This window comes from Phalangium opilio, unplaced genomic scaffold, assembly GCF_054372755.1.
Source record: "Phalangium opilio isolate 3A_F unplaced genomic scaffold, DU_Popi_V2 ptg000200l_1, whole genome shotgun sequence".
Classification (NCBI taxonomy): Eukaryota; Metazoa; Arthropoda; class Arachnida; order Opiliones; family Phalangiidae; genus Phalangium; species Phalangium opilio.
Window position 1 is genome coordinate 1758132 of NW_028324213.1, and position 70954 is coordinate 1829085.

General features: G+C 39.3%; 5 protein-coding genes and 3 long non-coding RNA genes across 13 annotated transcripts; 5 read left to right on the forward strand and 3 right to left on the reverse strand.

The window, feature by feature from the left end:
* The first annotated feature begins 6319 nt into the window (after nucleotides 1–6319).
* On the forward strand, nucleotides 6320–7327 carry LOC149622056 (uncharacterized). The gene has a single exon (XM_089853661.1). The coding sequence runs from the start codon at nucleotides 6320–6322 to the stop codon at nucleotides 7325–7327; it is 1008 nt and encodes a 335-aa protein (XP_089709787.1).
* Nucleotides 7328–7375: 48 nt separating this feature from the next.
* Nucleotides 7376–10478, forward strand: LOC149622057 (uncharacterized). The gene is made up of 4 exons (XM_089853662.1): nucleotides 7376–7955; nucleotides 8070–8968; nucleotides 9067–9341; nucleotides 9419–10478. Exons 1-4 carry the CDS (start codon nucleotides 7376–7378, stop codon nucleotides 10476–10478), a joined length of 2814 nt encoding a protein of 937 aa, XP_089709788.1.
* A 20188-nt stretch (nucleotides 10479–30666) lies between these two features.
* On the reverse strand, nucleotides 30667–32569 carry LOC149622058 (uncharacterized). Its single transcript, XR_016374990.1, has 4 exons — nucleotides 32248–32569; nucleotides 31565–31685; nucleotides 31279–31371; nucleotides 30667–31202 (listed from the first exon to the last, which is right to left on the reverse strand). It is a non-coding gene; the product is annotated as an uncharacterized LOC149622058 (long non-coding RNA).
* Nucleotides 32570–32775: 206 nt separating this feature from the next.
* LOC149622059 (uncharacterized) lies at nucleotides 32776–33689 on the reverse strand. Of its 3 annotated transcripts, XM_089853604.1 has the most exons (3): nucleotides 33416–33685; nucleotides 33082–33357; nucleotides 32776–33006 (listed from the first exon to the last, which is right to left on the reverse strand). In XM_089853604.1, exons 2-3 carry the CDS (start codon nucleotides 33350–33352, stop codon nucleotides 32813–32815), a joined length of 465 nt encoding a protein of 154 aa, XP_089709730.1. In that variant the 5' UTR covers nucleotides 33353–33357; nucleotides 33416–33685; the 3' UTR covers nucleotides 32776–32812. The 3 variants fall into 3 exon arrangements, with proteins under 3 accessions (XP_089709730.1, XP_089709731.1, XP_089709729.1); XM_089853605.1 differs by having other exon boundaries at nucleotides 32776–33003; nucleotides 33082–33689; XM_089853603.1 differs by having other exon boundaries at nucleotides 33082–33685.
* Nucleotides 33690–36151: 2462 nt separating this feature from the next.
* On the forward strand, nucleotides 36152–36926 carry LOC149622060 (uncharacterized). 3 transcript variants are annotated; one of them, XM_089853610.1, is made up of 3 exons: nucleotides 36152–36286; nucleotides 36345–36620; nucleotides 36696–36926. In XM_089853610.1, the coding sequence occupies exons 2-3, from the start codon at nucleotides 36350–36352 to the stop codon at nucleotides 36887–36889; spliced, it is 465 nt and encodes a 154-aa protein (XP_089709736.1). In that variant the 5' UTR covers nucleotides 36152–36286; nucleotides 36345–36349; the 3' UTR covers nucleotides 36890–36926. The 3 variants fall into 3 exon arrangements, with proteins under 3 accessions (XP_089709736.1, XP_089709737.1, XP_089709735.1); XM_089853611.1 differs by having other exon boundaries at nucleotides 36156–36620; nucleotides 36699–36926; XM_089853609.1 differs by having other exon boundaries at nucleotides 36161–36620.
* Nucleotides 36927–37132: 206 nt separating this feature from the next.
* On the forward strand, nucleotides 37133–39035 carry LOC149622061 (uncharacterized). Of its 2 annotated transcripts, XR_016374988.1 has the most exons (4): nucleotides 37133–37454; nucleotides 38017–38137; nucleotides 38330–38422; nucleotides 38500–39035. It is a non-coding gene; the product is annotated as an uncharacterized LOC149622061 (long non-coding RNA). The 2 variants fall into 2 exon arrangements; XR_016374987.1 differs by having other exon boundaries at nucleotides 38017–38422.
* Nucleotides 39036–41036: 2001 nt separating this feature from the next.
* Nucleotides 41037–41624, reverse strand: LOC149622062 (uncharacterized). Its single transcript, XR_016374995.1, has 3 exons — nucleotides 41536–41624; nucleotides 41269–41460; nucleotides 41037–41199 (listed from the first exon to the last, which is right to left on the reverse strand). It is a non-coding gene; the product is annotated as an uncharacterized LOC149622062 (long non-coding RNA).
* A 12598-nt stretch (nucleotides 41625–54222) lies between these two features.
* On the forward strand, nucleotides 54223–55193 carry LOC149622063 (uncharacterized). Its single transcript, XM_089853663.1, has 6 exons — nucleotides 54223–54365; nucleotides 54466–54535; nucleotides 54591–54727; nucleotides 54796–54965; nucleotides 55041–55130; nucleotides 55177–55193. The coding sequence occupies exons 1-6, from the start codon at nucleotides 54340–54342 to the stop codon at nucleotides 55191–55193; spliced, it is 510 nt and encodes a 169-aa protein (XP_089709789.1). The 5' UTR covers nucleotides 54223–54339.
* The last annotated feature ends 15761 nt before the right edge of the window (nucleotides 55194–70954 follow it).

Below are 70954 nucleotides of genomic sequence, written 5' to 3' on the forward strand. Positions count from 1 at the left end.
GTAAATTAATTAAAAGTTACAGTTTGAATTTCATTTTTACTCGTCTCCTAAATTTTTATTTTCAATTTATTTCTTAATTCATAATTCACCCTATCTTCGTACGGTATTGCATGTACTATGGTACCATTTTTCCTCAGTCGGGTTTTTTGGGGAATCTTTATTCTCCCCCAACGTGATCTGGAGTTCCATCCCCCCTTAACCATTTGATTAATACGGGAGAAATTGCTGGTTCAAATTTTAATCTAATTAACATATTAAAATACTGTTTATTTCTTAAATCATAATTCACCCTATCTTCATACTCCAATGTATGTACTTCTACATCGGAGAATCGAACACGCTTCATTGAGCTGTCAATCTAAAACACCCCTTGCAGTTGCGAGAGCGGGGTGCGTCAATCAAAAACGCCCCCTTGCAGGTCTGAGATAGGGGTGAGTCAATCAAAAGGTTTACGTTTTCTCACCCGCCATCTTGCCATCCTCCCATCTTCCAATCCTCACTCCTCAATCCTCACTCCTCACTCCTCACTCTTCACTCCTCCCCTGCCTTCCAATGTATGTTCCGGGACCGGCACGAAGACCCTACTAACGTGTTCGTAATTTCCGGAACGCGTTCGCAGTGTACAGGAATTCGGAAAATGTTACTTCGTTGCTATATCCATCTTATTTAACGTCAATCGTTAACAATCCGTTACACCTTCATCTGCTGTCTAATAACCAATTGTTTCACCCAATGCTAACCGGTATTTAATGGTTTCTAACAACAACACCATGCCTTAGTCTTTCGTGTACACCACATACGCCACACGTGAGACATGAGAAACGTCTAGCCTCCTAATGGCAGAGCTTCCACCAAAGGTTCACGTAATTGCGCATTTCTTATCTCTTAGTGTGAATCAATCACGTTTTATACCCAAAATTTACAAAAGTTCTGATAAAGGTGTTTCCTAGAAGTATAACTTTATAGATAGCCATGTTTAAAATACTGACAATTAAAATAATTCATATTACTTATATTTATTTAATTATTTAAGATAAACTTCTTTCTTTGGAATGACAAAAAAGAGAGTTTATATAGAACGAGTAATGAAGATTGCATATGAATCGAGACACAACACGCATATCAAAGTTAATATAATGCGAGTAGGATGATAAGATCTCTTACAAAGCGATAACATTTCCTTTTTGCAGAATATTAAATGGAAATATTTTAAATATTTTTCGGCATTACGATTCTTTTAGTAGTTGTGTAGCTATAAAGCTCTGTTTCATCTCAGACACACAGATACGTCCAGTGTAATATCTCTCCGTGACGTCATCGTCACTCGGAGAGATAAAAACCTGTGTCAAGGGGAAATTCAAGTGATAATTTTTACCTCTCCGAGTGACGTATGTCACGGAGAGGTATTACACCGGCCGTGTCTGTCTGTGTGTCTGTCTGTCGGACCCCACGTGACCGCGTTCGCAGTTTGCGTATCGGAGCAAAAGTGTTCCCAATTTCCGGACTGCATTGACAGTACACGGAAATTTGGGTTTGTCTCCTCTGGCTATTCTACTTGAGTTCCAACACCACCAGCTTTGGTTTTCGTCCACTCCACATGGACACTAGTCTGTACTTGCTAGCTTCCTAGCACAAACATCTTCTGATCTTCGCCAATTTCACCTTGCACCAGCTTCTATGCACCACCACCTTCTATTCTTCGTCAATTCCACATTGACACCAGTTTCTATGCACCACCATCTTCAGGTCTTTGTCCATTCCACATGGACGCCAGTCAGTCCAGTCCGGCTTCTTTTCCTTCGTCACCGTTTGGTTTCAAGATATACGCGGCGATCGGCTAGAGTTACGAGAAACGTCTAGCCTCCCAATGGCATGGCTTCCACCATCGGTTCACGCGAATGCGTTTTTATCTATTATTATAATGGAAACAAATCGTATATATATCCCAAAATTTGAAAAAAGCGGGCAAGAGGGGTACCCTTCACTTTAAACGTCAATATTAGCAAAGTTTCGAAAGATAATAGGAACAACTTTATTTTAAACGATTTAACTATTTTTAAAGTTATTTACTGGCGATTAAAATAATTAATATCATTTATATTTAATTAATTATTTAAGATAAACTTATTTCTATGTAATGACACAAGTGAGAGTTTATATAGAACGAGTAACGAAGATTGCATCCGAATCCAAACACTACTCGCACATCAAAGTTAATATAAAGCGAGTAGGATGACAAGATCTCTTACAAAACGATAACATTTCGTTTTTGCAGAATATTAAATGTAAATATTTTAAATATTTTTCGGCATTACGATTCTTTAAGTACTTCTGTAGCTATAAAGCTCTGTTTCATCTTAATATTCCAAGAACATCTTTTGATATTAACATTTCAAATTTGGTGTTTACTTTATAATTCAGCTTTACTACATTTATATATATAGTGTAATCGCATTTTTTATATTCATTATATAATATGGGTCTTAATTCTTCATCTATCCACAAGTGTTGAAACTATTGGGTCTGTGAAATGAGATACCCTAGATTTAGACTAGAAATGACCTTGTTTCGCCTCCTCTTATAGGAGGTGTTAACGGTTCAGAGTGAGCCGAAAGTTAAATACAACCCTCAGTGATACATTTAGGTCCTCATTAGAATTATTGAGGATACAAAGGAAATTATTAAACGCTAAAGCCTTTGCTAAAGACCTTGGCAATATTTCGCCAATTTGAATGATGTATTTCCGGTTTTTCTCATTGGCTGGTGGACCTGTGTTTAGAAAGTAAATTCGTCTCGGCTCGGAGAGGTTTATTTTGGTTTCCCAACTTGTATTAATTACTCTAATTCCAAGACATTCCAGCATATTGAACTCTTCGAGAATTATTTTCCAATGATTGAAAAATCAAAATAAGTATAAATTCCTTCAAATATTAGAATAAGCTAGTCCTAAGAAATATTAAATAATTTAGATTTTTAAAATCTTTGGGTTATTTTTAGGATGCTTAACTATGCGGGTAAAATTAGTAGATTATTTCCCTCTAAGCTCATATGAATAGCCTTTCACTTAAAAAACACCATATCAGCTAAAAATATGTAAAGTAAAGCCCAAAGGTGTTTATTCGCACCATTCGATCAGATTTATATTAAAAACACTATTTTCGTTTAAAAAACTAATGTCGATAAAAAGGTCTCTAGTCTTATGCCATGTTAGAAACTTACAGGAAAGTCTAAAAGCAAGTCTCGGCTGGCTATTTCTCCGTCCTCGTGAACGAGTTCTAATTGGCTCCTGCCTTTGGTAAGGTAAAATTTGTCTGTATGAGGTTAAGCAGCACGTGAGGGGGGCCACAGAACCCAACATTTGCTTTTAAAGGATTCCCCCTCCTCCATAAAACTATACTTCTAATTTTCAAAGTTTAGACTAAAAGGCTTTGTTATTTTTTATAAACTATTTGACTGTAACGAGGAAAACATAGATTTCTTCTACTTGAAATTATTAAGATGTCATTTGCTGGGCCTTTATTAGGAGGTGTAGAAACTATCATGCATATTGTATTTGAACTAAGCAACCACGTGGTATTGACGTAGCTAGCGAGCGTCGAACCCTAATGTAAACCAATTAACTTTGAATGTTCTGAGCGAGTAAACTTAGGGTCGATGGTTGTCCAATATATGAGAGTAGCCAATGAGACGTGAGCAAGGATGAGCGGGTGGTTTGAAAAAGGTTTTTAGGCCTTGCACTTTACCTTTAATCAGATATTATTATGGAGAATTCCAAGTAAAAGAAGTCTATGTATTCCGGCTGTTTTGGCAAAACGTAATCCTAGAACATGCTAAGGAATTAATGCATATTCACTGTTAAAGTTAATGTGTTAGTTTTGTTTGCCTCATATTTATTCTAAAACGGTTTGTGTTATTGATCTGCAAAGTAAAATATGTAAGACTATTGGAGTTTCCCTACTTAAGCGAGAACAGCCTGAGCTAGTGTAGGTGATAAACAGCCACTAGTAACAATTGAATTTGCGTTTCCTCAAGGTGTAAAAAGGGCGAACGTGTTACACTACGATTTATTTACTTCTAATCAATTTTATATGCATGCACATTACTACTTTATGTTTATCAATTTCTGTTAAAATTTATGGCCATTCGAAGTAAAAGCAAACATAAAACCATTAAGCCTTCTCCTTGGCGTTCGAACCCCCAAATTGTTCACGGCCCTCTCCCACTCTGACCTTGGAAGCAAAAAGAAAAAGCAAACACAAACTGCCAACAAAAGACACACGTTGAAACGTAAAAATTCATACATCGACGAAGGTGTAGCACTTTGGCCAATAGGGGGAGAACGCTCAAGGGAGAGATGGATGCTGTGGCCATGGGCCGTAAGCCCACGGGTAAAATGAATAATACAAAAAAAGGCAGAGTTGGACAGACACTGAAGGAGAAAGGACCTCTTTTGCTCCACACTCTGAAACTTAAAATTTTAGCGAATGTTTTCAATTTTCAAAGTCAAATAAAATATAGTTCTGATTTGTTGATAAACCTGACCATTCATTAGATAATCGCGACATCTCTGACTGCACTGTTTCAGTCCAGGACAGTCAGAGCAACCAAGCTCTCCCAAGCGAACCGAACACAAAGAGAAACAAAGGGTTGGACAACGCCCGCCACAAGTCAAGGCACACTAACCCCAACAACTTTTCTTTATGGTGCCGAAACCCGGGACCTATTATCAAGTAAGTCCCGAACTTTCGTGAAAATCTGCAACTATGAATGCCACCGGAAATCAGAACATTACGCCAAATACATCACAAAATGGTGCACCAAACGCGTCTCAGAACGTCGCGCCAAATGCGCAACAGACTGCCACAGGAAGTGGAAACCAAAACAATTCGCAAAATACAGCGCAAAACGTGCAAAATGCCGCAATAAACTCTGCCGCCACTAACCCGATGCAACCACTGACGTCAGCAACTAAAACAAAAGCGCTAAAATTAGCAAAAGTTGCGAGAGCCAGTGCGCGAAAAGCGGTGACGCGCAAAATAAACCAAATAAAAACCCTCATTGGCGCCAGCCAACCCCTGATTGACGACATTGAAGACGAGCTGTCGATTCTGATTGATTGTGAAAAAGACCCAAATATTATCGACGCTCAAATCGAAGGTCTTATAGAGGACGAAACAGAAATGGAAGCTGAAATGGACAGTGCCATAAAGTACCGCGAAGACATTGCCATAATAAAACTGGCAACAAAAAGGATTCTTCAACATCTCGGACAAACTTCAGCAACACCTGGATACGCAGGCTCCGTGACATCGACGATTACCAATGCCTCGGCAACAGTGAATCCAGTGAACACCCCAGCCGGCTCCGGTGGAGCACTAGCGGCCACGGGTCAAAACTTCATACCCATGCATACGTCGGCCAACACTGTGCCGACCAATCCGTCGCCAAGTACACCGTCGCTCCCACACCTCAAGAAATAGACCGGAAGTGCGACTACCCGAACTTTCCATCCCTACTGTCAGTGGGGACTTTTCCAATTGGAACAGTTTTTGGGGACGGTTTAAAGTAACGATTGATAGAAATTCGAGGCTCGAAAAGGTAGAAAAATTCTTTTATCTCACGTCATTCTTAGAGGGGGAAGCCCTTCAGACCATAAAGGGGTTGGAAGAGATGATGACTCGTACGACGAAGCAGTAGTGCTATTAAAAAGGAGGTATGATCATTCGGAAGTAACCGTAAATACCCACATCAAGCAGCTTTCAGAATTGCAGCCAATCCTTAGCTCACAAAATTTAAAAGAGTTGAGAAAAATGCTAGATTTGTGTAAGATTAGCCTTAGAAGTTTAAAAGCTTTAAGGGTCAACACCGCCGAAAGGGTTTCGTTTCTTAGCCCGACGCTGCTGCGTTGTTTGCCTGATGATTTGAGAACCGAATTCCGTCTTAAGCATAGGCCTTCCAACAACCAAACTTGGGATGCTGAAGAAATAATGGAATTCATGAGGGGACAAATTGAATGTCGCGAGTTGGCACGAATTCTTAGCGCTGCACCGGCAAAGTCGGTGCAGGCCAAAGCTTACGAAACTATGAGCAAAGATACCCCTTATCTCGATAGATATAAAAATAGGGGAAAAACTGAATGTAAGCAAACGTACAAAGACTCTGCCTCCGCCTACAAAGTACCCCTCAGAGAATATATATTGCATTTTGTGCAAGAATGAAACCCACAAAACTATTTACTGCCCAAATTACACCTTAGAACAAAAGAAATCAATTGTAAGGGATAGTGGCAGGTGTGGTATATGCTTACGTTTGGGTCACGATGCTAGATATTGCAGAACGAGCTATAGAATTTGCAAGGGTTGCAAGAAAAAGCACAATTTTGCTTTGTGTGACAATAACCCTGTGCACAAAAAAACAGGATGCGCCTAATGAAAATAAGGAAAGCGAACCTTTAGTTTCAGCTGTAGCTCCAATTACACACATCGAGAAAGTGGTAATCATGCAAACTGCTTTAGCTATTGTAAGAGATCCAGAAAATCCCCAAACGTCGGGTCAAGCCCAATGCTTTTTTCATGGCGGAAGCCAAACTAGCTTTGTAAGGGAAAAGTTCTCTAGACAATTAAACCTGCCAATAGTGGGTAAACTCAAAAACCAGGAAGTTTACTCATTTGGCAGCAAAACCCCTTCTAGGAGCACGGTAAACTTAGTAAAAATAACTCTAGAAAACAGAAAATATCCCAATCAAAAGGCCGACATTATTGCGCTAGAGGTTCCATTTGTTTGTTATACATTCACAAGGCTTGATGATGAGGGAATAAAAAATATCATGCACGCCCGCAATTTGCAACTAGCCGACGAAACCAAAAGCTCAAATTCCGAGGACCCCGAGGTAGACATTTTAATTGGGTCCGACCATTATTGGGAATTGGTGACAGATAACAACGTCAGATTCACCCGTTCTTTAGTTGCCACAGAAACAATACTAGGGTGGTGTATTCAGGGACGAAAAGATAGCTCCCTCGACAAAACTAGCCGCGATCCCATATCGGCTATGGTAATATCCCTTACCCAAAAAAAGGTTAATGACACCCTGAAATCATTCTTCGATTTAGAAATCATGGGGATTGACCATAGAGAGATTCAAGAAAATCTCAACGAGAAAACTGTCGAAACCTTTTATGAGGATATCACACACAATGGGGAAAGATATGTCATAAAACTTCCATGGCGAACAAATAAGGAGGCGCTCCCTGATAACTATGCAGTAGCGTCAAAAAGGTGGCACTCCCTTCAAAGAAATTCGAAAAGGACCCTAGCTTTTTCCTAGAATACCAGAAGGTCATCAATGAGCACATCAACAAAGGGATAGTGGAGTATGTATGTCCCGGAAGATGAAATTGACCTTCGAAATCCAGGCACCTACTATCTTCCCCACCAGGCGGTAGTTAGACAAAAGGCTAAAACGACAAAATTCAGGGTCGTGTTCGATGCATCCTCCCACGGGTACGGGGTTCCTTCGTTAAATGATTGTTTAGTAACGGGTCAAAACCTTAACCCAGATCTCCTGCTTCTGCTATTAAAATCTAGAAAAAATAAGGTAGCCATAGTTGCAGACATTGAAGCCGCCTTCCTTCAAATAGAACTGGATAGACCCGATAAGGATTCAGTAAGGTTCCTTTGGGTAAAAGAAAAAAATGGTCAAATTATCCCTGGCGAATTTAGCGTCCTCAGAATGACGCGAGTTACATTTGGTCTTGGACCAAGTCCGTTCGCTCTCCGCTGCACTATTAAGTATAACGTGGAACACGCGGAAAACACAGATGAGAGAGTTAGAGATACTCTCAACAACTGCCTCTATGTCGACGACTTAGTTGGTGGACAAAAAGGTGTTTCATCTGCCCTTGAAGTATCCAAAGGCACCGTGTTTTTGGTTAAAAAGGCGGGGATGAGATTCCGTAAATGGGGGACCAACTCAGCGGAATTGCGACAACTATGGGAAAGGGAAATAAACGTGAAGGGGTAGCAAATATTCGAGCAAGCTAAGTTCTCGGAAGAAACAAAAATTTTAGGCATAAGATGGAACCCCTTAGATGACACCTTTTCCTTCGACTTCACCGAATTGATTGAGACTAGTCAGAACGTGAAGTTAACAAAACGACATTTACTCAGCTACATCTCCAAAATTTTTGACCCAATGGGTCTGTTAGCACCGTTTACAATACGCGCGAAAATGTTGTTTCAAGTTTTATGGGGATACAAATCAGACTGGGATGAGATACTCCCAGCAGAGGTTAGTCAGCAATTTGAAAGTTGGTCCCAAGAACTGCCCCTACTGCACAATCTAAAGATCTGTAGGAACTCTTTTCACGAGGCTAAGGAAAAAATAATTGAGCAAGAGTTACACTGTTTCGTTGACGCTTGCTTGGGAGCCTTCGCCGCAGTGGTTTACATAAGGTACACCACCGAATCAAACCATGTAGGTATAGCCTTGATAACCTCCAAAACACGCGTAGCACCCTTAAAACAGTCACAAGAAGGGTTAACATTACCGAGACTAGAACTTATGGGTTGTTTATTAGGTGCGAGACTAGCTAATTACGTCAAACCCGCATTCCATGAGAATCTCAATAACGTCTATTTTTGGACGGATTCGACCATCGCTTTAGCTTGGATTAGGGATAACACAAAAAATTGGAAACCCTTTGTTAGCAACCGAGCCGCAGAAATTCAAAAACTCACAATGGAAGAAAATTGGAATCACTGCCCCGGAGCGCAAAACCCAGCTGACGATCCTAGCAGGGGTATGAAAGCGGGGGATTTAGTAAGAAATAAGCTATATTGGGAGGGGCCCCAATGGCTGAAGGAAGATAAAACCTCCTGGCCAACTAGCGAACCCCTAAGGACAAATCTTGACTCGGTCGCCAAAGAAAAAAGAAAAATAGCCCTAGCTATCACCTCAAAAGAACCGGTAGGAGTTCAATACATAATAGATCTAAGGAGATATTACCATCTCAACACAGCCCTTAGTATAACTGTCCTCTTGTTTTGGTTCAAAAAAATGCACAGGCAAAGGTCAATGGGACAGACAAAATTACTGGACCTATTAGTGCCGAAGAGTTAGCGTTCACAGATTGTTTCTGGGTTAAATCCGTGCAATCGGAAGAATTTGAGTCAGAATTGGCGTGTCTGCATAACAAAAAATGTGTTGAATCTAATTCAAAAATTGCCACACAAAATCCAGTATTAAACTATTTAGGACTAATTTGCGTGAGAGGTCGTTTGGAAGAATCTTCTCTTTCTTACGCTGGAAAACACCCTATATTAATTCCCAAAGGGCAAAGGTTAGCCAAATGCTAATAGTTAGAAGCCACGCACAAGTTTATCACGGGGGGATAAATGACACAGTTACTCAATTAAGGGAAAGATACTGGGTTCCTAGCGCAAGGCAAATCGCTCGTAGTGTAGTAAAGGAATGTGTCACCTGCAAAAGAGTTAAGGTTTCACCTGGCAAAATTGCCACAGCGCCCCTGCCAAGGGACAGAATTGAGGAAGCGCCCCCGTTTTCCGTCGTTGGAATAGATTTTGCTGGTCCGCTATTGGTGAAAGCCAACACAAAAACCCAAAAAGCCTATATCTGCCTCGCCACCTGCGCCGTGACCCGAGCTATTCACATGGAATTGGTCCCTACGCTAAGTACGGATGAATTCTTAATGGCTTTTAGACGAATAATCGCCAGACGAGGGGTACCCAGCATAGTGTACTCAGACAATGCTAAGACTTTTAAAAGGGCAAGCACGGATCTCAAAACAATTTGGCAAAGCGTTAAGGCAGAGTCTTTCAAAGAATTTTTTGGGGTGCGCGGTATCCAGTGGAAATTCATAGTGGAACGCTCGGCATGGTATGGAGGATGGTGGGAGCGTCTGGTGAGATCAACTAAAACCACACTAAAAAAGATGATTGGCCACGCCTCCTTATCCTATACTGAATTAGAAACTCTTCTTATCGAAACTGAGGGGATAATAAACTCTAGACCCATCACATACACTTACAATGATGCAAACGAACCGGTCCCTTTGACCCCATCTGCATTGTTGCTTGGTCGTAGAGTCACTTCCTTACCCCCTCTAATGTTCAAGCGTGAGAAGATACCAAAGTTGAGAGTCGAACTTCTTAAGAGAAATCAGTATCGGGAAAGAATAATTCAAAATTTGTGGAAACGATGGCGGCACCATTACCTTATGGAATTAAGGTCCGCTCATTATTCCACAAATCTAACTTGCAAAGGCAATTTCAAAAATGAGGACGTAGTTGTCATCAAAGAGGACAATTTACCACGCCACATGTGGAGGTTAGGATTAATTGTAGAGGTAATTAAAGGTCGCGACAATAAAATTAGGTCATGCGTCCTTAGGACGACTAATGGCAACAAAATACGGCGTGACATTCAACACCTTTGCAATTTAGAAATATCCGAATAGTTTAACACGTTCTGCACCATCGGTGACTTAGTGTCACCTGGGGGGAGTGTAAAAAAGGCGAACGTGTTACACTACGATTTATTTACTTCTAATCAATTTTATAAGCATGCACATTACTACTTTATGTTTATCAATTTCTGTTAAAATTTATGGCCATTCGAAGTAAAAGCAAACATAAAACCATTAAGCCTTCTCCTTGGCGTTCGAACCCCCAAATTGTTCACGGCCCTCTCCCACTCTGACCTTGGAAGCAAAAAGAAAAAGCAAACACAAACTGCCAACAAAAGACACACGTTGAAACGTAAAAATTCATACATCGACGAAGGTGTAGCACTTTGGCCAATAGGGGGAGAACGCTCAAGGGAGAGATGGATGCTGTGGCCATGGGCCGTAAGCCCACGGGTAAAATGAATAATACAAAAAAAGGCAGAGTTGGACAGACACTGAAGGAGAAAGGACCTCTTTTGCTCCACACTCTGAAACTTAAAATTTTAGCGAATGTTTTCAATTTTCAAAGTCAAATAAAATATAGTTCTGATTTGTTGATAAACCTGACCATTCTTTAGAAAATCGCGACATCTCTGACTGCACTGTTTCAGTCCGGTACAGTCAGAGCAACCAAGCTCTCCCAAGCGAACCGTACACAAAGAGAAACAAAGGGTTGGACAACGCCCGCCACAAGTCAAGGCACACTAACCCCAACAACTTTTCTTTAGAAGGATTCCATCACATTTCTTGCAACTCTTTCGGCATTTTTGTAGTATCTGTAAAAACCTGAACTTGTCAGTACAAAGATAAATAACTTTGGTTAAGCTAATAAGAAAATAAATTAAACGTTTTGGTAATTGGAAAACCTCATTTTACTGCAAAGTTGAAAAACCAAATTTTAGTTAGCCTAAAGTAATTATATAATAACAGAAACATTTTAGCGTCGTTGCTGCAAACAAACAGACAAACGTTTGGAAAAATTAATCAGACTGACTCGTGCACTCTAAAATAATGTAAGTTAACAATTACCCGAACTGAACTTAATCTGGTTTTAAGGCATTTTATATGTTGCAGGTCTAATTACAATGATACAAATGAACTCCATGTCGGTATCTGCGCGGTGGGTTACTAAAAACATGATTGTCAGATCAGTTTTATAAAAAATTCAAATTTGTTATATACCTAACGTGTAAGGCGCTAGGGCAAGTGCTAACGTCTCTCTGTTGAAACGTTTTATCCATATTTTTGCCTACAGGAAATGCAGAACATAAAGTTCGCTGAAACCATGGTAGCTTTGTTATTTTCATATATTGCAAGAGTCCATAATGGATCGTAAGTATTAACAATGACAAACAGAAAAAAACATAAATTGAGGCTCTGGGGTTCCCAGTATGAGGTTTACAACGAAAACTCTGGCTTTCTATCTACGTTCTCTGGTTTACTAATCAACTATCTACTTTAGAACTCACTTAATATCTTTTAGTCTTAATAAAATATCGATAATAAATCAAAATGTTTTTATGAGTTTTAAAGTTTCTGACCTTTTGTATTCTTGTTCGTCTTGCTAAAATGAAATATTTCATTTGATTATGGGAGTTACTATGATAATTCTTTATCGATGACAGGCATTGGCTATACAAATTTTCCGAAAGCTACGGTCACCATAAATGTCTCCGAACAAAATTCGATTTAATATACATTCAGTCGTTCACTAACCTCTTCTTTATTTATTTTTATCAGAATGGTGTTATCCTCCTTCCTCCTTTATTGCTTTCTCAGTGGTTCTTACAAAATGACGACTCCCTTTTCAGTTAGTGGATTTATTTGTCGTTTTCGGCCTAAAAAGGATAAACCATTTTCAGCCAATATGTGCTAAAAAGAAGTTTTCATCACCAACACCAGGCCCATTTTAAAGAATTGTTCTTGGAAACTCCCTATACAATAAACGTCTGACTCAAACCCAGAAGTTTTCCCATAAACCAATCGACAGCCAATTTCCAATCTCGGAAAGTTGGAAATCTTTCTGGGTATCACTAGAGGGGGAGAGAAAGTACCTCACTCCTTCACACCTGCAACTTTAGCGCATTGAAGTCAGGCCAAGTTAGTCAATTACCGACTAAATCTTAGGTCAGCCTTTTTACTTTCTGTGCGCCATCTGGCGACAAAAAGTTATGCATTTATACCGAATATTTACTACCCCCCACTTTTACCCCTTTTGTAGAGCCTTTCCCCCCTATATTACCCCCTTTTTTCCCCCATTATAGCATTAACCCCACCCTATCCCCGCCCATTTTAGCGTTAATTTATTTAAATTTATTCATATAATGCTCTAAAACGCGAACAGATGGACCTAGGGTAGCTAAACTTTATATTACTTTATTTCGAAAATTTCCAAATCCTCAAGTGGACTCGAACGTACCAACGTTAACGCTACGGTTCGGAAACCCGGCACGCTAGGGCTGCGCCACCGAATTCTTACAGAGCGCATTGCTTTCATAACATAAATGATGGGATAGACAAATCCATCTCGAGTCTAGGCGCGTTTGCGGCGTTTCGCGCTAAGAGAGAGAAATTAAATAATCGCCTACTACCACGTTAATATGACGTTAAGTCGGCCTCAAAGTCACGTCTGAAGCTTAGAGTTCTTTTCCTAAAACCTTATCAGTCTTGAATGTAGAGAGAAACGAATTAGCAGGCAAAGTTCACCATGAGTTAACCAATGATATCGTCTCTTGAAAACTCGTCTGTTACTCTGCTTAGTTAAGCGAGCAGTCCACGTTTACAAGTGAGATTAATGATAACTTTATAAATAATGATGTAGTTTAATTAAATTTAAAATTAACCGATTGAGGAAGTTACAATAGTTCAATATATATTATTCTGTATTTTAATTAAGATTAAAATAAATATATATTCACGAGTGAGATTGATGATAATTATAAATAATGATGTTTCAAGTAAGTTAATTGAGGAATTTACTTAATATTAATTAATATTATACTTTAATTAAATTAATATTATACTTTAATTTGATTAATATTATACGTTAATTTAATTAATATTATACTTTAATTTCATTAATATTATACTATAATTTAATTAATATTATACTTTAATTTAATTAATATTATACTTTAATTTAATTAATATTATACTTTATTTTAATTAATATTATACTTTAATTTAATTAATATTATACTTTAATTTAATTAATATTATACTTTAATTTAATTAATATTATACTTTAATTTAATTAATATTATACTTTAATTTAATTAATATTATACTTTAATTTAATTAATATTATACTTTAATTTAATTAATATTATACTTTAATTTAATTAATAATATACTTTAATTTAATTTATAATATACTTTAATTTAATTAATAATATACTTTACTTCAATTAATATTATCATGATACTATAGTTTATGATAACTTTACAAATAATTATGTAGTTTAGTTAAGTTTAAAATTAACCGATTGAGGAAGTTACTATAGGGTTCGTACTGGTAATTGTGAACACTTTTTGCAAATCTTTGAATAACTTCCGTGGAGCTAACGTTAGACACCAGAAACTTTCAGGATATGAAATATGATTCTTTAGACACAATTCGCTGTTTTCAGCTTTTTAACTCTCCTAAATTTTGCACAATATCCTATTTCCCAATTCCCTTAGAGGACCCCAAATGTGAACAATCGCTGCTAAATGTAAACACCCTGACCCTAAATACTGAAGGAGGTAGTGACTGAACACTGGACCCAAATGTGAACAACAATGATAATCAAATGGGAGGAATAAAAAAGGCCCTTGGAAAGGACAGGGTTACCACAGTACCTGGAAATCCTGGAAAAGTCTGGGAATTTAAAAATGGGCCGAAAAGGTCAGGGAACAGTCAGGGAATTTTAAAAATTTCAGCAAAGTCAGGGAAAAGTCAGCGAATTTGATTTTAGAGGGTAAAACTTCTGGGAATAAGTCTTTATTGAAAGAGTAATGAAAGTTTCTCCTCATGCTCTCTCAACACAGAAAACTCTATATTAATCCTTAAAAATGTCTAGAATTGTTTTTGTAAAAGTAAATGCTCTCTTAGACTGTTATATATAGTCAAAATGTTTCTTATTTGTTTTGTGCAACAAATATATGGGAAAACTTAATGTAGAGAGTTTATTTAATTATAAGCACTTAAGAGTTTATTTAATTATAAGCACTTAAAACGTGCTGTAAACATTCACACTTTCGGCCTAAAAGGACAGGGAAAACCTGGAAAAGTCAGGGAATTTGGTTCTGAAAATTCCGTGGCAACCCTAAAGGAGCTACCATTACGTAGGGCCTAAATTCATGCACCTAGATTAAAGTTTACGCAGATGTGATAAGTGATAAAAGGATAATATATATTTAAAACAATAGCCGAGTCAAAATGTTCAATAATTTGTTGAGAAGTCCTATTTATTTCGATACCTCGCATAACAGCTGTCCCGTTTTCTCGCCTTCCCGCCCAATAAGTAGGGGTAGCTACCGCCCTCTTACCGCTAAATTGATAAACTTACTAATGGCGCAAAATTTGAGTCTTTTTTGGGTCAATGATGTATTTTAAAGTTAATATTATCCGATCGTAGATTCCTTACACCACTGTTACTTTTTATTTTTTAGTAAAATTGCTTAAAAAGGATTCAAATTAACCTTGAAACATTTGCAATTTTTACTTGGTTTTTTCCAACTCTATTTATAAAATCGAATTCCGAATCGAAACCACAGATATTAATATCAATTTTATAGCAAAACACGTGATCTATCTAATGGTTAAAGGTTTGTTATCGTGGGATTATTGTAACTCTTGCTAAAGCTTATTCCCTGATGGTATTGTATTAAGCAACACCTAATATTGGCATCAACTTAAGTTGATTAGTCCGAGTTGGTGTGTATATAGGTTCGTATCTTTCATCCACGTATTCCTACAATGTTCATACCATTTTTATCGTAATCCTCAATATTCAATCTACAAATAGAGCCCTTTTAAAAGGAATTTAAGCCGCCCAAAAATTAGCTGCAAAATTTTAAAGAAAAATAGAATCGTTCACATTTACCAGTACCAACCCTAGTTTAATAAATATTATTCTGTAATTTAATTAAAATAAAGTTCTGTAGGTTAAGTTTAAAATGAACCTAATGAGTAAGTTACTGTAGTTTATTACTAGATTGATTTTATTCATAATAGGAATGCTATTTTATAAACAATGAAAAAAAAACCCAAAATGCTAAATTAGCCGGGGTCATCTTATAATGTATATAGTAATACTAATTCTTGTCACTAGAAGCCGGTAAAAACTGTATGACTGGGTCATCTTGTCTATTTTACCAGACGCGTACACGATACGGAGAGAGAGAAGCTCGGAGAGAAACGAATTGAAAGCGCGACGTAGAAAGAGAACTGCCTGCCTGCCTGCCGTGCCTGGTATATAGTGAGAGGGGGAGGAGGGAGACGGGCGTCTCGCCCGGAGAGTAGAGAGATGTAGTTTAAATTTCGCGGGCTTTTTGAATGCAGAGCAGAGGCATAGTGAATTGATAGAACCTATTTTCCCTTTCCTCTCTCCCGAGCGCGAAGGGTCTTTGGGAGGGAGGGAGGTTGGTAGGGGAAAAACATATTTATTGGGAGAGAGAGCTTTCAGCAAGGAGGATATAAAATAAGCCTTTTTAAAAAGTTCCCTGTACAAACGATGTAATGGGGGAGGAAAGCGGAGATGGATGGCATTTTTTCCCTCCCGCGTTTCTGCGCGCGCCCCATGTGAAACGTCATTTTTTTAAATCGCCTGTTATACAGGCTCCTTGGTCTCCGGCCTTCTATCACGGTCAGGGCCGGAAATAAGAAAAATTTCTTATAGGACATGTGTCCAGTGATCCCCTGTTTGACTGGAAAATTATAGGACATTGTCCACTGATCCCCAGTTTGACTGGAAAATTTATAGGACATTGTCCACTGATCCCCTGTTTGACTGGAAAATTTATAGGACATTGTCCACTGGAGTGTTCAAAAATAGTACCCATCTTCATAGTCAAGCTATCAAAACTTAGGAAAAATTTATTGGTCAAACAGTCCAGTGACCCCCTTAGTTTTTAACAAAATTATGGGACATTTTAAAATTTTATTGGACAATGTCCAGTGTCCTGTGTTTATTTCTGGCCCTGATTATTGACGGTAGTAATGGCATGCGCGTGAGGAAATTTGTTTTCACGCTATAGGATAGGCAACACCCTATCTCGGACGGCAGCTTATTCTGTATATACTTATACTCTGTTACAACATCGGTTGTCAGCACGCGCAAACCTAGGTCTCTATGCAACCTTGGTTTATGCGTCCTGACAATAGACAAAAAACTTGAGGATCTTCAGGATTTAAAATATCCGGGAGTTTTTTTAGCTCGGGTGCACGGACCTCTAGGCCTTAGTTTCTGTAAAAAGTAGGCATAAAAATAGACTCGGTCACAGGCTTATTCAGGTTAGTTTATATTCAGCCCTTAAGGGGCCTTTTCACATTCACCCGACCTGTAATGTAGTCTGCTCTAATGTCAACTAGTTTCAGTTCTCTGAAGTTGTCTAAGTGATAAGTTCGCTTATTATTATGTCATTATTACTATTTATATTTTGGAAATAAAATACACTGCACCGGACTAGTTTCGACTTGGTATTCATTGATAGAATTCAAGAACCTTAACATGGTAGCAGAGCGTGGTTCTTAGGCGGATTGCTATCAGGGTGGACCAAGGCTTAACACCACGGTGAAGTCAAGTAATTCAATATGGCGGAAGGCAACGAAGGTACGACAGCTTTTGAATTCAAGAAATTATCCGATGATAATTATACTTTATGGAAATTCAACATGAAAATGGCGTTACTGGACTTTGGCCTATGGGGCATTGTCAATGAGACTGAACAACCTCCTGCAGAATCAGCACGAGCAGAAGAAAGGGAAAGATATCGTCTACGACAGGAGCGAGCACTATCGAAGATTTCCATGGCAGTTGATGATGAACATAAGCATCTAATAGAATCCTGTAACACAGCTGTAGAAGCTTGGAAGCTTCTGGAAGAACAGCATGAGCCCATATCTCGTACACGAATATTGATGTTACGTACAGAACTGCAAAACCTGCGATATACTCCTCCAGAATCAATGGCTGTCTACTTAGCAAAGATGCAAGCGATAGCAACGAAGTTGAAGAAAGCCGGCGGCACTATTCCAGACGAAGAGATAGCATATCAGATGATACATATGTTACCAAAGGAATACGACAACGTGGGCTTTACAATTTGTGGGTTATCCAAGGAAGAATTCACGCCACAAAAGGTCAAGACGTTACTGATTGCGGAATATGAGCGATTAAAGCAGCAAGCGAAAGCGGCGGCATCGGAAGATGCGACATACCATATAGGGTTCTGATCAACGGTCACCGCAAGAACAAACGCTCGTTCTCAAGGACAACGTAACGAAACAAAGAAAGAGGTTGAATGTTTCACTTGTCATAAAATCGGCCATTTCTCAACTGGATGTCCGGATAAACAAAAGAAAGAAAGGCAAAAGAAGTCAACAAAGAAGAAACGTAAAGGGCAAGTCATGAATTTCTACGCTTCTGCGATGACTGCCACAACAGATGAAGATCAATGGGTGTTAGACAGTGGAGCCACTCACCACTTTTGCAAGCGCCTGGATTGGATGATCAATGTGAAGGAAATAACGATAGACATCGATACGGCAGAAAGTAAAACCCAAGCCATAGGAATCGGGGAAGTCCAGCTTGTATTAAAGAACGGAACGCCAGTTACCTTGCATGATGTCTATTACGTACCATCTTACAAGAGAAATCTATTATCTGTGCGACAAATAGATAAACAAGGATTCAAGCTCGTAGCATTTCAAGGACGCTTCACAATCATTAAACCAGACGATGATGAAATAGTCATAGAGGCACGGCTTCATAAGAACAACCTATATATGCTTGATGCTTCGGTATTACAAGAAGAAGAAATCAACCAAGAAAGTCATATCAGTTCAAAAGAAACAGAAACATGGCATAAGCGACTGGGACATCCGAATATTCGAAGAATGCAGCAACTAAGTAAAGGCAACACGGTAAAGGGACTGCCGCGGTTTAAGGACCAGCTTGACACCTGTATCCCCTGTCGACTCTCTAAGTCAACAAAAGAGCCATCTCGCGCCAGTGAAGGAATACAGTCCAAGGATGTCTTGGAACTTGTACACAGTGATCTATGGGGTCCAGCTCCCGTGGAATCACGGGCAGGGTTCAAATACTTTATCAGCTTCATTGATGATTTTTCAAGAAAAGTCACGGTATATATGATATCCTCCAAGGCAGAAGCGCTTAACTCCTTCCTGAAGTATAAAGTGTGGGCAGAACGACAAACCGGGCAGAAGATAAAGAAAATCAGAACCGATAATGGCCTTGAATACTGCAACAAAGCATTTACTGACGTTTGCCAGAAAGAAGGAATCCAAGTGGAACGAACGAATACGTACAGCCCAGAGATGAACGGTACGGCGGAGAGGTTCAATCGGACAGCGTTGGAGGGAGTGCGTACGCTACTGGAAGATGGAGGTCTTCCCCAACGGCTGTGGGGAGAGGCCTTAATGACATTTGTCTACCTGACTAACAGACTCCCGCACTCCAAGGTTGAGGGGAGTGTACCGGAAGAAAAATGGCTGCGACGACACATATCCGTGAAACATCTAAGACGATTTGGTTGTTTGGCTTTTGTTCATCAACCGAAAGTCAAGAGAAGTAAATTGGACATTAATGCCAAGATGGACATTTTGATTGGTTATGCCGCTGCATCAAAGGGCTATCGAATATGGTTCCCCCAAGAGGACTACGTGGAGGAGACGAAGCACGTGAAATTTGATGAAAAGAAAAATGGCTATACCGAACTTGGAACACAGAAAGAAGATATGAACGTCAAATTCTATAATAGCCATTGGCAGCTGTTAGAACCACGAGACCATGATGACACTGAATCAGAAGATGACAGTGAAACGGACTCTGAATCATCTACGACATCAAATGAATCCTCCGAAAGTACGTCAGACGAACCTATAGACAATGAAATTAAAGGACAAGACCGATCAAAGAATGATGGAACAGATACGGAGAACAATAACGAAGATGATACGGAGAACAATATCCACTGGGAAAGACGAATCATAACAAGAACCAAAGGATCATCAAAGGGAAGAAAGGACGTCTATTATTATGACGTAGAAGCAAACAAACGCTTTCATTCGCAGAAACGAATAAAGGAATATTTGGAGCAAAAACGAAAACCTTACGATCCTAATCTCTTCAATTTCTCACCGAAAACGACTGATTCAGATACAAATGTTGAAGCCAACATAGTAGAAGCCCCAATAACATATGAAGAAGCCATGCAAATGGACGATGTCGATACGTGGACAAACGCCATGGACATCGAAATGAGGACCATAACACAACGCCAAGTCTATGAGTTGATAGAACATTCGGCTGACAAGAAACTCATCGGAACGAAATGGATATACGTAATCAAACGGGACGACAAAGGAAAAATCGCCAAATATAAAGCAAGACTGGTTGCTCAAGGATACTCACAAATCTACGGCGTAGATAACGATGTGACGTATGCGCCAGTAATCAATTTCACCTTAGTCCGAGTATGCGTCTTCGTATTTATTGTCTGTCTCGGATGGTGCCATCAACAACTGGACATTAAAGGCGCCTATTTATATGGGAGCATCGATGAAGACGTGTATGTTAAACAACCCAAGGGTTACGTCTCACCAGGCAAGGAAACTCTCGTATGGCATCTCAAGAAAGGATTATATGGGCTAAAACAAAGCGGAAGAAAATGGTTTGAAGAATTGGACTCGACATTAAGAAAGCTAGGATACACGAAAATTCAGGGATGTAACTGCCTATATCGTTTTGGCACGCGAGCCATATTAATTGTCTACGTTGACGACATTATTCTCATAGCAAGACAGCACGATATCATGAAGGAGTTACTTCGCAAGTTACAGACGATTTTCGAGATTACCGATTTGGGGCAGCTTAGATACTTCCTCGGCGTTGAATTCGACTTCACAAGACCTGAAGAAGTCCGCATACATCAATCCCGATATATTACGAAAATAGCAAAGGAATTCAACATAGAAGCCTCTCGAAAGAAGCTCGATGTACCGTTAGAACAAGGAACGCGGCTGAGTCAGAATGGAATCAACTCATTGGATCAGGAGCAATATCCTTACAGGAAACTGGTTGGAATCCTCCTGTATCTATCACAACGAACACGACCTGATATCACGTACATAATCTCGTGTCTCGCAAGATATTCGTCAAATCCTGGACAGGAACACTACAACTATCTCCTTCGAGTTTTAGCATACGTTGAATTTAATTTTTGTTAAAAGGAGTCTTTTCATGAACTCCTTCAGCGGAAGGGTAAGAACACCCTTCATCTGTACCCCACCGCAAAATATTCTCTTCGCGGGAGGGACGATCACCCTTCGCCCACGCTTTCCTCCCCAGCAACATAGGGATTTTATGTAGAGGCCAATTTCAAAAAAGTACCTGCAGACTAAGCCCCCCCCCCATCATTTTTTGACGGCCACGCTTTTGATGGAATCTGAAGGGGTAGAACTACAATATTTTTGGTCTCAGGCTCTAAACGCAGTAACACACTGAGACATATCGTGAATTTCAAGGTCGTCCGCCAAACACCAATGTATCACTTGTGTCTAAAATGCATATGCTTTTTGGCTTGAAAAGGCCAAATTTTCAGTCTGCAAGTGGCTTTACGAATTTATAGCGGATATTTATTTAGAATATATATAATGTAGAAAACCACTATGTTCAAGATGCCTTTGCCTTTTACAAATGTAAAAGTGAAAAATAATTTTGAGATAACTTTAACATTTAACAATAATACTTTTATTTTAAATCGCTATATATGAAACATTTTTTTTCAAAATATTAAATTTTTTTATCAAAATATCAAACTTTTTTTCAGAATATCAAACTTCTTTTTTAAAATATCAAATTTTTTAAAAATATCAACCGTTTTTTCAAAATATCAATTTCTTTTCAAAATATGAAACCATTTTTTAAAATTTGAAACAATTTTATCAAAATATGAACCCCTTTTTTTCAAAATATCAATTTCTTTTCAAAATATGAAACCATTTTTTAAAATTTGAAACATTTTTATCAAAATATGAACCCCTTTTTTCAAAATATGAAACCCTTTTTTTTAAACTATGGAACCCCTTTTTTTCAAAATAAGAAATTTTTTTTCAAAATATGAATTTTTTTTTCAAAATATGAAAAATTTTTTCAAGAAACTTTTTTTCTAAATATGACGCACTTTTTAAATTTATTTTCTTATTAAAATTTATATTTTAATAAGAAAATAAATTTAAAGTGTTTCTAAATATGTTTTTTTTTCCAATATGAAACTAGTTTTTAATTTCCTTTCTCATTAAATGTAACCATGTTTTTGAATATGAAACATTTTTTAAATATGAAAAGGGTTAAATTTCACTTCTTACTCATTACGAAATGCAAAACGTCCTAAAAATAGTGTTTAGACAGGGATAAAGGAGGTGAGATGGAATGGAAATGATGAAGGACGACATGAGGCACCGTATCTCTCCCAGTGTACCTCGCGCACGCCCCTACCCTTCGGTAGGCGATTGCCAAGTGCTGCGGCGTAGCGCCATTTTATATGTACGAGAACTAGCTTCTAATTTTTAGATAGAGGGAGCGTCCTTTACATTTTCGTCCGATACGACCCTAACCGCTGAGGATGCTGGGAAGACAACGGTGCCGTAGGTGGGGCTACAGAGGCAACGCTATAGGTATGGGGGTTTCCACTCCCTTCCTCTCTCCTTCAAGGTTTAGAGACCTCTTTTACATCACCGTAATTAATACGTAATACTTGGCTTTAAATATTGCCTTTCAATTCCTCATTCTCATTGAGATGTTTGAAAAAGTTTGATAAATCACTTTCAATATTATAGAAAATCTGCGAGCCCTCGCTCTCAGATTTAGAAAAAAAAACACCAAATTGTTAAATACGTTTTTGGGATCGAGTTTGCGATCTACGTTGTAAGTCATATCCAGTAGGTTTTTACTAAAGTTTGATTGGGAATCGCGCAACCTTTCGATAGCTTTATCAACATTTTTAACCAATCCCGAGATTATTATTTCGAAATTAACTTCGTCCACGAGAATTTCAACTTGAAGCTTTTCTTTCAAAAGGCGTACATTTTTCTCATACTTTCCACAGACAAAGTAAAATGATTTGTTCGCGAGACTGTTTTTACCTCTCCGTGTGACGTAGTCCAGGAGAGGTTCTGTAACGGCCGTGTCTGTCTGTGTGTCTGTGTGTGTGTCTGTCTGTCTGTCCGTTGTTACACCCACGTGACCGCGTTCGCAGTTTGCGTATCGGAGCAAACGTGTTCGCCATTTCCGAACTGCTTTCACAGTCACGGAAATGGCTCCTCTACTTGAGTTCTCACACCACCAATCTTCTGGTCTTTGTCCATACCACACGGACACTAGTCTGTTCTTACTGGCTGCTAATCACCACCATCTTCTGGTCTTCGTCCATTCCACGTGGACACCAGTCTGTACATACTGGCTTCTAATCACCACCATCTTCTGTTCTTTGTCAATCCCACATTGACACCCGTCTGCACTTACACTGCCTTCTAACACCACCATCCACTGGTCTTCCGTCTATTCCACATAGACACCAATCTGTATCATTGGCTTCTACTCCATTATCATCGTTTGGTTTTAGGATATACGCGGCGATCAGCTAGGGTTACGAGAAACGTCTAGCCTCCCTAAGGTAGGATCGCTACCAAAGGTTTTCGCATTTGCGGTTTTTCCTTACTATTATAATGGAAACGAATCGTATATATACCCCAAAATTTGAAGAAAGCGGGAAGAGGGGTACCCTTCACTTTAAACGTCAATATTAGCAAAGTTTGAGAAGATAATAAGTATAACTTTATTTTAAACGATTTAACTATTATTAATGTTAATTATTGAAGATTAAAATAATTAAAAATAATTATATTTATTTAAATATTAAAGATAAACCTCTCGTGCAAAGAGAGAGATTATCATTGCCTCCTATATCTACCAAGGCCCGTGCATGCGATATATTTCCTTCATTGCCTCCTATATCTATCAAGGCCCGTGCATTGTGATATATTTCATTCATTGCATAAACATAAGCGAGATTGTTTTGGGAAAAAAATACTGCTTCCACTAATGGGTTTATACTCCTTGTTACTGTTGTATAGAGTAATCATGATAAAAGCTTAAAAAATTACGAGAGGACAGACCTTTGTTATCCTCATTCAAAAATATTTTTTGGTGCTAAGACTGCTTTAAAAAATCCAAACGGTTAGGCATTGGTAAAAAAGACAAATGATATTTTTCAAATCTAATGAGATAACGCCCACCTAGTTGAAAATTGCCGTTTTTTATCCGCGGGAGCCATTCCTTATGAGAATTTCGATGCTAGTAGGTTGTCAATTAAACTACCGGTATATTATTGTTGTTGGAAATTGGATATTAAGTCAAATTAAGTGGTTGTAAAGAGCCAGCAGGTTTTTGCCACTTCTTTTTGTGAGTATTTGATTTTTATATGTAAAATGGAGGAAGATAATGTTGAGAGTAAGGATGAAATGCGGGAGCGCAAAGCGCGGGAAAGGATGAGGGCAAAAGGTCGACGTTTTCATTGGATACTTAAGGTTATATAATCTTCTCGACACAGAGAGGTAATATTTTGGTTTTCCCGACTTGTTTTCCATAATTTGTTCGGGTTCAATAGAGGGGATTATAGCTCTAGTTGTCTGGTAGGTTTACGCCTTCGGCCACCTTTTTAAAAAAATGTCGTAATTAGATTTGAAGACACGGAGCTAAGACTAAAGCTCTAATTGTTAATAATAATAATAATTAAAGCTTTTTCTACGAAGGGATGTGCACACTAAGCCTAAGGCTTATTTACAGGTGGGTCCCTTTAAAATGTATAGAGGGGTGCTGGCTACCCCCTATGCCACAGCTAACTGATATCGCCCTACACTATTTATTAACATTAACCTCAAGAAGTTTCGATGGAATGGAGAAACCGGGTTAGGCAGCGGAGGAAAACTACTTTAATAAATGCGGAGAGAACTTGCAAACTCAACGCAGAAGGGCTTGTCCCCTGTGTTTTCACCCACTGCCACTGTCCGGGACCGAACCCAGGGGACCCTTTTGATGCGAGGTGCAAGGGCCAACCGCTACGCCATCCCACTATATGGGGATTAATGACGCTGAGCTTAGCCTAATGCTCTAATTGTTGGAGATTCAAGATGCTGAGCTATGCCTAACGCTCAATTTGTTGAAGATTAATGACGCTGAGTTAAGACTAACGCTCTATTTGTTGAAGATTGATACCTTACGCTCTAATTGTTGGTGATCAACAATGCGGAGCTAAGCCTAACGCTCGATTTCTTGGGGAATCACAAGTCTAAGGCTCGAGAACATTCATAAAGTATTTTCTAAGGTTGCTGTACAAATGATTAGAGGAAAAATCGTACTTTGTTTATAATGTGATCCACGAACGACGTTTGAGACGACGGATTTTGTCTTAAGTAAATATTCGAATTAATTCCCTCGAGGATGAGGTTGAGATCTGAGGAAATAAATTCGATTTTAAAACGTAGACTTTCACCTTCTTTCGATCGGTCAAAATTGTTGGAAAAGTTAAGGGTTTCAGCCTTAACAACTAAATTTAGTTGGGACTCGATAAACGTTTTAGCGACTTCAAACTCTTCGCCACCGCCAGTTAGCGTCACACCGTTCTTTTAAAGTAAATTTTACATTGTCGACATTGGAATTAAGGTCGTCTAGTGAGAGATAATTTTGCAAGGACTCTTCGATTTCGATAAACGCCTCTTGAAAGGTGGAGACCTAAAATAAAGCCGTTTATTTAAGTGTTAAATTATAAATAAATGTTAAGGAAAAGCTTCAATACCAAGACGGAGAATTGTTTTGTGATTATGTTTTAAGCGTTGTATTTTAAAGCAACGAGGGTAGTAGAGAACAGTCGCTCTTTCTCTATCTCAACATAAACACCGTATTTCTTCCTTTTTGAATGACAAAGTTCAGGGTTCCGGATCGAGCCATGATTTGAAGGATTTTCTCGCTAAGTGAATATGGAATAGTCGCTAAATGGCCAGGCTGAAAAAACATGATTCGAGGTTATGAGAAAGTTGCGAAAAAAAAAGAAAAAATCAAACTTACGAAACCACAAAGCTGATTCCTTTCGTTACCATATCACTTTCTTCCTTAGGAACAACGGTGTATCGCGTGTAATAGCCTGAAATAATTTATCCAGCCGCGACCCTTGTGTATATTAATATATTAATTAAATTGACATAATGAAATTTTGCGCAATTTAACACTCATTTTTTTAAAAACTTAAACGCAATATATTCTACCATTTCAAGAATGGATTCCACGAAAGACTTTTCAGGGGACGCACTTTGGTATTGTTTAGTGTTATGTTCTTCGAGAAAAAGGTTGTATTCTAATAAATGGAAACGTTTCGAAGTTATAAACAAATTCATAGAGCTATAAAAGTTATACTTGTCCTAATTAAGGGTTTCATCCTTAACAATAATAACTTGAGATTCCATATACTTGGACGCGAAGTTGACTTATTCCGCGGGACCTTCCAGAACGACTCCGGTAGAATACTTGCAAATTTGATCTTTGACATTTTGAGTTTCAATTCATCCAAGCACAGATATTTTTGTAAAGATTCTTCGATTTCAACTTGGTACGTTGAAATCTAAATTAGAGAGAAAAAAAGGAAACAAAGTTGAGAATGAGTAAATTACAATCTGGAAAAGTTAAATAATAAGCCAGTTTACCAAAGTGGAAAGTTCCTTAGTAATTGATTGGAACTGGTTGTACTTTGAAGCAAAAAGCTGCGTATTTTTCAACATTGATTCGTCAATTTTGACGTAAACGCCGTACTTTTTCCACATCTCCAAAACAAGGTCTAATGTAGATTTTTCAGTCAATACCTTAAATGATTTTTCGTTTAGCGGAAATGGACGTTTAGCAAGATTACCATCCTGGAAAGATTAATCGAAATAGTGAAATTATAGGCAATACGTGACGGGGAAAAATTATTTACCACGGCCAGTTTTGTTTCACAATGACTAATTCGATCTCTCGTGCCACAAATGCGATTAATGGGACTGGTAATTGTCAAGTCCGGAAATAATAACAATTGTAGTTATAACTGAGCTTTTTATTAACTGTTTCCCGTAGCGCGATAAGCATCTCTAATCGCCCGAGTTACTGATAACATCGGTTTAAATACATAAATTGGTGTTGCGCGCAGCCATAATAGTAAACTTTGAACCCATACATGACAGTTATAACGACTACATTAGAATCATTAACGTAACCCCAAGATACAGACTCAGATGATGCCTTCCTCTTGAACTTCTCTTTCGACGAATGGTTGAATATGTTTGTTCATTCTTACCGTCATGGAATTGACACAATTAATGTGCGGTGTCTCAACCTCGGATACTTCTTTTTCTTTTATCAAGCGCCTCGTTTCTGTGAAGACTAAAATGGACATTTAAAAAATAGTTAACTTAAATTATTTGGGAGTTAATACCAAACAATTGAGAACCACTTTTCATGGCTTTCGATAAAGAATATATTTGGGATGTATCGTAGCTAGGTTTTTCCAAAGTCTTGTCTGTATGAATGGATTTTATCAAATCTGAGCATTTTTGACGCATTTCGCGTAAATTTGAATAGGGCGGCATGTTCAAAGTAAGGTGTGGATCTTCGGTTCCGGTATATATAAGTAAACGTTTAATCTCATGTTGTCTGATTGGTGTTAATGATTAAAAAGTAATAAAAGTACGTTAAAGTAAGGGTTTCCACTTGGACGCGAAGCAAATAAATGAATAGTAGTATTTACATTAGTTTTGGCTTCGTCTCTGTCTCGACGTGCCCCTTTGAAGTAGATGGTTTACTAAACTTTAATTTCTTGTCCGTCTTTGTCCCTTCGTGCTCCTTTGAAGTAGATGGTTTAGAGACGTAATCTTCAATGTTGGTGTGTTTAGCAGTTGGAGCCTCACTTTCTGAAAATTAAATTTAATTGAAATCACTAATTCTCCAAAGAAACATAATTCCAAATAATAACAACCGTCTAAATTTATCAGAGTTAAATATAATAATTAAAAAATACTAGAGTACGTTCCTTTCCTGGATTTTTCTTTAAGACCCGCTAGTCCCTTTTCTTGGCTCATTTTCCCTTCGGGTATTGCAGCGCTTTCTGCACCTTAAAAATTGAAATTAATGTGCGCAAAAGAAGCTTTCTTTTGAAACGTGAAAATAATATAAACACATACTATAGGGCATTCCTTTCGTGGATCTTCCTTCTTTTTCGTCTTTTGGTGCGCCTTCCGCTTCTTGTAAAGATAAAAAAAGAAATTTCTTAAATTATGGTAATAAAAAGACACACCCCTAACTTTCTGAAAAGAAACTGCTAAATCAAACTTAACGTAACGATACCAAAAAAAAACAACTAACGAAAAGCAATATAAATAAACCGTAACTGGCGCTAACGTAAAACGCGTTAATACAGTTGGGGGTCTTTCCCTGGTCTCAAACGAAAAAATCAAAGGTAAATTCTAATTCATAAAAATGATAAGATAAAGAGACATACCTGCGGGGATTTGTTTTTCCAATTTTTCTATTGCTGCCAATATTTTTGGTTTAAACTGTTATGTTCCCCTCGTCCAAAGTGATAATTTCGTCCTATTACGGAATAACTTCTTAATACTGTCGTATACAGTTTGACCTAATAAAAAAAATTAAAATCCACAAATGTTTAAAACTATTACATTCTTTAGTAATTTTTCAATACACTTACAAAAACGTACTCATTACCTTCCTGGTATTTTTCAACAAGCAATTTTATTAATAGATCATCTTCGTCTTTAGAGTAAGCTTTTTTCGTTTTCGTTCGGGAAAATCTTCATCGGAACGAAACGTTTTTCGTTTTCGTTCGGGCAAATTTTCATCGGAAGGAAAAACGTTATTTCTACTTTTAGCAGAAATATATAACCTTACACGAAGTTCACTTCAATAATGGTTAGTACCGTGGACATCATCTATGAAGAGAAAACCCGAAAAAAAAACTTTGCAAGAGTGTAGAGGCGTGAATTTTTTCCCCCTCCCGACGCGCGCTAGTCGCGAAGAGAAAACTTTTTCCTCTCGAGAAAGAACTATGATAAATGGCCACTGCCAAGATAATCTGACGTTTCCTAGAAACGGCGGGAGAGAATATGCAGCCAGTATGGAGTAATTCAAGATGGCGGCCACTCAAGGGGGAGGAGTCGGGTTTTTTCGATCTCCTCTCTTTACCTGTCAATATTTGATTGATCGATTATATAGGCTTATAACAAAAGATGGTTTTGTAGGAATAAAGACCATAATATAAAGTAAAAAAGTTATTTCATTTTCTTTAAAAGTATAGGTTCTAATATTAAAGATATTTTTTCAATTTTCATTTTAAAATGCATTTGATTTATTCTAAAATAATTCCTTCTATCTTCGTAAGGAAGAAGATAAGTTTTAATATTATTTTTAAATCTTACGTAAGTCATTAAGCCTTTCTTTGATATACAACGCGTTAAGTTGTTTTCTAACGTAGAGTTCCAAAACTAATCTTTCGAGATCTTTAGTCTTGACTTTAAAGGTATGATAAGTTTCTTCCGTGTTTTCTTGAGGTTTTTCAGACGTTTTTTTCTTCAGTCTTGACTTTTATATTTTTGGTGTACGTCTCTGTTTCATCAATGGTAAAGGGTATGTTTTTAGTAGGCCCACCTCGGATAAAATTACACTTGGGGAAATGTTTTAAATGTTCTTCGTAAGGATTATCGGTCGGTTTCCAGGCTAGTAAAATCCCAGTTAAGGGGCAAGGCCTATTTACAGCAAGTTCGTCCAAATTCCAGCGAAGTGATTCAGGATCCATCTTGATGTTACGAGATCTAAAGTTCGAATGCGATATTCTGTTTTTTTTTCTCTCGTTATTTTATACTAAATTTCTCTACATCTTTGCAGCTCGGAGTTCATGATGCTGAATGAATATGATGAAAGGATTATTTGAGTTATATCCCCCTAAATTTACTACCCCCTTTTTTACCTTCCCCCCTCAAATTCCTTAATATACGAAATAAAAGTAAACAGTATTAAAAAAAGGGTGACACATTTATTTTTTAAAAATACAAAAGAGATTACAAATATTATTTTCTAACAAAAGGATAAAGTTAATCTTTACGGGCGCGCTTCAACATGTTTTGTAACAATGACGTCATTTTTCAAGCAATCTCGTCCAAACTGTCTCATGAATGATTTGTGGCTCTTTCTTTTTGTTCTTTGTATTATATACATAATACAATATAGTCCGCATGTCGAACTTGACAAGTTTTGAAGTCTTCTTTTGTTAAAGGACCATTTTCTAGAATTTCTCTTAACAAATTCTTTAATCGAGGGGAGAAAGTTCCCTAAAGCCAGTGAGTCAAAGTAATACCCCCCTTCTGTTTCCATCAAAGTAGACGCAAATGCAGTGGGACACGTCTTTATTTTAATATTATTTTTAAATCTTACGTAAGGCATTAAGTTTTTCTTTAATATACAAGGCGTTAAGTTGTTTTCTAACATAGAGTTCCAAAACTAATCTTTCGAGATCTTTAGTTTTGACTTTAAATATATGATACAATGTATTTCTTCCGTGTTTTCTTGTGGTTTTTCAGGTGTTTTTTCTTCGGTCTTGATTTTTATATTTTTGGTGTGCGTCTTTGTTTCATCAATGGTAAAGGGTATGTTTTTAGTAGGCCCACCTCTGATAAAGTTGCATTTAGGGAAATGTTTTAAATGTTCATCGTAAGGATTATCGGTCGGTTTCCATGACCATTTCACATTATAGACAATTTAATTCTAATTGTAATAAAACTAATTACGATTTGGCACTTTGACCATCCTTCAAGTCGGCTTGGAATTTGATGATCCGATAATTTTAAATTGCAAACTGTTCCAAGTTTCTAATCCTGTAATATTTTACCACGTTAAGTCCCTAATTTTAACTGTAAATCAATCTCAATGTAGAAACCTCCGGAACCGAAAAATATTACGCTGCTGTTAAGAACAATATCAAGCTTATTAAGGATTTTCGTTTAATGTTCAAGGCTACGACCAAGAAAGGTGTGAAAGGACGGAGTTCCATACTTTTTCCTTTCGTAAAAAGGAAGGTAACCCCTTTCGTATTCTATACAATGGTATGTAAGTTTGCTGTAATACATTCGGTGTAGGTAGGATTAGAGATAAAGATCAAAATATAAAGTAAATAAGACAAGAATGAAGACTATGTTTTGGTCTGTTCTATTGTAATAGGGTTAGTTAGCGAAGTATTTGGAGGCCAGTGGCTACTTGCATATAGTGCATTTCTGGTTCTTATTGCTTATTATAGATTTTTTACATACAATCCAAATTTATATGATTCTCAGTTGACGGATTTAAGTAAAAGCCATTTGATTAAGTGCTTGATTTATTATATAATAATTTCTTCAATCTTCGTAAAGAAGATAAAAATCTGAATAATTTTTTTTTTTAAATTTTACTAACGGCATTAAGTTTTGCAAGTAATTAAATTTGCTAGTTATACTTACGGCAGGTGTGAAAGGAGGGAGTTCAATACTTTTTCCTTTCGTAAAAGGGAAGGTAACCCCCTTTCGTATTTTTTACAATGGTATGTAAGTTTGCTGTAATACATTCGGTGTACGTAGGATTAGACATAAAGATCATAATATAAAGTAAATAAGAGAAGAATGAAGACTATGTTTTGGTCTGTTCTATTGTAATAGGGTAAGTTAGCGAAGTATTTGGAGGCCAGTGGCTACTTGCATATAGTGCATTTCTGGTTCTTATTGCTTATTATAGATTTTTTTTACATACAATCCAAATTTATATGATTCTCAGTTGACGAATTTAAGTAGAAAGCAAAAACTTCCGTAATGTTTCCCATTCATCTGTCACTTCCTCCTTTCATATCTCTATGGGCTTATAGATGTAGGCCCTAATTTAAAGTAAAAGAGCTTTTCATGAATAAAGATTATAATATCAAATAAATTTACTCCTCTATTTTATTTTGCTATAAAAGCAAAAGATCTAATTATAAAATGAAATTGATATAATATAAACTAATTTCTCCAATCTGCGTAACTACGGTATAAATTTATATCAAGTAACAATACAAGCCAGTTTCACTAAAGAATATCTGAGCCTAGATTGTCACATCTATGTCATAGTGGAGGGGGGAGGGAGAAGTTAGTATACTCCCGTCACGACTGTATTATCTATGCAGTTAGCCCTTTAAGCAGAGTTAACTTCTTAATACAAAGGTAATTAAAATTGCGTTGTATAAAATTCATTTTGGAGTATAGGCCATAGTTTACCATTCTTTATGACTCTCATGATAAGTAGTACTTGATTTATTCTAAATTAACTTCTTCTATCTTCAAAAGAAAGTTCATATTAACTATCATTAAATTTAGTGTAAGGCATTAAGCTATTTTTTAATTTAAAATGCTAAGTCAAATATTTTTAAGATGTGTGGTTTTGAAATTAAAAGTAATTACCAATTCAATTGATCATTTTCCTATATCCCTTTGTTTTTTCTTCGTTGACATCGAAAGGTTTGTTTGCTGGTTCAGCGTATTTTCCATGGAAATCAATGCTGAATTGTATGTTTATCGTTCGGCAAGCGGCTCTTATAGAGTTTCCCATGCTGGAAACGTTCCTTTATATGATAGACCTTATACATTGTCAGGTAGAGAATAAAACCTTGCATTACTTAAAGATCTTAGATCAGTGGCTTCTCTCTCGCTCGCAGTCCATGGTACTGAGAAAGGTACTGAAGCTATTATAGTATCTACCCGTTATACGAAGGTATTTACTACCCCTTCCCCCCCCCCCGCAAACAAATTTTTTGAGATGTTTACCCCCAATAAACCCCCCCCCATCTGTGACGTATGCAATATCTTTGAAAATATTCTTATTTTAATTATAGAGGACCATTATAAAAAATGTACAATATACAAACTAACAATTACGAAAACTGTTCTCCTTTATGATCTATTATTATGTATGCCAATAAGAAATCCATATTTAAATGCAATAAACTTAACTTTAATTTTTAAAATTTTACACTATTAGCATAAAATTTATACTGTCCTCGTTCTGGTATACGAAATCAGCGTATAAAAGGCTCTTTTCCAATGCGCACGGACGATGACGGGCTAACGTGTTTCTTTGGTGGTCATAGAGACAGGTGACACGTGTCTCACCTTCTATATCCATGGCCTTTGGACAATCCACGTCATTCAAATTTATGACTTCTTTATTTAAAATATTAAAAAGAAAGAAACATTTTTCATTACCCTTGCAATATATACGGTCTGCGAACCGGGTACCTAACATGAGACAGCGACGAAGATTGTGATAAGGCGTTTCTCCTCGTCCAAATGAGATTCCGTGTAAATTTCTGGTGATGTAGCTATTGAGTCGTTGTGTAGACGAAGGTAGCGTAGATTGACTATAAGGCGGTAAAAATGTCCATGACACTATTCCTGGAAGTTTAGTAACAGTAGCACAACTTAGTTCTTTAACTATCAGATTGCCTGCGAGGTTGCATTTTTCGTCCTTCCCGTGTAGATACTCAAAGTCAACTACTACAGATTTCATGTTATCTAGAAGATAGTTTCCTAAATGATGATTCTCCAAATGGTTGGAGTGCGGTTTATATACTTTTCAAAGTCCTTTCACTCAGTATATTAGCTATAGAATATAAATCACATGACGGAGGGGGGTGGCATGCTGAAACACGTATGACAATAGCTCTTAAGAGGTCCAATCGTTGCCCCTAAATTGACAGTCGGTATAACAAAAGAAGTGTGTTTTCGACAGAAGATTAAAAATGCAGAGACAACAATCTCTTTTTAATGACAGGCGGTCAAACATTCTCCACAGAAGGTATATTGACAGATGTCTTAAAAGGGGATGTAAAGGTAAATAATGAGCCCTTGGCTAAATTTATTAGACAGATAATTATAGTTTTGTTGAAAATATGTACCCTTAAAACATTAACGTCTAAAGTACCAAGAGTGCGTACGAGATCTTAGATAAATCTTCAAACGTTTCTTTGTGATATTGTGTATACTAGTTTTTAGCTAACGTTTCAAAAACTTTAACATAAGAATACGCCTACAGTCAAACCATTCAGCAGTGAGAAAAAATAGGCATTTCAACGCTTCTTATTGTATTGTGTATTTTATTACAATTATGTATACTAGATTTAGCTAAGGTTTCAAAAGCTGACATAAAAATACGCCTACAATCAAACCATACAATTCAACAAAAGGATTAATTATAACAAACGAGTTGATGCGTCATTCCATTAGTGGGTTTTACGACAGTAAACTTTGGTCTCTGAAGATGCATTGTTAAGAAAAAATTTCTTTAATCAATCAAATATTGACAGGTCTATTGAAGGAATATTAGGAGTAATAGATAATTCTTCAATCAAATATTGACTGTCTATTTTTTAAAAAAGCGGTGTAAGCCGGGGGGTAGGTATGTATTGGATAAACAAGATAATTATATAGTTGTTCAATCTAGCTATCCATAGGTCACTGGGTAGAGGTAAAGCTACCTAAAATGAGGGACTAAAGGGTGAAGAAGCCTGGGGAGATATAATCAGGGGGAGGGAGGGGGATATTTAGGATAAAGAAGTTAATTACAGTTGTTAAATGTATCTAACCATAGATCAATCGGTAGTACGGTAGAATCACAACACCGTAAGTATAACAAAAGAAGAAAATATAATAGACAAATCACAAAAGCCGCTGATTTGTGTATTCGGTTAGTCTTGTGATTAATAAAAAAATCGTCAGTTTTCGGAATACTATGTAATATAATAAGGAACATATAGTTATTTATAAAATGAATTTCAGTTATAATAAAATGCAAAAATATTTTTAATCTTTTTTTTTAAATTTTAATTTAAATTTTTAGTATTTTAATATTTTTTTTTAATTTAATTTTAAACTTTTTTTTAAAAATTTTTTTTAACAAAATACTTTTCGAACATTTCTGTGGAGATTTTTGAAAATTTTTAAGTATTTTCGTGAGGAAAACATGGTGCGCAAGGTCAAGCGTGTTATCCCTCCCTCCGAAGAGGAAGGGATAACCGACTTCAACTTGAAGTCGGACTTGACCTTGCGCACCATGTTTTCCTCACGAAAATACTTAAAAATTTTCAAAAATCTCCACAGAAATGTTCGAAAAGTATTTTGTTAAAAAAAATTTAAAAAAAAAAGTTTAAAATTAAATTAAAAAAAAATATTAAAATACTAAAAATTTAAATTAAAATTTAAAAAAAAAGATTAAAAATATTTTTGTATTTTATTATAACTGAAATTCATTTTATAAATAACTATATGTTCCTTATTATATTACATAGTATTCCGAAAACTGACGATTTTTTTATTAATCACAAGACTAACCGAATACACAAATCAGCGGCTTTTGTGATTTGTCTATTATATTTTCTTCTTTTGTTATACTTACGGTGTTGTGATTCTACCGTACTACCGATTGATCTATGGTTAGATACATTTAACAACTGTAATTAACTTCTTTATCCTAAATATCCCCCTCCCTCCCCCCTGATTATATCTCCCCAGGCTTCTTCACCCTTTAATCCCTCATTTTAGGTAGCTTTACCTCTACCCAGTGACCTATGGATAGCTAGATTGAACAACTATATAATTATCTTGTTTATCCAATACATACCTACCCCCCGGCTTACACCGCTTTTTTAAAAAATAGACAGTCAATATTTGATTGAAGATTTATCTATTACTCCTAATATTCCTTCAATAGACCTGTCAATATTTGATTGATTAAAGAAATTTTTTCTTAACAATGCATCTTCAGAGACCAAAGTTTACTGTCGTAAAACCCACTAATGGAATGACGCATCAACTCGTTTGTTATAATTAATCCTTTTGTTGAATTGTATGGTTTGATTGTAGGCGTATTTTTATGTCAGCTTTTGAAACCTTAGCTAAATCTAGTATACATAATTGTAATAAAATACACAATACAATAAGAAGCGTTGAAATGCCTATTTTTTCTCACTGCTGAATGGTTTGACTGTAGGCGTATTCTTATGTTAAAGTTTTTGAAACGTTAGCTAAAAACTAGTATACACAATATCACAAAGAAACGTTTGAAGATTTATCTAAGATCTCGTACGCACTCTTGGTACTTTAGACGTTAATGTTTTAGGGGTACATATTTTCAACAAAACTATAATTATCTGTCTAATAAATTTAGCCAAGGGCTCATTATTTACCTTTACATCCCCTTTTAAGACATCTGTCAATATACCTTCTGTGGAGAATGTTTGACCGCCTGTCATTAAAAAGAGATTGTTGTCTCTGCATTTTTAATCTTCTGTCAAAAACACACTTCTTTTGTTATACCGACTGTCAATTTAGGGGCAACGATTGGACCTCTTAAGAGCTATTGTCATACGTGTTTCAGCATGCCACCCCCCTCCGTCATGTGATTTATATTCTATAGCTAATATACTGAGTGAAAGGACTTTGAAAAGTATATAAACCGCACTCCAACCATTTGGAGAATCATCATTTAGGAAACTATCTTCTAGATAACATGAAATCTGTAGTAGTTGACTTTGAGTATCTACACGGGAAGGACGAAAAATGCAACCTCGCAGGCAATCTGATAGTTAAAGAACTAAGTTGTGCTACTGTTACTAAACTTCCAGGAATAGTGTCATGGACATTTTTACCGCCTTATAGTCAATCTACGCTACCTTCGTCTACACAACGACTCAATAGCTACATCACCAGAAATTTACACGGAATCTCATTTGGACGAGGAGAAACGCCTTATCACAATCTTCGTCGCTGTCTCATGTTAGGTACCCGGTTCGCAGACCGTATATATTGCAAGGGTAATGAAAAATGTTTCTTTCTTTTTAATATTTTAAATAAAGAAGTCATAAATTTGAATGACGTGGATTGTCCAAAGGCCATGGATATAGAAGGTGAGACACGTGTCACCTGTCTCTATGACCACCAAAGAAACACGTTAGCCCGTCATCGTCCGTGCGCATTGGAAAAGAGCCTTTTATACGCTGATTTCGTATACCAGAACGAGGACAGTATAAATTTTATGCTAATAGTGTAAAATTTTAAAAATTAAAGTTAAGTTTATTGCATTTAAATATGGATTTCTTATTGGCATACATAATAATAGATCATAAAGGAGAACAGTTTTCGTAATTGTTAGTTTGTATATTGTACATTTTTTATAATGGTCCTCTATAATTAAAATAAGAATATTTTCAAAGATATTGCATACGTCACAGATGGGGGGGGGGGTTTATTGGGGGTAAACATCTCAAAAAATTTGTTTGCGGGGGGGGGAAGGGGTAGTAAATACCTTCGTATAACGGGTAGATACTATAATAGCTTCAGTACCTTTCTCAGTACCATGGACTGCGAGCGAGAGAGAAGCCACTGATCTAAGATCTTTAAGTAATGCAAGGTTTTATTCTCTACCTGACAATGTATAAGGTCTATCATATAAAGGAACGTTTCCAGCATGGGAAACTCTATAAGAGCCGCTTGCCGAACGATAAACATACAATTCAGCATTGATTTCCATGGAAAATACGCTGAACCAGCAAACAAACCTTTCGATGTCAACGAAGAAAAAACAAAGGGATATAGGAAAATGATCAATTGAATTGGTAATTACTTTTAATTTCAAAACCACACATCTTAAAAATATTTGACTTAGCATTTTAAATTAAAAAATAGCTTAATGCCTTACACTAAATTTAATGATAGTTAATATGAACTTTCTTTTGAAGATAGAAGAAGTTAATTTAGAATAAATCAAGTACTACTTATCATGAGAGTCATAAAGAATGGTAAACTATGGCCTATACTCCAAAATGAATTTTATACAACGCAATTTTAATTACCTTTGTATTAAGAAGTTAACTCTGCTTAAAGGGCTAACTGCATAGATAATACAGTCGTGACGGGAGTATACTAACTTCTCCCTCCCCCCTCCACTATGACATAGATGTGACAATCTAGGCTCAGATATTCTTTAGTGAAACTGGCTTGTATTGTTACTTGATATAAATTTATACCGTAGTTACGCAGATTGGAGAAATTAGTTTATATTATATCAATTTCATTTTATAATTAGATCTTTTGCTTTTATAGCAAAATAAAATAGAGGAGTAAATTTATTTGATATTATAATCTTTATTCATGAAAAGCTCTTTTACTTTAAATTAGGGCCTACATCTATAAGCCCATAGAGATATGAAAGGAGGAAGTGACAGATGAATGGGAAACATTACGGAAGTTTTTGCTTTCTACTTAAATTCGTCAACTGAGAATCATATAAATTTGGATTGTATGTAAAAAAATCTATAATAAGCAATAAGAACCAGAAATGCACTATATGCAAGTAGCCACTGGCCTCCAAATACTTCGCTAACTTACCCTATTACAATAGAACAGACCAAAACATAGTCTTCATTCTTCTCTTATTTACTTTATATTATGATCTTTATGTCTAATCCTACGTACACCGAATGTATTACAGCAAACTTACATACCATTGTAAAAAATACGAAAGGGGGTTACCTTCCCTTTTACGAAAGGAAAAAGTATTGAACTCCCTCCTTTCACACCTGCCGTAAGTATAACTAGCAAATTTAATTACTTGCAAAACTTAATGCCGTTAGTAAAATTTAAAAAAAAAAAATTATTCAGATTTTTATCTTCTTTACGAAGATTGAAGAAATTATTATATAATAAATCAAGCACTTAATCAAATGGCTTTTACTTAAATCCGTCAACTGAGAATCATATAAATTTGGATTGTATGTAAAAAATCTATAATAAGCAATAAGAACCAGAAATGCACTATATGCAAGTAGCCACTGGCCTCCAAATACTTCGCTAACTAACCCTATTACAATAGAACAGACCAAAACATAGTCTTCATTCTTGTCTTATTTACTTTATATTTTGATCTTTATCTCTAATCCTACCTACACCGAATGTATTACAGCAAACTTACATACCATTGTATAGAATACGAAAGGGGTTACCTTCCTTTTTACGAAAGGAAAAAGTATGGAACTCCGTCCTTTCACACCTTTCTTGGTCGTAGCCTTGAACATTAAACGAAAATCCTTAATAAGCTTGATATTGTTCTTAACAGCAGCGTAATATTTTTCGGTTCCGGAGGTTTCTACATTGAGATTGATTTACAGTTAAAATTAGGGACTTAACGTGGTAAAATATTACAGGATTAGAAACTTGGAACAGTTTGCAATTTAAAATTATCGGATCATCAAATTCCAAGCCGACTTGAAGGATGGTCAAAGTGCCAAATCGTAATTAGTTTTATTACAATTAGAATTAAATTGTCTATAATGTGAAATGGTCATGGAAACCGACCGATAATCCTTACGATGAACATTTAAAACATTTCCCTAAATGCAACTTTATCAGAGGTGGGCCTACTAAAAACATACCCTTTACCATTGATGAAACAAAGACGCACACCAAAAATATAAAAATCAAGACCGAAGAAAAAACACCTGAAAAACCACAAGAAAACACGGAAGAAATACATTGTATCATATATTTAAAGTCAAAACTAAAGATCTCGAAAGATTAGTTTTGGAACTCTACGTTAGAAAACAACTTAACGCCTTGTATATTAAAGAAAAACTTAATGCCTTACGTAAGATTTAAAAATAATATTAAAATAAAGACGTGTCCCACTGCATTTGCGTCTACTTTGATGGAAACAGAAGGGGGGTATTACTTTGACTCACTGGCTTTAGGGAACTTTCTCCCCTCGATTAAAGAATTTGTTAAGAGAAATTCTAGAAAATGGTCCTTTAACAAAAGAAGACTTCAAAACTTGTCAAGTTCGACATGCGGACTATATTGTATTATGTATATAATACAAAGAACAAAAAGAAAGAGCCACAAATCATTCATGAGACAGTTTGGACGAGATTGCTTGAAAAATGACGTCATTGCTACAAACATGTTGAAGCGCGCCCGTAAAGATTAACTTTATCCTTTTGTTAGAAAATAATATTTGTAATCTCTTTTGTATTCTTAAAAAATAAATGTGTCACCCTTTTTTTAATACTGTTTACTTTTATTTCGTATATTAAGGAATTTGAGGGGGGAAGGTAAAAAAGGGGGTAGTAAATTTAGGGGGATATAACTCAAATAATCCTTTCATCATATTCATTCAGCATCATGAACTCCGAGCTGCAAAGATGTAGAGAAATTTAGTATAAAATAACGAGAGAAAAAAAAACAGAATATCGCATTCGAACTTTAGATCTCGTAACATCAAGATGGATCCTGAATCACTTCGCTGGAATTTGGACGAACTTGCTGTAAATAGGCCTTGCCCCTTAACTGGGATTTTACTAGCCTGGAAACCGACCGATAATCCTTACGAAGAACATTTAAAACATTTCCCCAAGTGTAATTTTATCCGAGGTGGGCCTACTAAAAACATACCCTTTACCATTGATGAAACAGAGATGTACACCAAAAATATAAAAGTCAAGACTGAAGAAAAAAACGTCTGAAAAACCTCAAGAAAACACGGAAGAAACTTATCATACCTTTAAAGTCAAGACTAAAGATCTCGAAAGATTAGTTTTGGAACTCTACGTTAGAAAACAACTTAACGCGTTGTATATCAAAGAAAGGCTTAATGACTTACGTAAGATTTAAAAATAATATTAAAATTTATCTTCTTCCTTACGAAGATAGAAGGAATTATTTTAGAATAAATCAAATGCATTTTAAAATGAAAATTGAAAAAATATCTTTAATATTAGAACCTATACTTTTAAAGAAAATAAAATAACTTTTTTACTTTATATTATGGTCTTTATTCCTACAAAACCATCTTTTGTTATAAGCCTATATAATCGATCAATCAAATATTGACAGGTAAAGAGAGGAGATCGAAAAAACCCGACTCCTCCCCCTTGAGTGGCCGCCATCTTGAATTACTCCATACTGGCTGCATATTCTCTGGCGGGATTCAACTGTATTTCGCGCAAGTGAGAAGCCGCTGCATAAGATACAACCATGATACGATTGTAAGAAAAGCACATTTTTCTCACTACGCGACGCTAGTGTTTTTATTTTCACCTCTCTGCCTCGCTGTTCGGGAGGAACGGACCGGTACCGTTTCTAGCCTGTAAAAATACTTCATAGATGATGGCCGGCGGGATGTAGGGAGAAGTGAACTTCGTGTAAAGTAATATATTTCTGCTTTTAGCAGATTCATCATCGTCATTGGCGCCTGATTTTATCAGCTTCTCAAAATCTTCGATTGTCAATTTCATATGTTGCGCCGCTTTTCGTTTATCACCATCAAAAATTTCTAAGCGTTTGGCCTCTTCTTTATCCATATCGATCCTATTTCATAAAAACATTTAACTGAGTTCAGAACAATTAAAAAAGTTAAAATAAAAAATAAACACATACCCTTAAATAAATGAAGCCAAACACCTTTTTTCACAAACGTAACGTAACAAAAAATCTACCATCAAAATGCGTATGAAGGCTACAAATTCCAAGGAAGATCAAAGGGCTGACCACGTGACCACGCGCGCTGACTGTCTGGTGTCGCGTAGAAGCCCGTAATAATATTCGTGACGTCATATCCCGTGCGCCGTACTGATTGGTTGAAATAAAAAGGCGCGAAATATGAAATAACTTTTCAAAGGCTTTTGCCACAAAAAGCTTACTTACGAAACTTCAAGCTATGTATATTTTGACGGGCCCACGGATTCTTTTGATATCGCAATTGGCCTTTGATTAGCAAAAGAGGAGTTTCGAATTCCTAAAGAATTGTATTATTTGAATTTTCTTAATAAAGTTACATATTCTATCAGTTTAAATTTGAATCAAAAGGTCCATTTAACAAATTAAAGTATATATATTATTTTGGACGTAAGTGGTAGTGTGATAAACTGCCGAAATGGGTGTATTTGCTTAATTCCGCCTAACTTTGATAAGCAATCAATTAATCGAATGCAAAATAGACGTCTATTTGCAAAGTCCAGTTAATGCAATGAGAAAATCTTTATCACTCGCGTTTCCTTTCACTTTTTTTGGTAATTTTTTCTTATTTTCATTCAAACGAAATTATATAAATTCCGCAAAAGGCTTACAAGGGGACGCAGTCTCTGATTGATATTTTTCCTTTTATGTTCACTTAGAAACGCGAATGAATTAAATAAAACCTTTAGTTTGATAGTGTTAAGCGTATTGCGTACGGCGATAGAAAATAGCGACCAAAAACCACTCGGAGTCTCTTGTTCCCTTTCCATAGCTTCATTATCGGTTAACTCAAGAACTTGCAGGACATTTTTTAAATGTCCATCAATCAATAAGTAAATGGGAAATAAATTGTCTCTGATGTGACTTTTAAAGGACAGACGTGGCGTTTGGAGCAAAGCATAGTGGACCACTTGCACCTCTAAAAACAATTTAGTCGCGAAACTGTACGATTCAGCTAAGTTTAATTTTCTGTTTGAAGAAACTACCAATTCCAAACGCGGCACATTGGAGTAACTTTCACTCAAAGAAAGCAGGACGTTCCATATTAAACGGTTGGCGGCCAATAACTGATTCGTTTTAACTTTATTTTGGCATAGTTTCCTGGGGTTCCGGAAGCAATTAATTGCGTTGCGAAATTAATCAAATGAAAACTAATGTCAGGGTGTTTAAAAGTGGGGGATTTACTCGAATGTACGAATTTAGCAAAGTTCATGTACATTCTCGCCATAGTTAAGGAAAATGGTTGCTCCTCCTCACAGTCACCAAAAACGTAATAATAATTGCCAAAACTTTGATAGCCCCAGTCGAGTAACACGAGGTCGGATAATTTCCCATCGATTTTCTTAAGCTCTTGAAACTCCAAAGTAATCATACGCGTAATGGAGTAAACTTTCAATCACCAAATCTTCGTTAATTGGTAAATAGTTTTTTAAAGAGTACTGCACATCTCGCGACTGTCCCGCGCACATTGAAACGAAACAGAACTTTTTACTTCGCCTGATTCGAGCACTTACGTTTTCGCGAAATAAATCTCCAAAGTTGTGAAAGTCTGACAACGAAATAATTAAACGACTTTTTCTGGAATAGTCAGACCTATTGGAGCTTTGATTCTTACGGCAAAAGGTGGCCGTCGAGCGCATTGCTTGTACCGTAGAGCGATTGACCTCGGAGATTAATGTTCGAAGGCTGTCAAAACTTCTTCTTGGCCATAAAAACAAAAGCCTCACGCTCCAAACAAGTTCGTGTTTATTTGTTTTGACATTAGTGACATTAGTCAGAGTTTAGTTTTTACATACATTTAATACTCCTGTTATCGTTGAGTTGTTGATTTAATTTTGTAATTATCGTTGAGCAACTTGGAGCCTTAAATTTTTCATATTAAATTTACGTAAGGAGACCCAGCTTTAGACTCACCCAGTGAGTCAGGCCTCCTTGTGTAAGAATTGAAGCCCAGGAATCACTGTGTAAATGCAATGAATCCTCTTAGTCTGTAAACTAGGTATTATCCCTAATTATCTTAATGTTCATTTTATGGAAAAGCTTAAGTTAAAGATTTTTTATTTGATTTATTCATAGTAACGTTATTTTAACTTTCAATACCTTTTCAGATCAGAGTCCTGCACGGGCCGGGCTCAAGCCCGGTGCGGCCCGATCGGGTCGGGCCGAGCCGGGCTTTCCACTTTTGAAAATTGTATCGGGCCGGGCCGGGTCGGGCTTTCAAAATTTTGGAAATTAACGGGCCGGGCCGGGTCGGGCTTTTAAAATTTTGGAAGTTAACGGGCCGGGCCGGGTCGGGCCGAACTTGATTCTCATTTAATCCAAAGTTCAAATGAAAGATTATTTAAATGAGTATAAGCTTCTAAGAACAAATAAGACGAACAATTATCAAAAGAAATGAATAATAAACGACGCTAAAGCAAATATGAATTCAAATCATTGATTTTATGTAAAAAAATATAAAAATTACAACTGAACTACGTGTAACGGGCCGGGCTTGGTTAATGCATGTAACGGGCCGGGCCGGACCGGGCCGAAAAACCAACTATGTACTCGGACTCGGGCCGGGTTTCGGGCTTATTCAAAATTCTAAAACCGGGCCGGGCTTGGGTCGGGCCTGAAAAACTCGGCCCGTGCAGGTCTCTGTTTCAGATATAGTTGAGTAGCATAGTTTTTAAAATGATAACTTAATTTAAGGATGATGTCAGTTTGTAAATCTCGTTAATTGAGTTCCTCATTAGAGAAGGTCTGAAATTTAAATCACTTGGTAGAGACTGGAGGTAGCAACGTTGATTGAAAGACTCTCAATCGGTATTTAAGAAACTGGGATACATTTAAGTTGAAATTCCAAATTAAAATTAAATACTTTTTCTTTGATACCTTGATATTAATCAACCCAGGTAGCAAAAACCCGTGATTTACACGTCTAAAAGCGGTGTACGGTAAACCTAATTATGAACGTGTAAAAAACCCATATCATGTCACCTCTAAACACCGTCTTATTCACGTTAACAAATAGTGAAGATCACGTTTTTGTTATTAAATGTGTAAACAATATTTGCATTCAAAATTAACGTGAAAATAATGTAAGGTAATTTAGTGTTCGTAACGTGGATAGCAAGCGTACCCAACGATTCTCAGGTACCCAAAACTGGTGATTTACACGTCTAAAAGCGGTGTACGGTATTACGATGTCCCCTCTAAGCACCGTCTTATTCACGTTTACCAACAGTGAAGATCACGTTGTTGTTACTAATAAATATCATAATATTATTTTTAAACGCGTGAAAATGAATGGCACATGATCATTTAACTTGATGTTATATGTTGAAATCCATAACACGTCCAGGTTAAATTAATAAAAACTGTCTTTGTACACAAAGACGCGAAAAAGTAAGAGATAAGTGTAGAAAATTAATTGTTTGAAGTAACAGATATTCAAATTTTCATTTTTGAAGACGTGATTATAAAACATCAATTATTTGAAAAAATTTCTTATCTTAGTTTTTTTCACCAAAATTCCTTAAGTAAAATATTTTATTCTTAAACATGTGCATCATTTTAAAAATAGAAAACGTATGCTTAACGTGTTCGTTTATTTTAAAGTTTTCAAGGTTTCAAAAATTGACTTCTTGTATATTTCTCAAAAGATCACGATCAAGCTACAGATCCTTTTGACTCTAATAACTACATCACAGTCAAAGGGCGAATGTAATTTTCGGTTCGCAATATTTTCAATTTTAAAATATAGAAATAAATACTTGTAGCTCTATTTTTCAGATATCCGAGTATTTGAACTTCCTCGAAGCAAATGTTTCTTGAAAATAAACAGTAGTATCAAAGTAGTTTCTCTGAAATTTTTGTGAAAAAAAACTAAGATAAGAAATTTTTTCAAATAATTGATGTTTTATAATCACGTCTTCAAAAATGAAAATTTGAATATCTGTTACTTCAAACAATTAATTTTCTACACTTATCTCTTACTTTTTCGCGTCTTTGTGTACAAAGACAGTTTTTATTAATATCTGTAACTTCAGTCTTAATATGAATTAAAACTGTTTAGAAACTAGTATTTTAAAACGTATACTGAAAAGCAGGTGCTCCATTTAAGTCTTGTGGTGTTGCGCTTTTATTAGTTACCTAACCATCTATTATAGAAGTATTAATCTTGATTGCTTCAACGCCCAGTCCAACTCAAATTGCCTTCCCGTCGTTTTCACGTGAAAAGCACAGCGGATGGAATAATACAAATAGATTCCGAAGACTTAGGCTAAAAAATTATTACGTAGACCTGTGAACAAAAACAATCTATACACCTGTGCACAAACATATTCCATAGACCTGCGCTGGGTGACCACATTTCCTAAATTTTATAATTTTTCCTATTTTCGGATGTCTTTCTATTAGTTCCTATAATTTCGATAATTTTCCAATATTTTCCTATTTTTTGAAATTGTAGATATTTTGTGCGCTCTCACTTTTGGTTTTATTATATATCACCAAAGCTATGGAAGCCTTTAAAAAATTTGTCACGGAAGTCTGTGATGTTTTAAAGTTATAGCATATGTTTCTAAGATTACGTTCCATAAGTATGACACTTCCTATATTTCGAAATGCTAGAGACTTAATGAGAGCTAGTTCGAGAACGACGCGAGAATTGACTACACGCGATTTTCTACTCCATCTTCCTATTTAGTCTGTACTAAGCCTTTGACAGGGCCTCATCAGGCGTCGCTTTACGAGAATCTATGACGTTTCATTTACGTCACTTAGAGACAAGGTCTCAGTTTCCAGTGACAAATTTAAATAACATATCTTACGAACTTATTGTTATAATTAAACCAAAGCTCCTTTGTAAATCTTGTTTTATTACTTTCAAAGCATTTGCAACCTATATTTTGCTATTTTTTCAAGAGTAGTTCCCTTGTCTTTTCCTGTTTTTTTAATTATACATCTATATCTATATAAATCAAAGTCCTGACTGACTGACAGACTGACTGATAATCATCGCCCAGCCCAAACCGCTGGCCCCAGAAGGCTGAAAATTTGGAGGAACGTTACTCGTAAGTAGTAGGCGCGTACTAGGAAAGATTTTTCCAATCCGCCTGTACACAAAAAGATTCCATGAACCTGCACACAAAAAGATTCCATGGACCTCTGCACAAAAACATTCCATACCCCTATGCTCAAAAATATGCTCAAGAATATCTCGTACACCAGTGCATAAAAATACTGCATATCCATTTTCACAAAAATATCCCGAATCCATTTGCACAAAATATCCCGAATCCATTTGCACAAAAATATCCCGAATCCATTTGCAGAAAAATGTTCTTTAGACCTGTGCACAAACAGATGCAGTGGCCTTTGCAAAGACAGATTCCTTAGGCCTCTGCACAAACCGATTCAGTACGCCTGTGCACAAAAATATTCCGTAGACCTGTGCACAAAAATATTCCATAGACCTGTGCACAAACAGATACCGTAGACATGTGCTCAAACAGATTTCGGATACTTGGACACAAACGGAAGTCACAGGGTTGTGCGCAAACAGATGTCATAGACTTGCACAAAAAATACATCCTAGACTTGCGCAATAAGAGATGTCATGGATATGTGCACATCAGATTCCATGGACTAGTGCACAAACAGAAGTCTTAGACTTGTTTACAAACAGCAGTCTTAGACCTGTTTCCATAAATCCATACCCATTTGCACGAAACGATTCCATACCCATTTGCACAAAACGATTCTATAGACCTGTGAACAAAAATATTCCATAGACGTGTGCCCAAAGAGATTCCATAGACGTGTGCCCAAAGAGATTTCATAGACGTGTGCCCAAAGAGATTCCATAGACGTGTGCCCAAAGAGATTCCATAAAACTGTGCACAAAAGATTCCCTAGACCTGTGCTCAAAAAAATATGCCGTAGGCCTATGCACAAACAGATGCCGTGAACCTGTAAAGAAACAGATTCCATTAACCTGTGCACAAACAGATGCCGTAGGCCTGTGTACAAACAGATTCCGGAGATCTGGGCACAGATTCCGTAGCCATGTGCACAAACAAGATGCGTATATTTGTACACAAGTGGAAGTCACAGGCTTGTGCACAACAGATGTCATAGACATGTTCAAACCAGATTCCATAGTTTTGTGCACAAACAGAAGTCATAGACATGTGCACAAAAAACATTCTATAGACATGTGCATATCAAGTTTCCATAGACCTGTGCACAAACGATTTCATGGAGATGTGCACAAAAGATTTCATGGAACTGTGCACAAAACATTATATATGCTTGTGCACATAAAGATTCCTTAGACCTGCGCGCTAAAGATTCCATAGACCTGTGTACATAAATATTTCATACCCATAGCACAAAACTATTCCAAAACCATTTGCACAGAAATATTCCCTAGACCTGCGCACAAAATATTTCATAAAGCTGTGCTGTGCACAAAAAGATTCCATTGACCTATGCACAAAATATTCTATTGGCTTTTGTATAAACATGTGGCATAGACCTGTGTACAAAAATATTCCATGGACCTGTGCACAAAAACATGCCTTGGACCTGTTCAGAAACATTCCATACCCCTATATGCTCAAACATATTCCACACCCATTTGCACAAACATTTTCCGTAGACCCGTGCACAAACAGATGCCGTAGACTAGCGCATAAACAGATTCCATAGATTTGCGCACAAATATATTACGTAGACTCGTGCACAAATAGATTTCACAGACTTGTACACAAACAGAAGTCACACGGTTTTACACAATCCGATGTTATAGACTTGTGCACAAACAGATGTTTTAGACTTGTGTACAAACAGATGTTTTAGACTTGTGCATAAACAAATATTATTGACTGGCGCAAAAAGAGATGTCATAGAAATGAGCAAATCAGATTCCATAGACCTGTGCACAAACAGAAGTCTTAGACCTGTGCACAAACAGAAGTTGTAGACCTGTGCAAATAAAGATTTTTCACTTGGGCACATAAAGATTCTTCAGACTTGTGTGCACATAATGATTCTTCAGACTTGTGTGCACATAATGATTCTTCAGACTTGTGTACACATAAAGATTCTTCAGCCTTGTGTGCACATAAAGATTCTTCAGACTTGTGTGCACATAAAGATTCTTCAAACTTGTGCAAATAAAGATTCTTCAAACTTGTGCACATAAATATACCATAGACCCATGAACAAAAAATTCCATAGACCTGTGCACAGAAGATTCCATACTCCTATACTCAAAAGGATTCCATGCAGATTTGCACAAAAACATTCCGTAGACCTGTGTAAAACAATATTTCATAGTCCTGTGCACGAAAAGATTGCATAGGCCTCTGCTCAAAGAGATTTTATACTCCTTTGCACAAAAATGTTCATATTCCGTAGACTTGTACACAAACAGATGTTAAGTTTAGACTCGTGTAAAAATTTAATTACCTATAATTGGTAATTATCTTTAATTGCTTATTTTGTTTAATTATCTTTAATTGCTTATTTTGTTTAATTATCTTTAATTGCTTATTTTGTTTAATTACCTTTAATTGCTTATTTTGTTTAATTATCTTTAATTGCTTATTTTGTTTATCTTTAATTGCTTATTTTGTTTAATTATCTTTAATTGCTTATTTTGTTTAATTATCTTCAATTGCTTATTTTGTTTAATTAAGTTTAATCTGTACTTCGCAACTAAATTAGTTGGACGCGCAAAAGTTATAATGACAATTAAGCTAGCTAATTGCCCTAACAATTTGATTATCCGCAGTAAAACGACGTAAGTCCTAGAATGACTTTCTTTATTATTTAACCCAAGCAAAAAAGTCTTAAGTTCCACAGTTTAAAGGTAAACCACGTAATTCGGAGCCAGTACTTAAATTAATTAAAAACAATACTTAAACCTTGTTTTTCTTAATGAAACAAAAATTGGCGCCCACTTTAAAAATGGGGCTTTCATTTAAGACCGTTTTCAAATCTATCAAACGTATAGTTATTTTTGTAAGGGTAGTTACAAAATGGGTAAGTTTGGAAAATTTCCCATGTTATTTCTATGGAGATTCTCTAGTTTTACGCCAAAATCTGTGATTAATTTTATGGAAATGAAAACCACCCTTAGCAACTTTATGCTTTATGAAATAAACTAGGGTTGTAAGTCGGAAAATTTTCCGGAAAATGACCAAGCTTTATTTTTCCCGAAAATTTTCCGTATTTTTCCGCTACCGGTTTCTTAATTAAAAAGTTAAAACTTTAAAATTTTTCAATTGCCTTTCTTTTCAAAACATTCATTATTTTGTTTTCGGTGAATTCGGAGGGGGAAAAATTGTTTGTTAACCCTGTTTAAAGTCACAAATTATAGGAAAATCAACCACTAATATTCGGCGGTACTTTTATAATAAATCTACTAAAGATGGCAAATTAACAGGAGAATGGGTGATTCTAAAATGGTGGTATAACCGAACTACTGCGGGTTCTATGAGCGATTTTAAGTCGAAAATGTTCTATGGCATTTTGTCATCCAGGCGACCGTTTAAAAGTTATGATAAGAATCATTTACGGATGACCCCTTAAAATTAATTAAATTAATCAAAAGCCCAGCGGGTTGAATACATTTTTTAAGGGGACTCACGTGTTTAGTAATCGCGCGCGCGCGCGATTTACTTCCCCGTGAACTTCATAAAGAAGTCCTCCACCATTGTAAGCTTGAAAATGGGTTCAAATGGGAAGATTCATGCCGAATTGAGAAAAACCTAACCCAATGGGGAAATGCATTGAAAATTGAATTAAAAAGGACCAAATGGGAAGATTCTTGCCGGATTGAGAAAAACCTAACAAACAATCAACAAAGGTTTAATGTTTTATTTCCACTCTCTTCTGAGAATCGCAAAAAGAAGTGAAGCTTTTCAAGCAAAATTACACGTATTTTTGTTTAAAGCGGATCAAAACCTAATTTTAACAATTTGATCGTCAATGGAGTAAGAAGTTACGGAACACATGGGCAATGTAACGTAAAAATTGTAAAGTCAGAAGCCAAATTAAGAAATCAGCTAAATGTCAGTTTTTGGCGGTGTAGCGTGTTTTGCCTCATGGAATGAGAGTCTGACTAGATGTTCTCACATTCGATTCTCAAAACTTGATGAATCGCTGGCTTTTGTTTGCTTTCGTGGCCGGATTGCAACTAACTGTAAAGTCAGTTGGAATTTGGAAGGAATGAGTGTCTGACTAGATGTTCTCACATTCGATTCTCAAAACTTGATGAATCGCTGGCTTTTGTTGGCTTTCGTGGCCGGATCGCAACTAACTGTAAAGTCAGTTGGAATTTGGAAGGAATGAGAGTCTGACTAGATGTTCTCACATTCGATTCTCAAAACTTGATGAATCGCTGGCTTTTGTTTGCTTTCGTGGCCGGATCGCAACTAACTGTAAAGTCAGTTGGAATTTGGAAGGAATGAGAGTCTGACTAGATGTTCTCACATTAACTCAGTCTCCAGTAATGTATCCGCGGCAATCAGAAGTAATGCAGGAAGCTAGGAATGAACCAAAGCATTTCCCAGGCGAGGGCGAAGTGGTCGAGCATACCTCTCGCGGATTCTTATAGGAATTGCTGGAAATGTCCCCCTTCATGGTCTACGCATAGCCGTGATTGGCGGACTATGGAAAAGCATGCCCTCCTTGTCTCGCCACTTTGCCTGATGATGTCAAACGCACCAAAGATCCTCGCGCGAAGGGTTTCTTCGTCAGGGACTTCCGTTGCGTAAACTAAATCCTTCACGCGGCCCCAAATCGAGTATTTTCCCATTTATATTTATAGTACGGAAAGATTTAACCAAGAAGTGATATCTAGTATATTAGTGAGAAGCTATAAATTCGTCGCATTTATACCAGCTTTATCTCCAGTCCAAACGTATAGTAGGTCCGGAGTTAATCCCCGCCTCTAAATTACAATCAGTATCTCATTGGTTCTTGAAAATACGTATTTTACGACTGAGGAGAGGCGAAGTAGCCCGGCCTCCTTTTACGTACCCCCTTGTATTTTGAAAGGGGGGACTGGAACTATGGCGCGCGAATCCTTAGGCATCTTAAAACTTCTCCCTTATAAACTAGATATCACTTCTTGGTACAGAAAGATTTAACTGAACATAAGTTGAACTTCCCTTTAAGTTAGTATTAATATTTATGGATGTCATACGGAGATGTGACTCAAATTATTGCTTTGTCGGATATATATCTATACATACATTCATACAGGGTCAATAATATCTGTCGCTACAATAAAAGGTGATTGGCCCGCTATATTCTTTCTAAATAGATAACTTCCTGTTGTCGCTAGATTTGTTTAACATATATATTGAGCTAACCTATCCTATCGCATCGCGTTATATTATTTTTTTAAACCCTTAAATTCGTAGACGTTACTTGCATATCCATGATGACATTTTTTAAAATACGAAAAAACTTACATCCAATCAAAAAAACCATCCTTACACATTAAATCCGTCATCAGGCATTATCTAAGGGAGCTTTATTAAATTAACTTAAATTCAATTAAATTTATATATATTTATGCATTATTACGAGGACCTAGATTGAAAAACTAAATTTAAAATTAAATATGATAGTTTAAAATCCGTGCTATTTCTGTGGTAATTTAGTTTAAAAAAAGTTCGTTTTTTTAAAAACAACAGATCGCATATTTTTTTTGTAGAGATATATTATAAAATATATGTATTTTTTATATTACAGTTATTTATATGTATAAATATAGAAACTTGACAATTTTTTTTGGTTTTTGTTTTAGATTGGCAGTTGTTTTTATTATCCTTGTATTGAAAGTAACAGAGAGTATAACCCCCTAATTTTCGTTCCGATTCGTGTAATGTGGGTCAAGAAATAAGTGTTAAAGAAAACCTTGTTCGAATGAATTCTTTATTGTAGGAAGGAGATTGAAAGAAACCGCTTTTTTCTTAATATATATTTAATTAAAAACAATTTAACGCTATGCTAGATTAGATTCGTGAAAGTGTTTTATTTCGATTTCACACCAGATTTTTGTTTTTATTAGAGGGAGAATGACGCGGTCGGTTGTTGTACAGTCCTACGTTCAAGGATATTCTCGATGAATGTTAAAAATCATTTTTTTACCTTGGTTTTTTGGATTTTTTTAGGTCGAAAAATTTGGTTAAATATGCTATTAGTGATGCCCTAAACGATGGTCCGGAAATTTTATCTTTCATTAAATGTGTTTAGAAGGAATTAATTATTTTAGGTTGGTTGTACGCTAATGTTATTTCTATGGGCGTACACAAAAGTCAAAAAGTCATTTTTCTCGAAAATGGCTGGGTTATATATATATCAAAATTTGATAAAATATACTACAAATCATGCCCTAAACGGTGGTATAAATGACGTATCTATCAGAAATTTAGTTTGTGAGAAATTAATTATTTTAGGTTTGTTGTACGCTAATGTTATTTCTATGGGCGTACACAAAAGTCAAAAAGTCATTTTTCTCGAAAATGGCTCGGTTTATATATATCAAAATTTGATAAAATATACTACAAATCATGCCCTAAAAAGTGGTATAAATGACGTATCTATCAGAAATTTAGTTTGTGAGAAATTAATTATTTTAGGTTTGTTGTACGCTAATGTTATTTCTATGAGCGTACACAAAAGTCAAAAAGTCATTTTTCTCGAAAATGGCTCTGTTTAAATATATATCAAAATTTGATAAAATATACAACCAATCATGCCCTATACGGTGGTATAAATGATGTATCAATCAGATATTTAATTCCTGAGAAATTAATTAATTTAGATTTGTTATACGCCAATGTTATTTCAATGGGTGTAAAAAGAAATAATTTAACTATTTCGCATCTTCATTCTCCCTTTAATTTAATTAAATTTGTCACTTTCCCTTAAAGGCATTAGGCGTATTTCTCTTTTGTTTTCAAGTGTGGGGTACGTTGAAGGTGTTTTTCACGTAATTTCAACGTGTGCTTTGGCATCTGCCACAAAGACGCAAAAGATCATCCCTGGCGTGGTTGAAAAAAATGTTTAGCATCCTACAGAAGTTTTTGCGTAGTTATTTACTTTCTAATAACGTTTTGTCCCCATTTTTCACTTAAATTGTGTGGAATCCCACGATATTTTTAGTCATCCTGGTTAACTTTGTAACTCCCTTCCAAAAAATTTCTTTTCGGCAATAAAATTGTCCCTGATATTGTCGTCATGCTTGAGTGAATAGGATTTAAACAAAATCAAGAGAATTACAATGAATAAATATAATTATGTTATTTATTCTTCTAAAAATGTCTTAAGACTCTAGGCCTAGAATGATGCTAGGCTACCTTGAAACTTTTCTCTCCCTCAATTTTAATCTAAAACACCCATAAAAAGTACGTGTATCAAAAAGAGAAATCATTTCTGACTTCGAGCTGTTTTACAAGCTAATTAGGGGAACTTGGTGTTAGAATTTTCAAGGACATCTTAACTCTATCTGATTTTCAATTAAACTGAAATAATTGATTGATTATGGCAGATAATTTCATTTCATTGCGAAATTGCGGTTCAGAAACAGACCAAGATAATAAATCATTAAATACTTCAAATAATCTTAAAAATTGATAATTATTGTACACGACTTATATATTTATTTATTTATTTATTTCTTTTTAAGATATACAAAGTTCAAGTGGAACATTCCACCACATGTAGACGTTGGTTTGTTTTCAGACGTTACACTGATTTTACAAGATTTAATAAAAAAGTACTTAGGCTTCTACTATCTATAAATATTTAAATTTCTAAGTTATAAATAATTAAAATATTTGCTTTATTTTTGAAACGTAGCTCAAAACTTTATTCCCTAATTTAAAATTCACAATACCACCGAAAAGGTGGTTTGTTGATAATTTTGACACAGCAATTCTTGAAGATCGTGTAAACGGACTTCAATCTTTTGTAAATAGTCTAATGATGAATGAAGAAGTAATGAAAAGGTATTACATATTAATAATTTAAAAAAAATGTACTCTTTCATTTTAATTATGAGCTATTTTAATGTAGTTATTAATTTTATTTTAAATTTGTTTCGTATAGTCATCCTGTAAAGGAATTTTTTTGTATGGATGACCCACCTGGTCCTGATGATGGTTTCGAAGAAAGCAGGGTAATTAACCCTTATTTCTAATTATTTTTGCCAATTATATTTAATTGAACAATAGGCATTATGCGAAAGTTTAGAAGAAACCATAATTGAAATGCAGCGTATACGTAGGGAAAAAGATAAAGAGGTGGAACTTCTTAAAGGAGAAGTTTCCATGCTCAAAACTCAAATGAAAATGCTTGTGAAATCACTTAGGTATGTTCAATGTTCAGTTTTTATAATTTATAATTTTATTTATAGTTCTTTTTCTTCCGATGTTTTAGAATGGAATGTACAATTACGTCGTCCGTTTTGAGTCGACTTCAGAAAGCTCAAGATATAAGCGCCTCTAGAGAAAGTATTTGCAGCTCCGAAGCTTCAGGGTGTAAAGTTTTTGCGTTTATCATGTTAACGCGCCTGGGCAAGAAGAGGGTGCTCCACCTTTACCCGAAGGGTAACAAACAAAAATATTTTAATATTTAATAGCTCTATAGCTTTGCGCGTGCTGACAATTGATATTGTATTTCAGCACGCGCATTCTTAGGATTGGGCTTAGCTAGTTTTTTGTGTAAAATAACTATTCTGTGCATTTTACGGTTGCTGCTACCAAGCCTACCAGGTAAGTTCAATCTCTATTTAAATCAGTGTTTACTGTTATTGTCCAGTTTTGGCCACTTCATGACAAGCTCCAGTCATTTTTAGTCCTATATTTTCCTAAAAAAACACATTTTTTCTCCTATAAAATCCTATGTCTTTATTTCAAAATCTAGCCAACAAGATGGATAGACTAATCTCAATATCCGACAATTGTCCAGTTACACTACACTTTTACTACGAAGGAGGTGATTTAAGGAGGGGTGACAGAGACCACATAGAAAACAATTTAAACCGTCAAAGAGACGACCTACTGGAAGACCCTGACCCAGGAGAAGAGGACAATGAACCATTCGTGGAAAGGGAAGTATTAAACAATCCTCCGGCACGAGGAAGGCGGCCTGTGGGTAGAGCTAGGGCAGCTCGTCAAAATGAACCATTCGTGGAAAGGGAAATATTAAACAATCCTCCGGCACGAGGAAGGGGGCCTGTGGGTAGAGCTAGGGCAGCTCATCAAAATGAACCATTCGTGGAAAGGGAAATATTAAACAATCCTCCGGCACGAGGAAGGGGGCCTGTGGGTAGAGCTAGGGCAGCTCATCAAAATGAACCATTCGTGGAAAGGGAAGTATTGAACAATCCTCCAGCACGAGGAAGGCGGCCTGTGGGTAGAGCTAGGGCAGCTCATCAAAATGAACCATTCGTGGAAAGGGAAATATTAAACAATCCTCCAGCACGAGGAAGGCGGCCTGTGGGTAGAGCTAGGGCAGCTCGTCAAAATGAACCATTCGTGGAAAGGGAAATATTAAACAATCCTCCGGCACGAGGAAGGCGGCCTGTGGGTAGAGCTAGGGCAGCTCGTCAAAATGAACCATTCGTGGAAAGGGAAATATTAAACAATCCTCCGGCACGAGGAAGGGGGCTGTGGGTAGAGCTAGGGCAGCTCATCAAAATGAACCATTCGTGGAAAGGGAAATATTAAACAATCCTCCGGCACGAGGAAGGCGGCCTGTGGGTAGAGCTAGGGCAGCTCATCAAAATGAACCATTCGTGGAAAGGGAAATATTAAACAATCCTCCGGCACGAGGATGGCGGCCTGTGGGTAGAGCTAGAGCAGCTCATCAAAATGAACCATTCGTGGAAAGGGAAATATTAAACAATCCTCCGGCACGAGGAAGGCGGCCTGTGGGTAGAGCTAGGGCAGCTCGTCAAAATGAACCATTCGTGGAAAGGGAAGTATTGAACAATCCTCCAGCACGAGGAAGGCGGCCTGTGGGTAGAGCTAGGGCAGCTCATCAAAATGAACCATTCGTGGAAAGGGAAATATTAAACAATCCTCCGGCACGAGGAAGGCGGCCTGTGGGTAGAGCTAGGGCAGCTCGTCAAAATGAACCATTCGTGGAAAGGGAAATATTAAACAATCCTCCGGCACGAGGAAGGGGGCCTGTGGGTAGAGCTAGGGCAGCTCATCAAAATGAACCATTCGTGGAAAGGGAAATATTAAACAATCCTCCAGCACGAGGAAGGCGGCCTGTGGGTAGAGCTAGGGCAGCTCGTCAAAATGAACCATTCGTGGAAAGGGAAATATTAAACAATCCTCCGGCACGAGGAAGGCGGCCTGTGGGTAGAGCTAGGGCAGCTCGTCAAAATGAACCATTCGTGGAAAGGGAAATATTAAACAATCCTCCGGCACGAGGAAGGGGGCCTGTGGGTAGAGCTAGGGCAGCTCATCAAAATGAACCATTCGTGGAAAGGGAAATATTAAACAATCCTCCGGCACGAGGAAGGGGGCCTGTGGGTAGAGCTAGGGCAGCTCATCAAAATGAACCATTCGTGGAAAGGGAAATATTAAACAATCCTCCGGCACGAGGAAGGCGGCCTGTGGGTAGAGCTAGGGCAGCTCATCAAAATGAACCATTCGTGGAAAGGGAAATATTAAACAATCCTCCGGCACGAGGAAGGGGGCCTGTGGGTAGAGCTACGGCAGCTCATCAAAATGAACCATTCGTGGAAAGGGAAATATTAAACAATCCTCCGGCACGAGGAAGGCGGCCTGTGGGTAGAGCTAGGGCAGCTCATCAAAATGAACCATTCGTGGAAAGGGAAATATTAAACAATCCTCCAGCACGAGGAAGGCGGCCTGTGGGTAGAGCTAGGGCAGCTCGTCAAAATGAACCATTCGTGGAAAGGGAAATATTAAACAATCCTCCGGCACGAGGAAGGGGGCCTGTGGGTAGAGCTAGGGCAGCTCATCAAAATGAACCATTCGTGGAAAGGGAAATATTAAACAATCCTCCGGCACGAGGAAGGGGGCCTGTGGGTAGAGCTAGGGCAGCTCATCAAAATGAACCATTCGTGGAAAGGGAAATATTAAACAATCCTCCGGCACGAGGAAGGGGGCCTGTGGGTAGAGCTAGGGCAGCTCATCAAAATGAACCATTCGTGGAAAGGGAAATATTAAACAATCCTCCAGCACGAGGAAGGCGGCCTGTGGGTAGAGCTAGGGCAGCTCGTCAAAATGAACCATTCGTGGAAAGGGAAATATTAAACAATCCTCCAGCACGAGGAAGGCGGCCTGTGGGTAGAGCTAGGGCAGCTCGTCAAAATGAACCATTCGTGGAAAGGGAAATATTAAACAATCCTCCGGCACGAGGAAGGGGGCCTGTGGGTAGAGCTAGGGCAACTCATCAAAATGAACCATTCGTGGAAAGGGAAATATTAAACAATCCTCCGGCACGAGGAAGGGGGCCTGTGGGTAGAGCTAGGGCAGCTCATCAAAATGAACCATTCGTGGAAAGGGAAATATTAAACAATCTTCCGGCACGAGGAAGGCGGCCTGTGGGTAGAGCTAGGGCAGCTCGTCAAAATGAACCATTCGTGGAAAGGGAAATATTAAACAATCCTCCAGCACGAGGAAGGCGGCCTGTGGGTAGAGCTAGGACAGCTCGTCAAAATGAACCATTCGTGGAAAGGGAAGTATTGAACAATCCTCCAGCACGAGGAAGGCGGCCTGTGAGTAGAGCTAGGGCAGCTCATCAAAATGAACCATTCGTGGAAAGGGAAATATTAAACAATCCTCCGGCACGAGGAAGGCGGCCTGTGGGTAGAGCTAGAGCAGCTCATCAAAATGAACCATTCGTGGAAAGGGAAATATTAAACAATCCTCCGGCACGAGGAAGGCGGCCTGTGGGTAGAGCTAGGGCAGCTCGTCAAAATGAACCATTCGTGGAAAGGGAAGTATTGAACAATCCTACAGCACGAGGATGGCGTTTTGTGGGTAGAGCTAGGGCAGCTCATCAAAATGAACCATTCGTGGAAAGGGAAATATTAAACAATCCTCCAGCACGAGGAAGGCGTTCTGTGGGTAGAGCTAGGGCAGCTCATCAAAATGAACCATTCATGGAAAGGGAAATATTAAACAATCCTCCAGCACGAGGAAGGCGGCCTGTGGGTAGAGCTAGGGCAGCTCATCAAAATGAACCATTCGTGGAAAGGGAAACATTAAACAATCCTCCGGCACGAGGAAGGCGGCCTGTGGGTAGAGCTAGGGCAGCTCATCAGAATGAACCATTCGTGGAAAGGGAAGTATTAAACAATCCTCCGGCACGAGGAAGGCGGCCTGTGGGTAGAGCTAGGGCAGCTCGTCAAAATGAACCATTCGTGGAAAGGGAAGTATTAAACAATCCTCCGGCACGAGGAAGGGGGCCTGTGGGTAGAGCTAGGGCAGCTCATCAAAATGAACCATTCGTGGAAAGGGAAATATTAAACAATCCTCCGGCACGAGGAAGGCGGCCTGTGGGTAGAGCTAGGGCAGCTCGTCAAAATGAACCATTCTTGGAAAGGGAAATATTAAACAATCCTCCAGCACGAGGAAGGCGGCCTGTGGGTAGAGCTAGGGCAGCTCGTCAAAATGAACCATTCGTGGAAAGGGAAATATTAAACAATCCTCCAGCACGAGGAAGGCGGCCTGTGGGTAGAGCTAGGGCAGCTCGTCAAAATGAACCATTCGTGGAAAGGGAAATATTAAACAATCCTCCGGCACGAGGAAGGCGGCCTGTGGGTAGAGCTAGGGCAGCTCATCAAAATGAACCATTCGTGGAAAGGGAAATATTAAACAATCCTCCGGCACGAGGAAGGGGGCCTGTGGGTAGAGTTAGGGCAGCTCATCAAAATGAACCATTCGTGGAAAGGGAAATATTAAACAATCCTCCGGCACGAGGAAGGGGGCCTGTGGGTAGAGCTAGGGCAGCTCATCAAAATGAACCATTCGTGGAAAGGGAGATATTAAACAATCCTCCGGCACGAGGAAGGCGGCCTGTGGGTAGAGCTAGGGCAGCTCGTCAAAATGAACCATTCGTGGAAAGGGAAATATTAAACAATCCTCCAGCACGAGGAAGGCGGCCTGTGAGTAGAGCTAGGGCAGCTCATCAAAATGAACCATTCGTGGAAAGGGAAATATTAAACAATCCTCCAGCACGAGGAAGGCGGCCTGTGGGTAGAGCTAGGGCAGCTCATCAAAATGAACCATTCGTGGAAAGGGAAATATTAAACAATCCTCCGGCACGAGGAAGGCGGCCTGTGGGTAGAGCTAGAGCAGCTCATCAAAATGAACCATTCGTGGAAAGGGAAATATTAAACAATCCTCCGGCACGAGGAAGGCGGCCTGTGGGTAGAGCTAGGGCAGCTCATCAAAATGAACCATTCGTGGAAAGGGAAATATTAAAAAATCCTCCGGCACGAGGAAGGCGGCCTGTGGGTAGAGCTAGGGCAGCTCATCAAAATGAACCATTCGTGGAAAGGGAAATATTAAACAATCCTCCAGCACGAGGAAGGCGGCCTGTGGGTAGAGCTAGGGCAGCTCATCAAAATGAACCATTCGTGGAAAGGGAAATATTAAACAATCCTCCGGCACGAGGAAGGGGGCCTGTGGGTAGAGTTAGGGCAGCTCATCAAAATGAACCATTCGTGGAAAGGGAAATATTAAACAATCCTCCGGCACGAGGAAGGGGGCCTGTGGGTAGAGCTAGGGCAGCTCATCAAAATGAACCATTCGTGGAAAGGGAAATATTAAACAATCCTCCGGCACGAGGAAGGCGGCCTGTGGGTAGAGCTAGGGCAGCTCGTCAAAATGAACCATTCGTGGAAAGGGAAATATTAAACAATCCTCCAGCACGAGGAAGGCGGCCTGTGAGTAGAGCTAGGGCAGCTCATCAAAATGAACCATTCGTGGAAAGGGAAATATTAAACAATCCTCCAGCACGAGGAAGGCGGCCTGTGGGTAGAGCTAGGGCAGCTCATCAAAATGAACCATTCGTGGAAAGGGAAATATTAAACAATCCTCCGGCACGAGGAAGGCGGCCTGTGGGTAGAGCTAGAGCAGCTCATCAAAATGAACCATTCGTGGAAAGGGAAATATTAAACAATCCTTCGGCACGAGGAAGGCGGCCTGAGGGTAGAGCTAGGGCAGCTCGTCAAAATGAACCATTCGTGGAAAGGGAAATATTAAACAATCCTCCAGCACGAGGAAGGCGTTCTGTGGGTAGAGCTAGGGCAGCTCGTCAAAATGAACCATTCGTGGAAAGGGAAATATTAAACAATCCTCCAGCACGAGGAAGGCGGCCTGTGGGTAGAGCTAGGGCAGCTCGTCAAAATGAACCATTCGTGGAAAGGGAAATATTAAACAATCCTCCGGCACGAGGAAGGGGGCCTGTGGGTAGAGCTAGGGCGGCTCATCAAAATGAACCATTCGTGGAAAGGGAAGTATTAAACAATCCTCCGGCACGAGGAAGGCGGCCTGTGGGTAGAGCTAGGGCAGCTCGTCAAAATGAACCATTCGTGGAAAGGGAAGAATTGAACAATCCTCCAGCACGAGGAAGGCGGCCTGTGAGTAGAGCTAGGGCAGCTCATCAAAATGAACCATTCGTGGAAAGGGAAATATTAAACAATCCTCCGGCACGAGGAAGGCGGCCTGTGGGTAGAGCTAGAGCAGCTCATCAAAATGAACCATTCGTGGAAAGGGAAATATTAAACAATCCTCCGGCACGAGGAAGGCGGCCTGTGGGTAGAGCTAGGGCAGCTCATCAAAATGAACCATTCGTGGAAAGGGAAGTATTAAACAATCCTCCGGCACGAGGAAGGCGGCCTGTGGGTAGAGCTAGGGCAGCTCGTCAAAATGAACCATTCGTGGAAAGGGAAGAATTGAACAATCCTCCAGCACGAGGAAGGCGGCCTGTGAGTAGAGCTAGGGCAGCTCATCAAAATGAACCATTCGTGGAAAGGGAAGTATTAAACAATCCTCCGGCACGAGGAAGGCGGCCTGTGGGTAGAGCTAGGGCAGCTTGTCAAAATGAACCATTCGTGGAAAGGGAAGTATTGAACAATCCTCCAGCACGAGGAAGGCGGCCTGTGAGTAGAGCTAGGGCAGCTCATCAAAATGAACCATTCGTGGAAAGGGAAATATTAAACAATCCTCCGGCACGAGGAAGGGGGCCTGTGGGTAGAGCTAGTGCAGCTCATCAAAATGAACCATTCGTGGAAAGGGAAATATTAAACAATCCTCCGGCACGAGGAAGGGGGCCTGTGGGTAGAGCTAGGGCAGCTCATCAAAATGAACCATTCGTGGAAAGGGAAATATTAAACAATCCTCCGGCACGAGGAAGGCGGCCTGTGGGTAAAGCTAGGGCAGCTCGTCAAAATGAACCATTCGTGGAAAGGGAAATATTAAACAATCCTCCAGCACGAGGAAGGCGGCCTGTGGGTAGAGCTAGGGCAGCTCATCAAAATGAACCATTCGTGGAAAGGGAAATATTAAACAATCCTCCGGCACGAGGAAGGCGGCCTGTGGGTAGAGCTAGGGCAGCTCATCAAAATGAACCATTCGTGGAAAGGGAAGTATTAAACAATCCTCCGGCACGAGGAAGGCGGCCTGTGGGTAGAGCTAGGGCAGCTCGTCAAAATGAACCATTCGTGGAAAGGGAAGAATTGAACAATCCTCCAGCACGAGGAAGGCGGCCTGTGAGTAGAGCTAGGGCAGCTCATCAAAATGAACCATTCGTGGAAAGGGAAATATTAAACAATCCTCCGGCACGAGGAAGGCGGCCTGTGGGTAGAGCTAGAGCAGCTCATCAAAATGAACCATTCGTGGAAAGGGAAATATTTAACAATCCTCCGGCACGAGGAAGGCGGCCTGTGGGTAGAGCTAGGGCAGCTCATCAAAATGAACCATTCGTGGAAAGGTAAGTATTAAACAATCCTCCGGCACGAGGAAGGCGGCCTGTGGGTAGAGCTAGGGCAGCTCGTCAAAATGAACCATTCGTGGAAAGGGAAGAATTAAACAATCCTCCGGCACGAGGAAGGCGGCCTGTGGGTAGAGCTAGGGCAGCTCGTCAAAATGAACCATTCGTGGAAAGGGAAGAATTAAACAATCCTCCGGCACGAGGAAGGCGGCCTGTGGGTAGAGCTAGGGCAGCTCATCAAAATGAACCATTCGTGGAAAGGGAAGTATTAAACAATCCTCCGGCACGAGGAAGGCGGCCTGTGGGTAGAGCTAGGGCAGCTCGTCAAAATGAACCATTCGTGGAAAGGGAAGAATTGAACAATCCTCCAGCACGAGGAAGGCGGCCTGTGAGTAGAGCTAGGGCAGCTCATCAAAATGAACCATTCGTGGAAAGGGAAATATTAAACAATCCTCCGGCACGAGGAAGGCGGCCTGTGGGTAGAGCTAGAGCAGCTCATCAAAATGAACCATTCGTGGAAAGGGAAATATTAAACAATCCTCCGGCACGAGGAAGGCGGCCTGTGGGTAGAGCTAGGGCAGCTCGTCAAAATGAACCATTCGTGGAAAGGGAAGAATTGAACAATCCTCCAGCACGAGGAAGGCGGCCTGTGAGTAGAGCTAGGGCAGCTCATCAAAATGAACCATTCGTGGAAAGGGAAGTATTAAACAATCCTCCGGCACGAGGAAGGCGGCCTGTGGGTAGAGCTAGGGCAGCTTGTCAAAATGAACCATTCGTGGAAAGGGAAGTATTGAACAATCCTCCAGCACGAGGAAGGCGGCCTGTGAGTAGAGCTAGAGCAGCTCATCAAAATGAACCATTCGTGGAAAGGGAAATATTAAACAATCCTCCGGCACGAGGAAAGGGGCCTGTGGGTAGAGCTAGTGCAGCTCATCAAAATGAACCATTCGTGGAAAGGGAAATATTAAACAATCCTCCGGCACGAGGAAGGGGGCCTGTGGGTAGAGCTAGGGCAGCTCATCAAAATGAACCATTCGTGGAAAGGGAAATATTAAACAATCCTCCGGCACGAGGAAGGCGGCCTGTGGGTAAAGCTAGGGCAGCTCGTCAAAATGAACCATTCGTGGAAAGGGAAATATTAAACAATCCTCCAGCACGAGGAAGGCGGCCTGTGGGTAGAGCTAGGGCAGCTCATCAAAATGAACCATTCGTGGAAAGGGAAATATTAAACAATCCTCCGGCACGAGGAAGGCGGCCTGTGGGTAGAGCTAGGGCAGCTCATCAAAATGAACCATTCGTGGAAAGGGAAGTATTAAACAATCCTCCGGCACGAGGAAGGCGGCCTGTGGGTAGAGCTAGGGCAGCTCGTCAAAATGAACCATTCGTGGAAAGGGAAGAATTGAACAATCCTCCAGCACGAGGAAGGCGGCCTGTGAGTAGAGCTAGGGCAGCTCATCAAAATGAACCATTCGTGGAAAGGGAAATATTAAACAATCCTCCGGCACGAGGAAGGCGGCCTGTGGGTAGAGCTAGAGCAGCTCATCAAAATGAACCATTCGTGGAAAGGGAAATATTTAACAATCCTCCGGCACGAGGAAGGCGGCCTGTGGGTAGAGCTAGGGCAGCTCATCAAAATGAACCATTCGTGGAAAGGTAAGTATTAAACAATCCTCCGGCACGAGGAAGGCGGCCTGTGGGTAGAGCTAGGGCAGCTCGTCAAAATGAACCATTCGTGGAAAGGGAAGAATTAAACAATCCTCCGGCACGAGGAAGGCGGCCTGTGGGTAGAGCTAGGGCAGCTCGTCAAAATGAACCATTCGTGGAAAGGGAAGAATTAAACAATCCTCCGGCACGAGGAAGGCGGCCTGTGGGTAGAGCTAGGGCAGCTCATCAAAATGAACCATTCGTGGAAAGGGAAGTATTAAACAATCCTCCGGCACGAGGAAGGCGGCCTGTGGGTAGAGCTAGGGCAGCTCGTCAAAATGAACCATTCGTGGAAAGGGAAGAATTGAACAATCCTCCAGCACGAGGAAGGCGGCCTGTGAGTAGAGCTAGGGCAGCTCATCAAAATGAACCATTCGTGGAAAGGGAAATATTAAACAATCCTCCGGCACGAGGAAGGCGGCCTGTGGGTAGAGCTAGAGCAGCTCATCAAAATGAACCATTCGTGGAAAGGGAAATATTAAACAATCCTCCGGCACGAGGAAGGCGGCCTGTGGGTAGAGCTAGGGCAGCTCGTCAAAATGAACCATTCGTGGAAAGGGAAGAATTGAACAATCCTCCAGCACGAGGAAGGCGGCCTGTGAGTAGAGCTAGGGCAGCTCATCAAAATGAACCATTCGTGGAAAGGGAAGTATTAAACAATCCTCCGGCACGAGGAAGGCGGCCTGTGGGTAGAGCTAGGGCAGCTTGTCAAAATGAACCATTCGTGGAAAGGGAAGTATTGAACAATCCTCCAGCACGAGGAAGGCGGCCTGTGAGTAGAGCTAGAGCAGCTCATCAAAATGAACCATTCGTGGAAAGGGAAATATTAAACAATCCTCCGGCACGAGGAAAGGGGCCTGTGGGTAGAGCTAGTGCAGCTCATCAAAATGAACCATTCGTGGAAAGGGAAATATTAAACAATCCTCCGGCACGAGGAAGGGGGCCTGTGGGTAGAGCTAGGGCAGCTCATCAAAATGAACCATTCGTGGAAAGGGAAATATTAAACAATCCTGCGGCACGAGGAAGGCGGCCTGTGGGTAAAGCTAGGGCAGCTCGTCAAAATGAACCATTCGTGGAAAGGGAAATATTAAACAATCCTCCAGCACGAGGAAGGCGGCCTGTGGGTAGAGCTAGGGCAGCTCATCAAAATGAACCATTCGTGGAAAGGGAAATATTAAACAATCCTCCGGCACGAGGAAGGCGGCCTGTGGGTAGAGCTAGGGCAGCTCATCAAAATGAACCATTCGTGGAAAGGGAAGTATTAAACAATCCTCCGGCACGAGGAAGGCGGCCTGTGGGTAGAGCTAGGGCAGCTCGTCAAAATGAACCATTCGTGAAAAGGGAAGAATTGAACAATCCTCCAGCACGAGGAAGGCGGCCTGTGAGTAGAGCTAGGGCAGCTCATCAAAATGAACCATTCGTGGAAAGGGAAATATTAAACAATCCTCCGGCACGAGGAAGGCGGCCTGTGGGTAGAGCTAGAGCAGCTCATCAAAATGAACCATTCGTGGAAAGGGAAATATTAAACAATCCTCCGGCACGAGGAAGGCGGCCTGTGGGTAGAGCTAGGGCAGCTCATCAAAATTAACCATTCGTGGAAAGGGAAGTATTAAACAATCCTCCGGCACGAGGAAGGCGGCCTGTGGGTAGAGCTAGGGCAGCTCGTCAAAATGAACCATTCGTGGAAAGGGAAGAATTGAACAATCCTCCAGCACGAGGAAGGCGGCCTGTGAGTAGAGCTAGGGCAGCTCATCAAAATGAACCATTCGTGGAAAGGGAAGTATTAAACAATCCTCCGGCACGAGGAAGGCGGCCTGTGGGTAGAGCTAGGGCAGCTTGTCAAAATGAACCATTCGTGGAAAGGGAAGTATTGAACAATCCTCCAGCACGAGGAAGGCGGCCTGTGAGTAGAGCTAGAGCAGCTCATCAAAATGAACCATTCGTGGAAAGGGAAATATTAAACAATCCTCCGGCACGAGGAAAGGGGCCTGTGGGTAGAGCTAGTGCAGCTCATCAAAATGAACCATTCGTGGAAAGGGAAATATTAAACAATCCTCCGGCACGAGGAAGGGGGCCTGTGGGTAGAGCTAGGGCAGCTCATCAAAATGAACCATTCGTGGAAAGGGAAGAATTGAACAATCCTCCAGCACGAGGAAGGCGGCCTGTGAGTAGAGCTAGGGCAGCTCATCAAAATGAACCATTCGTGGAAAGGGAAATATTAAACAATCCTCCGGCACGAGGAAGGCGGCCTGTGGGTAGAGCTAGAGCAGCTCATCAAAATGAACCATTCGTGGAAAGGGAAATATTAAACAATCCTCCGGCACGAGGAAGGCGGCCTGTGGGTAGAGCTAGGGCAGCTCATCAAAATTAACCATTCGTGGAAAGGGAAGTATTAAACAATCCTCCGGCACGAGGAAGGCGGCCTGTGGGTAGAGCTAGGGCAGCTCGTCAAAATGAACCATTCGTGGAAAGGGAAGAATTGAACAATCCTCCAGCACGAGGAAGGCGGCCTGTGAGTAGAGCTAGGGCAGCTCATCAAAATGAACCATTCGTGGAAAGGGAAGTATTAAACAATCCTCCGGCACGAGGAAGGCGGCCTGTGGGTAGAGCTAGGGCAGCTTGTCAAAATGAACCATTCGTGGAAAGGGAAGTATTGAACAATCCTCCAGCACGAGGAAGGCGGCCTGTGAGTAGAGCTAGAGCAGCTCATCAAAATGAACCATTCGTGGAAAGGGAAATATTAAACAATCCTCCGGCACGAGGAAAGGGGCCTGTGGGTAGAGCTAGTGCAGCTCATCAAAATGAACCATTCGTGGAAAGGGAAATATTAAACAATCCTCCGGCACGAGGAAGGGGGCCTGTGGGTAGAGCTAGGGCAGCTCATCAAAATGAACCATTCGTGGAAAGGGAAATATTAAACAATCCTGCGGCACGAGGAAGGCGGCCTGTGGGTAAAGCTAGGGCAGCTCGTCAAAATGAACCATTCGTGGAAAGGGAAATATTAAACAATCCTCCAGCACGAGGAAGGCGGCCTGTGGGTAGAGCTAGGGCAGCTCATCAAAATGAACCATTCGTGGAAAGGGAAATATTAAACAATCCTCCGGCACGAGGAAGGCGGCCTGTGGGTAGAGCTAGGGCAGCTCATCAAAATGAACCATTCGTGGAAAGGGAAGTATTAAACAATCCTCCGGCACGAGGAAGGCGGCCTGTGGGTAGAGCTAGGGCAGCTCGTCAAAATGAACCATTCGTGGAAAGGGAAGAATTGAACAATCCTCCAGCACGAGGAAGGCGGCCTGTGAGTAGAGCTAGGGCAGCTCATCAAAATGAACCATTCGTGGAAAGGGAAATATTAAACAATCCTCCGGCACGAGGAAGGCGGCCTGTGGGTAGAGCTAGAGCAGCTCATCAAAATGAACCATTCGTGGAAAGGGAAATATTTAACAATCCTCCGGCACGAGGAAGGCGGCCTGTGGGTAGAGCTAGGGCAGCTCATCAAAATGAACCATTCGTGGAAAGGTAAGTATTAAACAATCCTCCGGCACGAGGAAGGCGGCCTGTGGGTAGAGCTAGGGCAGCTCGTCAAAATGAACCATTCGTGGAAAGGGAAGAATTGAACAATCCTCCAGCACGAGGAAGGCGGCCTGTGAGTAGAGCTAGGGCAGCTCATCAAAATGAACCATTCGTGGAAAGGGAAGTATTAAACAATCCTCCGGCACGAGGAAGGCGGCCTGTGAGTAGAGCTAGGGCAGCTTGTCAAAATGAACCATTCGTGGAAAGGGAAGTATTGAACAATCTTCCAGCACGAGGAAGGCGGCCTGTGAGTAGAGCTAGGGCAGCTCATCAAAATGAACCATTCGTGGAAAGGGAAATATTAAACAATCCTCCGGCACGAGGAAGGGGGCCTGTGGGTAGAGCTAGTGCAGCTCATCAAAATGAACCATTCGTGGAAAGGGAAATATTAAACAATCCTCCGGCACGAGGAACGGGGCCTGTGGGTAGAGCTAGGGCAGCTCATCAAAATGAACCATTCGTGGAAAGGGAAATATTAAACAATCCTCCGGCACGAGGAAGGCGGCCTGTGGGTAAAGCTAGGGCAGCTCGTCAAAATGAACCATTCGTGGAAAGGGAAATATTAAACAATCCTCCAGCACGAGGAAGGCGGCCTGTGGGTAGAGCTAGGGCAGCTCATCAAAATGAACCATTCGTGGAAAGGGAAATATTAAACAATCCTCCGGCACGAGGAAGGCGGCCTGTGGGTAGAGCTATGGCAGCTCATCAAAATGAACCATTCGTGGAAAGGGAAGTATTAAACAATCCTCCGGCACGAGGAAGGCGGCCTGTGGGTAGAGCTAGGGCAGCTCGTCAAAATGAACCATTCGTGGAAAGGGAAGAATTGAACAATCCTCCAGCACGAGGAAGGCGGCCTGTGAGTAGAGCTAGGGCAGCTCATCAAAATGAACCATTCGTGGAAAGGGAAATATTAAACAATCCTCCGGCACGAGGAAGGCGGCCTGTGGGTAGAGCTAGAGCAGCTCATCAAAATGAACCATTCGTGGAAAGGAAAATATTAAACAATCCTCCGGCACGAGGAAGGCGGCCTGTGGGTAGAGCTAAGGCAGCTCGTCAAAATGAACCATTCGTGGAAAGGGAAGAATTGAACAATCCTCCAGCACGAGGAAGGCGGCCTGTGAGTAGAGCTAGGGCAGCTCATCAAAATGAACCATTCGTGGAAAGGGAAGTATTAAACAATCCTCCGGCACGAGGAAGGCGGCCTGTGGGTAGAGCTAGGGCAGCTTGTCAAAATAAACCATTCGTGGAAAGGGAAGTATTGAACAATCCTCCAGCACGAGGAAGGCGGCCTGTGAGTAGAGCTAGGGCAGCTCATCAAAATGAACCATTCGTGGAAAGGGAAATATTAAACAATCCTCCGGCACGAGGAAGGCGGCCTGTGGGTAAAGCTAGGGCAGCTCGTCAAAATGAACCATTCGTGGAAAGGGAAATATTAAACAATCCTCCAGCACGAGGAAGGCGGCCTGTGGGTAGAGCTAGGGCAGCTCATCAAAATGAACCATTCGTGGAAAGGGAAATATTAAACAATCCTCCGGCACGAGGAAGGCGGCCTGTGGGTAGAGCTAGGGCAGCTCATCAAAATGAACCATTCGTGGAAAGGGAAGTATTAAACAATCCTCCGGCACGAGGAAGGCGGCCTGTGGGTAGAGCTAGGGCAGCTCGTCAAAATGAACCATTCGTGGAAAGGGAAGAATTGAACAATCCTCCAGCACGAGGAAGGCGGCCTGTGAGTAGAGCTAGGGTAGCTCATCAAAATGAACCATTCGTGGAAAGGGAAGAATTGAACAATCCTCCAGCACGAGGAAGGCGGCCTGTGAGTAGAGCTAGGGCAGCTTGTCAAAATGAACCATTCGTGGAAAGGGAAGTATTAAACAATCCTCCGGCACGAGGAAGGCGGCCTGTGGGTAGAGCTAGGGCAGCTTGTCAAAATGAACCATTCGTGGAAAGGGAAGTATTGAACAATCCTCCAGCACGAGGAAGGCGGCCTGTGAGTAGAGCTAGGGCAGCTCATCAAAATGAACCATTCGTGGAAAGGGAAATATTAAACAATCCTCCGGCACGAGGAAGGGGGCCTGTGGGTAGAGCTAGTGCAGCTCATCAAAATGAACCATTCGTGGAAAGGGAAATATTAAACAATCCTCCGGCACGAGGAAGGGGGCCTGTGGGTAGAGCTAGGGCAGCTCATCAAAATGAACCATTCGTGGAAAGGGAAATATTAAACAATCCTCCGGCACGAGGAAGGCGGCCTGTGGGTAAAGCTAGGGCAGCTCGTCAAAATGAACCATTCGTGGAAAGGGAAATATTAAACAATCCTCCAGCACGAGGAAGGCGGCCTGTGGGTAGAGCTAGGGCAGCTCATCAAAATGAACCATTCGTGGAAAGGGAAATATTAAACAATCCTCCGGCACGAGGAAGGCGGCCTGTGGGTAGAGCTAGGGCAGCTCATCAAAATGAACCATTCGTGGAAAGGGAAGTATTAAACAATCCTCCGGCACGAGGAAGGCGGCCTGTGGGTAGAGCTAGGGCAGCTCGTCAAAATGAACCATTCGTGGAAAGGGAAGAATTGAACAATCCTCCAGCACGAGGAAGGCGGCCTGTGAGTAGAGCTAGGGCAGCTCATCAAAATGAACCATTCGTGGAAAGGGAAATATTAAACAATCCTCCGGCACGAGGAAGGCGGCCTGTGGGTAGAGCTAGAGCAGCTCATCAAAATGAACCATTCGTGGAAAGGGAAATATTAAACAATCCTCCGGCACGAGGAAGGCGGCCTGTGGGTAGAGCTAGGGCAGCTCATCAAAATGAACCATTCGTGGAAAGGGAAGTATTAAACAATCCTCCGGCACGAGGAAGGCGGCCTGTGGGTAGAGCTAGGGCAGCTCGTCAAAATGAACCATTCGTGGAAAGGGAAGAATTGAACAATCCTCCAGCACGAGGAAGGCGGCCTGTGAGTAGAGCTAGGGCAGCTCATCAAAATGAACCATTCGTGGAAAGGGAAGTATTAAACAATCCTCCGGCACGAGGAAGGCGGCCTGTGGGTAGAGCTAGGGCAGCTTGTCAAAATGAACCATTCGTGGAAAGGGAAGTATTGAACAATCCTCCAGCACGAGGAAGGCGGCCTGTGAGTAGAGCTAGGGCAGCTCATCAAAATGAATCATTCGTGGAAAGGGAAATATTAAACAATCCTCCGGCACGAGGAAGGCGGCCTGTGGGTAGAGCTAGGGCAGCTCATCAAAATGAACCATTCGTGGAAAGGGAAGTATTAAACAATCCTCCGGCACGAGGAAGGGGGCCTGTGGGTAGAGCTAGGGCAGCTCATCAAAATGAACCATTCGTGGAAAGG

Coding starts and splice junctions, on each gene's coding strand:
- LOC149622063 (XM_089853663.1), top strand. CDS start 54,340: ATGATGAATGAAGAAGTAATGAAAAG. Junction 54,728..54,795: donor ATGCTTGTGAAATCACTTAG/GTATGTTCAATG, acceptor CCGATGTTTTAG/AATGGAATGTACAATTACGT. Junction 54,966..55,040: donor GCTCCACCTTTACCCGAAGG/GTAACAAACAAA, acceptor ATTGTATTTCAG/CACGCGCATTCTTAGGATTG.
- LOC149622057 (XM_089853662.1), top strand. CDS start 7,376: ATGTATGTCCCGGAAGATGAAATTGACCTTCGAAATCCAGGCACCTAC. Junction 8,969..9,066: donor CTATCACCTCAAAAGAACCG/GTAGGAGTTCAA, acceptor AAAAATGCACAG/GCAAAGGTCAATGGGACAGA. Junction 9,342..9,418: donor TTAATTCCCAAAGGGCAAAG/GTTAGCCAAATG, acceptor TACTCAATTAAG/GGAAAGATACTGGGTTCCTA.
- LOC149622059 (XM_089853604.1), bottom strand. CDS start 33,352: ATGAAATCTGTAGTAGTTGACTTTGAGTATCTACACGGGAAGGACGAA. Junction 33,007..33,081: donor TCGTCGCTGTCTCATGTTAG/GTACCCGGTTCG, acceptor TTTTAAATAAAG/AAGTCATAAATTTGAATGAC.
- LOC149622056 (XM_089853661.1), top strand. CDS start 6,320: ATGCTAGATATTGCAGAACGAGCTATAGAATTTGCAAGGGTTGCAAGA.
- LOC149622060 (XM_089853610.1), top strand. CDS start 36,350: ATGAAATCTGTAGTAGTTGACTTTGAGTATCTACACGGGAAGGACGAA. Junction 36,621..36,695: donor TCGTCGCTGTCTCATGTTAG/GTACCCGGTTCG, acceptor TTTTAAATAAAG/AAGTCATAAATTTGAATGAC.